We start from the raw sequence: 60948 nt of genomic DNA on the forward strand, positions 1-60948 counted from the left end.
GCAGAGAGGGAGAAATGTTCAACTTAAAAAATATTATTACTTCTTTTCTAATGCAAAGCATATGTATACATATATGACACTCAGAAAGAACGCATGATAAATATACCAATTTATGCAAAGATTTCAGACTAGTTTTTGTTCAAAGAGAGCTACAGATGTGACTCCATAACACATGTGCTCATGACAGTCCACCATGTATAAGAGCATATATATAGCGGTATGCCTCTTAGATACAAGTCTGAAGTTACTGAAGCTGAATGAGAAACAAGAATTTGGAATAATCAGTTTGTCATCAAACATGCCTTTCTTATTACAAGCCGTGGTGCTGTAGCTATGCGGCATAACTCTCATGGGTTAAATGAAGCAGGCTGATTTATTTGCCTCCACTGGGCTGGACTGTATTGATTCCAGGTCACTTGACTGGCTGGCTTCAGATCATGTTCAGGTGACTTCTAAACAGATGGAACAAAATGGCAAGGCACTGAGAAAGCAAGGCCCCCCCTTACTATAATGAGTTCCATACAAGCCCAGCATTGACCTGAGCCAGAAGTAAAGTGAAAGACGTTGAAGAAATGATATTAATACTCCTTGAATTTAGCCGACAGGGATTTCTCTTCCACGCAATGTTATAATGGATACAGTGTCTGCTATGGCTGTAATGAAACATTTGAAATGCAAAGCAGACAGTCTAAAATGTGGCATAAATCCTCTCATGTTTCTCTGCATGTCTGTAATCCATTCAAAGCAAAGTGTACAACACCACTGTTCCGTAACAGCGCAGTTTTAAAACTGTTTATTGCGTTTGGTCTACAGCAGTAAGCATAAAGCATAGCACTAGGTACATGCAACAAACCTACAATGTATTCTCTAATAAAATGCCAGGTGCACTAACTTGCACAAGTTTACAAGTGTAATCCATGTAAAATGATATGACCACATGCAATGTGTTGTGTAAAGCAATATTGCAACATTAACATCAAACTACAGGCTAATAGAAATACAAAATAATGTTAAGAATCATGTAATTCTGTCTCGTTTTAAAAAAAATAATATTTTTTATTTAATTTGAATAACATCAAATTTGTACAAAGGTAAGCACACAAATTTGAATTAAAAAAAACTTAAGTAAATTCAAAATTTTAATGATAAATTATGACATACTTCAAACTACATTTCATATGTTTTCATCAGCATTTAAAATAAAATCACAATTCATATGATATAGCACAAAATTGATGTCTTCCTCAGGGCAAGACTTTAGAATGAAGAACTAAGTAGTTTCAGGAAAAAATTTCATCATTAATAAATGATGACATTTATTAATAAGCACTCGCAACACAAACCTGATATGTACCGTGTATTTGCTTGCGACTTATTTTAGGTCTTGTATCGACACTGCCACCTACAGCTTAAAAGATGAACATTCCCAGAGCGCATCATATTAAGAGAGGAAATATACAAATAAGAGATTCGGGGCAATATTTTTATTTGTTTATTTAATCAACATTTTGCTAAAATTGGTGATTTTGCTGAAGACTTGCTTTCAAAACAAAATGTAAAAATTCAAACACAAAGTTAATAGTTTTTTTAAGAAAAGTTAGATTCTTCATAAAATGAAATGAAAAAACAAAACAAACAAAAAAACAAGACAATAAAAGACACTTATGTTACTTATTGTATTAGTAACAAAGTAAAAGCTCTTGGTCTTCAGCTTCAGCTTCAACCAGTACTGGCCCCAAACTAATCAAGTACTATTCAAATTTAATCAAGAAAGTTTAACACTGACTGTACCTTTAATTGACAAAAACTGGACTCCAGCTACAATTTGAAATGAACTGACTGCAGGACATCAGTGTATCAGTTTCATGGAAAGTCTTAAAGGGCTTCTAGAAAAGTCTAGTGCTCAATCATTTTTAGAAGTAGATGACAGTAACAGAAATAAAAGAAAGTGGCCTACTCCTTATAAATGATGTCATTGCTGATTCATGTCTCTTGATGTGAAAAAAAGCAGACAGGAGAATCAGCTGGATTTACTAAGTTAAACTGGTAATATAATTTATCTTTAATAATCCAGGTTTGAAATATATCAAATATATTCTTATATTTTTGTTAACATGATTAAGCCATCTGGCACAAATGTTACCTACAAAAACCATACAAGTTAAAGAAAAAAAAAAGTGGACTTTCACCCGACTGCACTCCACTTAACCTCCACCAACTTCCCAGCATAATGGTTTACCGCTGCCAGAAATTGAATTCAATCCCACTAAGTTGCCTGAGCTTTAATTAAATAGACCAAGAATCTTGGCAGGCATTCATTTATTGTCTTGTTAAGGTAACTTTACAGACACGGTAGACGCTTTACTGGTAACTGCCAGGACCTGCAAGGAGTTGCTCCCACTGAAGTAAATTCGCCTCCCTTTTCAAATCCAGATATATTTTTCTCCAACAAAATAAGATGATAAAGAGGAAGACTGCCGTCAATGTTGTCTTTGGTTTACATGGGGCCACTGGCACAGTTAAATGGAAATACTTTCAAAGGACAGACAACATTTTTTATCATCCCAATAAATCCAGGCAAGCTTGCTGTAAAAATGAAGTCTTGTAAAAAATAATTCATCTGACAGTCATGACAAAATAAATGGTTTGATTAAATGGCTGATATTAATCATGGCTTTGGTTTCAGATCCAGACATGTCTTTAAGCTCTCTCCTAAATTATATAAACAGTTATGAACATACAAGCATAAATCTGGCGCTGTGTGATGATGCAGCATGCTGTTGACATTGTGGCTTTTGTCTTCAAACCAAAGCTAATTTTTTCAAACTGTGCCGAAGCCAACATGTGTTGCAGTCTTCATACTCTAATGTGCAAGCTATCACAGGCTTCCTAATGCTAATGAGAACAACTTAAGTTTATAAAAGCCTTAACTTTTAAGGTGATGCTACTTCCGTTTCAGCTGACTGTAAGGCTTTTTAAGGATCTGCGGAGTCAGACGGGAGTCATCTAGCACAAGTATTATTTATTAAAAGGAACCCTGAAATTGGTGTTAGAAGAAGTCCTTGAATTTTCCTTGTCCTCATGGAATGTCTTCTATTTCTCATTTTATTCTATTTTCTAAATCTTATACATAGACCAGAAAAAGATCTAAGTTTCTGTTGAAAGAAGTACAACCTGAAAAAATAAAAAGATTATACAACAATGTTTTATACTAAACTGTTCAAGTAAAATGTTTAGTGAATTGCTATGGTGTAACAATATCAATTAAGTTTTAAATTATTAAAATAGTATTAAAATAAGCATACACAGTTGAAACAAAGGTTTTATGCACACTGTATAAACAAATACATCACAGACCCAGACATGAACATGCTTTGGTGTGAAGATCTTGTGAAGGTGCTGTATAAAGAGTCATTAGCACAATGAAACCACTCCTGTACCAATATGGGCTGCAACACCACTAAGAGGATAAGAAGCCATGATTTCAAAAGCAACAGAAAAACAAAATACTGTTAGTAAATTTAAAAAAATGTTGGTTTAATTAAATCAAAACAAAAGTGTTCAACTAAATTATTACATTTAGGGGAAAAAAAGAAGTTATTACACCTGAAAATGCAATCCTAAAGGCGAAGTACATGACTTTCTGCATCATGTCGACTGGGTGTTTAGCTGTGGAGATAATGATCCAATTAAAAATATAGCTGTCAGCTTGTGAAAAGAACCTTGTAGAAACATTGAGGCAACAGCTCAAGACATTAGCCAGGCAGTCAAGGATTATAGATCAATTGATCGTTGTAAATGGACAGTTACCTAAAGTATCCCACCTCTTTCCTTACAAAGTGGCTCAAGGACAACAAAGTCAATGTTTTGGAGTGGACATCACTAAGCCCACATCTCGGTGTGTGAAATAGTTTTTCTAATCCTACTTGATTGAGAACAGGAAAAGCTCAGTCTGACTAAAAGTGAGACAGGAAGAAAAAAAGTTAGTTTTATAAATGTCTAATATTAACTGCATATATGTGAAATATAAAATTAGACAAGAAAGTAAGACATAGGGATTATAATTAAGTGGACAAAAGTTAGAATGGGTATTCTAATTAATCATTTAAACATACGAAGATGCTGTGGTCTTATGATTGTTCCAAACAAAGCTGAACTCAAGCATGATTAAAGTCTGACAGAACAGCGCCAGACTAATAAACACAACCTGCCTCCTTATCTTTCTTTCTCGTCTCTCCATTCAGAATGTCGGCCATAACAGAACAACAGATGGAGGAGCACAACAGGATATTCCCACTAAGAGGATTCCTGTTTCTTTGCCTGTCGCTGTGGACTTTTTTTGCAGGCATAAAGTCTTTCATCGTAACCCAACTCGACTGGCTCACTGGACCTGATGGAGAGTTGCTGGATAAGCCCTGCAAAACCCGCTAGTGTGCGTGTTGACCTGCTTGGCAAATGGAGAACCCTGACGGAGTACGGCGTGAATAACATTGAATTAATGACTCAGGTGGGATTTGAAAGTCCCGGTTGTATCTTGAATCTCTTAACTGCAATCTCTTGCTCACAACTCAAAGGTACGTGCCAAGAGTGTGTGTTTGAGTGGCCAGGTGTCAGATTTCGTTCTATTAGAATTAAATTATTACTGTTACAGAGGCGTTTTAGTTCTATTAGCACAGACATTAACTAATTTTAAATTGAGAACAGTTTTAAAGATAGGTAAAAATTTCAATTTTAATATAACCATATCAAATAAATACAATTCTGATGTCTTTTTTAATTTAAAGATTTGTGGCATAAAAAGTATTTTTAAGGGACTTATTTGCAAGCTTCCGTTTCTCTCATAGTGATATCAGTCAATTAAATATTCATTTTTTATTATTCGCAAAAACTGCTTTACAAATTCCCTGAAAAATGGAAATCAGATTTTAGTTACAAAGTTTATCTAAAAAGCAATGGACTGTGTTATTTTAAAAACATGATGTCTTTGTTCAAAATCTGACCTCTGTTGGAGAAACCGGAGTCTGCGATGAAAGCAAATACAGTTCAGTTTGGAAACTTTGATTCAGTCTATAAAAATTTCACATCATTCATGAAATATTTACAGAAATTTTCTTCCCATCGCTGATAATGTTTGTCAGAAAAGTGCAGCAGTTTTTTTTTTCTGTCTTTCACAAACTGGTACACTTGAATCCCAAACTGCAAAAAAAGAGAAGAGTGTGTTTTGGTCCTTTATGTTTTCTGTGCAAAGAGGCAGTTTGACATGTTTTCACTTTGTGTATTGCTTCTTACAATTCAACTCAAGAACTTTTTTCAAGACTTTTTTGCTATAAATAATTTGTATAATCTAATAGTCAGAAGCTTGTCATTTGGAAGATAAAGTATTTGCCTTTCATTCAAATAGATTTTCAGAATCACTGTTCGGTTTCACGTTTCCATGCTTTCCTATTCATTGCTTGGTCTTGTGTATCAATTCAAATAGAAGTTTATTATTATGGTGTGATTTACATTTATTGAATTTATTTGATTAGCATTTAACTCATTGTTTATTAAAAAAATATTGAAGTGTTTTTATGATTTTGCACACAAAAAAGCACTTAAACATAAATGATAGAGCCTGTCAGGCTTGCAGATTCCCGTAAAGAGCTAATAAAACCTCTACATATATTTAATGGCTTCACGGTGTGTGGAAAGAAAAAAAATGTTTAATTTAATTTGGTTTCTGCAGAATTTCACTTTATTGTGGTTTCTTTGTGCTTAACCTCAACCTTTGGAGGAAGCGGGGTGAGAAACTGTGAATCTCCACGGGGAGCCTTTATATTTGGTCTTGTATTGTATGCAATGAAATTACATTGCAGCTGTTTCAGACCTCTGTGTGTTTTTTATTTCTTTCTGCAGGCTCAGGAAAGAGAGTGTATTTTTCATAAATACTCTCTCACTGGTCTCTGTATTCCTTATCACTTGATTATCTGACATATAATGAATAATATACCATAGCAGAAAATACTTTCCTGTATATGTTGTAGCATGTGAGTGCTGAGAGTAAACCAGATGGTTTTACAAGATTTTACACACTTTATGCCATAATCACATGATCTGTTTGCTTTGAGGTGTTCTTGGTGTAATCTTAAATCATTAAGTAAACATGTTTTCTGTAGATAATGTTTGTGGAATTCATCTGTAAAACATTGTGCAGTGAATCATAAAGTTTTCACATGAACAGACACGGCAAGTTTCCGAACCCAATAGTGTGTGGAAAGAATTTCAACTTGTAACTACGCTCATATTTATTTTCACAGACCATAATTTTATTGAAGGCTTCTGGATCTTTTGTTATTTAACTTGCCAGAAAAATGAACCATGAAGTTTCATGTATATGTAAAAAGGTTGATCCAAGATGCATGAAGAATATTTGTAAGACTAAAATTTGATTTAACAATAACAAGAAACCAGAAAGGCCCAGTTTCATCAGAGTAACCAAGTACAAAAAGTGACGAATGTTTGCGTGTGGGTGGTGAGGTTGCATTGTTTGGTATCTGCGTATGTGCGACGTTTGCACACATCCAAATGCCACTGCCTATAACTGTCTGTGTGAGGAAAGAAAAGCTGGGGGAGCTGAAACTGTAGAGCAGAGTGGGGAAATAGAGCAGAAGAATACAAGCCCAACATAAAGAAATCTTGAATAATTCTGCCCTAAGACGTGTGAAGGCTGCGAAGAGCAGAAGGGAGCATCCAGAGGTCGTTTCCATGGCAACCTTTGCCCTGGGAGATCACTGACCCTCCTGCCATGTTGTACAAGCGGGGCACAGATTGTAGGTCACATATGGCACCAGCGATCCAATCAAACCTAATCTGGCTTGACTTGTGGGTTATAAATTATATTGGAAAGCTGGTTTACACTCAGGCTTAGCTCATCTGTACGCTCATGTGTATGATAATGTCTCTGTTAATGGCAAACTGGTGCAGTGACCCACTAAATACTTATGTCAACACGTAATTTTTTTGCCTGTTGATAAGGGGGTGAAAATCAGCTCAAGGATTCAGCTGCTAAGCATAGACTGAAAAACAAAAAGATGAATTAGTCCAGATGAATTCCTTTTATAAGTAGGTCTGCGCAGAGATGTCATAAAATGTTAGTTGTTCATTCCACATGTGTTGCGGGGAATTTTTACATCCCATTGTGATTGTCAATCACGTTCATCTCTCTGCTGACCAGACAGTCACGTGAGCCTCTATAAAGACTCCAGACTCTGTATCTGAGCTGCCATGCACTCTTCCCTGCTGTTATATGTGTATTCCTGCCCATTTTATTCTGAGCCTCAAATTCAACTCTCGAGTGATGACCAGTGTCGTTCAACTCCATGGTCTCCAGGTTTATTATTAAAGTTGTTCTAGACTACAAAGCGCATGAGATTTAACATTTAATATGTTAAACTATTTATATTGATGTTATACTGAAGAAGTATGTAAAACATGCATGTATCGCAGACCCAATTGTTCTAAATATGTATTGACTATCAGGAAACATCTTGCATTTTCAGAGAATTTGTCCAGGCAGCATGCAAACCTTTTTTTTTTTCTAAAAATATCGAAGACTGTGGCGGAAGCAAAACATGCCTTTAATCTGTGAAGATGTGTTTTAACCAGTTTTGTCTGAGAAGTTGATTTTTGCCATTTTCATTTCATCACTGAATATGCCAAGTGGAAATATGTTTCCAATATTTCAATTAATGGTTTTGAATGTTTATTTGTCCGTTATTGTGATAAATATGTAGTTTATTTTGACATTTTTAATTTTTTTTTTAGTTTTTACACAGGCTTTTGTCAGTCTGTTTGTTTGGGAACCTCCATGATTTAAAAATGTTGTCCTCCTTTTGGAAATCTTAGTTAAGATGAGGTTTTGCATTCTCCAGGGAATGTTACACATAGACAGATGTGTACAGTCATTTATACTAACTGTGCTAATCAATATATGATGCTAAAGATGGTTTTAAATGTCAACTTTGTAATAATTTTGTCTTGTTTTTAAGGATCAGTTACACTAATGTACATTTCCATAAAAATTTACAGGATAATTACTGTCTTCAATTGTATCTAATTATGCCATTTAATACACATTATATGTTTTAATGTTATTTTTCCTGCCTAAATAAACTGCCTGTGCAATGTGTTTTAAAACTTCTCATATTTTCTGACTTACTAAGAGAACAAATTGCAAACTCAAATTACTTTAAAGTTGTTTTTAATATGGTTACACTATTTGATATCAACCGAAGGTGGCATAATTACTTGATTACACTAAAAATGGCACTTTTTGCCAGGAAGAATACATGATATCCTCATTTAAATACTGCAGCAAATTAATTAGGATATGTTAATTGGATAATTTTCTTTTTTCTATTATTACATGGTTATAAAGAGCACAGTTTCAAAGCTCTAAAAGACTGAAGGTAGGTTTTTACCTAATGCCAAAAACATGTATAACTTAAGGTTTTTAAAAAAGATTTTTGTTGAAATCTCTTAGTCCTCAATTTTCCCATTCCAAAAAAAGCAAGTTTCACTTCAAACTAAAGCAAACTTATTGATGTGAGAAATTCTCTGAAAGTGAAGTTGTGACATAGAAGCCTGCCTGCACTGCAGAAACACAGATGAATGATTCATACAGCTTGAGCTTTGAGATTATGTTGGTAGCAATCCTTGAATAACGTTAAAGAAAAATCACAATACTGCATTTCAAGAAAAACGGATGCAGGAGTGGAGGAAGGGGGACATGACTCCGACCACATTCTGCAAATTCTGATCAAATCCAGTTAAGGTCAACTTTTTAATTTCTTCACACATTTATAAGCCTTTTTTTAATGCATAAAATGCTCCAGGGTTTAACTGCGAAAAAGTAAATAATATTTGCTACTTATCTTAAGTGCTCCAACAATCATTTAGCTTTAAAATGTAGTGTGGCCAGTTTAAAAACAAATCAGGTCCTGATGTATGCATGTGTGCGTGGGTGTGTGTGCGTGTCATAAAAAGAAAACTGCAGGACACGGAGATCTCTGGAAAAAGCTTTTTTATTGGAATATAAATATTTCAGCTGTTTGAATTTTTAAATGAAGCAAATTACTTTTGGGAAATCAGGAAGGTCATAAGGGTTCCTTTTATGCATTTCCAGAAACACACTTTCACATTTTTGATGAATATATATGCATTTATCAGACATTTACCATAGCTGGAAGTAGCTTTTCGAAAATGAAGGGCTGTCTCAGTCTGATGGAAAGTAGATCCTGATCTCTAACTGTCTCCTCGCTCTATCGCTGCCCCGTGGTTCCCGATTTCATGAGTGAGCTGGTAATAATCATGGGTGACTGAATTTTCACCTTTTTGCTGAGATCTATAAGTGAGGGCACATATGGGAATGCTTGGGGTTTAAAGTCAGATGAGTCTTTGCATCTGCTCCTCATTTCTTTATCTGCTTTTTATATGCTTCCAAGATTTAAAAAAATAAAAAATTAAATCAAAGTCAAAATTAAAGTTCATGTAGTGAAAACATAAAAGTTAGTTAGTTGTTAATGTTTGGAATCACAACTGAGTATTATAATTTCCTTTATTAAAACACTATCTGATGTCTCAGAGGGAAAGATATTTTTGTAAACTCCAAAATGCTTCAGAAATGAGTAAACTTTGTTAAAACCTGCAATCTTATAAAATGACATTCATATTTTTATTTTTTTTTAAATTTTCATTTGTCTGAGTTGAACCTAATAAAAAAAAATCCAAAACATTGTTTTCTTTTAGGATCTTAAAATATAAATATTTTGACTAACTATAATTTAAAATTTCCATTTGTTATTTTTTTGCGTTTTTTATTTGTAAGGTAACATGTAATTTTTCAATTTAACTTGGGAGCAAGGTTTCAAGAGACATTTCTTTTATTTCTTAATTTTTTGGGAAAATCATATGAATAAAATTAATTATTATGCAAATTCTCAACAATCAAACAAATGAAAAGAAATTAGATTATAACCAACAGAAAAAAAGATATAGCAAAAAAGCAACTATACACTGAAAATAATTTGTGATTAATTGAAAAGTGCTTTTGTTTGTACAGTAGAAAATTGTTTATGAAACAAACAGTAAGATGTTTTTATTTCTGCTTAATTGTTTGTTTTTTCATCATGACTTTGTCAACTTAATCATGTCTGTGTCATTATCGAGATGATCAGACTTTCAATAAACAGAAAATAATTCTTTGCAGCTGCAGCAGAATAGATTAATGTACAGACTGCGCTAACTTTGTGACCAGGAGCTGTCAAGTTTAGTTACACTTCAATATCCCAGACATCTTCCAGTTCTCATGCTGTCCTTCTGAACTCTGCAGCTGTATCTTTAAAATGTCCTCAAGGTTCACTGAGCTTGATGGAATGTTCTGGTGTAGTCAAGCGCACCCAGTCTGAGTGATCAGACCCTTTATTACTGAATCATGCAATATTCTGTATTTCAGATGGCTTGTTTTGGGAAAACTGTCTAGTCGTCTGAATGAAAGGAGAAGTACAACTGCTGAGAGGAAAAGGTGCAAGAAGCACCACCTTGACACTAATGCAATTTGAAATTGTCTGTAATGCCCAGCTTCTAAATTGGAAAAATTGACCTTGCTGGTAGAGGTGACACAAGTCTGTACTTGGAGATGGTTCACGGTCTAAGAGGATGTTGGGGAGAAAGCTGAGGCTGAGCCTGAAGGCAGAGCAAATATTTCATGAGTAATTTATTATCTAGAACATGAAAGCGTGCGCTACTCAGGATCCTGGCGCGGATATACAGTGATCTGGTCACGTAGAGAAGGAAAAAAGGAGTCAAAAGGGCAGACCAAGGAACAGTGAACATTGTACATCAACTTTCCTCCAAAGCTGTCAAAAAGATCAAGAACTTCCTCTAACCCAAAACATGTGTCTGCAGGACACATTTAATAAAGTGGCTTTAATGATGTGGGCCATGCTTTGTTACTTAATGATGTTTCGATTTTTTAGTTTTCATTATTATGAAATAATTAGGTACAGATTATTAGCAACAGTTCATTTAATGTCAATTATATTGATTATATTAAATTAAGAGTATTGACAATACACATAAAAGCTGTCAAAAAAACAAAAGTAAATTCTATTTCACTGTTGAAAACAGACTATTAAAAACATCTTAACTTAAAGCAACACAATAAAATAGATTTTTCATGTTTAATGTTTTAAGTTCAATTGAAATATTTCAATCATCTAAATAATACATGAAGAAATGAGATGCTTCTCTTCAGTCCAACACACAATATAACACAAAGGCTAAGTTGAGGATAGTGTGTATATACAGTACAGACTTAGTTTAGGGAAGGCACTTGACAGTGCATTCAGGAATCTGGTGGCTTATGTGGAGAAAAACCGTTTCCCTATTAGTATTTAACGCCTTCATGTTGCAATATTTTTTTTCAGAGGACTGCAGGAAGAGGAAGCAATGAAATGTGTGAATGGGCAACCGTCACACTTCTACATCACTGCAAGTGCAGCAGGTCATGCAAAGGTTGATTAGCTCGACAGGCAGAGAAACACCAATAGTCTTTTTACCTGTCCTCATTCTGCACTGTAGGCTCTTGTAGTACAATTCCCAAACCAGACTGTGTTACAGCTGCAAATAATTACCTCTCTAGTCCTTATGTAGAACATGGTGAGTATGAGACACAATGTGAACTCTCCTCATTTTCTTCTTAGACTGCTTCTAACTGAGGCTGCAAACTGGGTGTTGAAGGTTCTCTGTAATGGGTACCACAGAACCTCCTACACCCAAGCCAAGGTGTTATGATTACCAAAGTTGGATGTGGGTGGAGCTGACGTCAGCAGTGTGAGAAATGGATTGATCACAAAGTTGGTATCGTTTTCTTATTTGATGCTCAGTATTGAGAGTTTTGAATGCCAAACAACACCTAGGAGCAGTATTGCGGTGCAGGTGTCCTTTTCTTCCCAGGTGGATGAAGTGGAGTTTGGTGGAGGTGGCAGCTGTTGAGAGATTGAAACGATCCATTATTTGAACCCAAACACAACAGCAAATGTAACAGAGAATGACTGAAAATGAAAGACTCAACATATCTCAATGGCCCAAAGTTCAGACTTCAACCTGATTGAATTGGATGAATATGGAAAGAAGCAAAAGGGAAAATAAGGAGAATGTTGAAATCAATTCAGTCATTATCGAGAGTGCTGGAATAACGGAAGTGAAGGAAATGAGCTTGAAAGAGTGAAAAATGTGAAGGAGCAAAATTTCTGCACTGCCATAGTATAGTGAGTTGGAGAAATAAAAATGTATCCCAGGTGAACATGTGACTTTCTAGCTTTTTGATTTAGTGCGATGACAGAGGCTGCACAAAAAGGTGCAAGAGCAGAGCAGGAGGACTGGCAGTGATTTGGTAACAAAGAGTTATGTGATTCTGTCCGTCTCTAAGAAGAATTTTTTTCTCTGTCTAAATATTAACAGGTGTGAACTGTAATCCTTAAAAAGGTTTGCCGTGTTATTTTAGTCGCTACAGGTGCACTTCTGTAAATTAATATAATATTTAAAGGTTATTCCTACCACTGTTATATGAAGCCACTGAAAAACAGACATCAGAAACTTCTTAATGAGAAAAAGGACTGAAGAGTTGCTCTCTGGTCCAAAGACTCTTTTGCAGATTAGAGCAAATTTTGAATTTTGATTGGAAATCAAGATCCAAGAGTCTTTTTTTGGATCATCAGTGATCCAAGAAAGACCGCTGGCAAGAAAACTGAGCCTTTTTTATGCTAAATAAAAAAGGCACAATTTTACGATAAAGTTATAGTAAAATCATGCCAAGAATTCTTAGAGTAGATTAAAAAATAGTTTGCATGAAAATAATAAATGGCACACTCTTGTAAAATGTCATGCAAGATGTTTATTCAAAAGATTACAGGAACATGCTACTAAAAGACAAGAGACAACCCAAAAATTAAATTTTTTTTTTAAAAGTTTCTTTAAATAACCTGTTATGATGTTGCCCCTTCTAGACCCTCAATTTCTCTCTTTATCTGCTATAGTCTTACCTCACAAATCAGTTGTAGATCTTTACACACCTTCATACACGGAAAAAGATTTGTGTCCAAGTCATCAGGTGAGAAGATGGCTAACAAGTTAAAAGCTCCTGCAGATTTCAGCACATACCTTAGCCTTAGCCAAGAGAATATAACAATTCAGTGAAAGACATCCTGCTCTGGTCCAGCACTTGAAAAATCATACTCATACGTCTTTAAGGAGTATATTACGGTTGCCCTAACATATCACAGCTCCATATTGCTTTTGACTTCATCATTGGCCCCTCCAGTCAAACGAGAAAGGACCTCTCAGCACTGGCTGCAGTTTGCTTATTTCCCCTGGGCTTGGGGTTAAAGAAGTCATTCCCTATCTGCTTTATTGAAAACCTTCTTGTACAGAGAAATCAGGTCACTCTGGAATTACCATCTCTTGGTTTTTTTACCTTTTTCCTGTGCTCTAAGGAAGTGGGGAAAAGAAAAGAACCCTGCTGTGTTGTGTACAATGCATCAGAAAACTGTGGCGAATGTCTTCACAATTCACTGGATTATTTAGTACTTTCAGTGTTTTTTTTTTTCAGGAGTTGTGTGCCAAATGAGAGCACTGCAGGGATCTGTACTCAGTTTTTTTTTTTATCTACATCAACAGGAATAAGTACAACACAAGTCTTCTAAAATAAATCAATCTCAGCCATGTGTAATGCAATATCTATAAACACATTTTGACCTGCTAAAACTATTGAGCTCTCTTCTATCTGAATTTTTTATTTTATTTTTCCAAATACAACATTTCATACTTTATTTGCTTTAACAAATTCTCTCCAAGACTATTATTACAAAGTAGTAATGTAATGTGGCATTTTACTTCAGTGCTTTTGTTTTGAAAATTGAACGTACTTTATAAAACAACAAAAAAAAAAACAACATGTTTCTCAAATCCCTTTTATAGTACCAAGAATAATTTGTGACTCTTTCTCTTGTGGCATGTTCTCCAGTTCCTGAAGCAGCAAAACATTCCCTGCTCATTACACTCCCCCCACAAATGTTTGTCCGTCAGTATGATGTTTTTATTGCATCGTGTTGTGCATGTTGTGGCTATGACATCGATTTTGAATTATTTTCGGTCAGCAGTGGTATTTGCCTTAAAACTCTCCAATTGATGCCATGTTTGCGCTGTTTCTTTCTTATTGTGGAGGGAAACTGAGGGAAGTAAATATAAGTAAAATCTGATAACTAAATAAGCTTAAACATTATATCTACAATGAGTTAAAGAGAGTTAAAAGTAGGAATAACATCATAGGAGAAGGACTTTAAAAGACTGAATTGTGTCTGTATTTCAGACAAAGTTTTGAGAGCTTAGCCATGGTTATTGTATTTCTATCTCAGTTGATTTAAAAGTATGCTGCCAAATCATTCCATTGTGCAAATGTGGCCTAGCAAAATCTGCACTAAATTAACATGGTCTTGTCTGAAAAAGGCAGTCTCTAATGTTAGCATCTGCTCAAAATACATTATACATTGTTCAGCATTAAAGATGCCTTCACAGATGTGCAAGTTATCCATTCCATGTGCACTAATTCAACTCTATTCCATCACAGATGCTGGCTTTTGAACTGTGCTGTGATAACAAGACAGATGGTCATTCTTCTCCTTCCCCTGGGGGAGGGAGCATACATGATTGCCAAAAAGAATTTCAAACTTTGATTAGTGAGACCACAAGACACTTTTTCTATTTATCTCAGCCTATCATAAATTTGCTCACAACCAGAGAAGACAGCAAAGTTTCTGGAACTTGTTTATATGCCTGAATGTTTATGATAGTTCTAATTTGCAATTTCTTGGTGCAGGTATGGATAGTCTAAGAATTGTTTACTGAATGTTTACAGAGCTTAAACAATAGATTTCTCAGCTTCTTTAATTTTGTCATTTTGTGATATCCTTCCCAGATTTGTGATGCAGTAGTTCCCTTCTTTTACATTTTACAATAACTAAATATAGCAACTTTATTTAAAATGATTGAAAATTTTGTAAAAGTATAATAAAACAATCTCATGTAAATATGTATCTGCAGACTTTACCATGACACTGAAAATTGAGCTCAGCTGCATCTAATTTCTACTGATTAAGCTTGAAACATTTCTACAACCCAACTGTGGCCTGGCTGTGCTAAATTCAGTTGAGCAAATATGATTTGGAACTGAAAACACTTGTCCATACAAGGTCTCATAGTTGACAGAGGTGTCTGTGTGGAAGCCAAGCAACACAATCGAGGTAGTTGTCTGTAGACCTCTGAGACCATACGGTGTCAAAGCACAAATCTGGGAAGGATATGAAACAAACAAACAAAAAAAAAATGTGGCACTAAATGTATTATGCCTGCAATCTTTGTGGAGATAGCAAAACCACCTGGAATTTCAACCATTGCTAATGCACTCCACCAACCAGGTCTGACTCATCAGTATTGAGGGCAAGAGGACAGCAGCTAAATAATAAGTGTGCTTATAATCTGACCAAGTCAAAGATAAATTTTCAAATTAATCAATCAAGTTTATTGGTAAAATACATTTTGGCAACACAGCAATTCAAAGTGCTTTACATTGTGAAAACATAAAAAACAATATCATATAGTGAACAGTTGTGAAAACCATTAACATTTTGTCAAGTGTTGTCACTAAAGTCACCAATGCATATCAAATATGTCCCATATTTGACTACTTATAGTTGTTCAAAGGCAACTATAAAAAGGAAGTTTTAGTCTTGATTTAAAGGAACTTAATGTTTCAGCTTTTTTGCAATTTTCTGGAAGCTTATCCCAGAACTGGGGTGCACAGAAGCTAATGTTGCTTCTGTATGACTGTTTCTGTGGATGCAGAGCTGATGTTTTATGTACAGGGTTTTCCCAGCAACATGAATTTCTAATAGAATGTGAGCCTATTTCTGACACTTCTTTGTGACTTTAATTTCTAAAACTTTTTCTAAATGCAAACTTTCATTTATTTATTTTCAAAGTAAACCCCCCCCCAAAAAAACAAAACTTTTAAACTTGTGCTTTAAACAACATTGCATATAGTAGTATTTGAGGCTGTGGCATGTCGTCTTCGTAACTGTGTTTGTTCATATTATCTACAGTCGAACAATTGAAAGCTTTGTTTTTTCTAAGATGAAACATAATGTATTTATGTTCAACTACACTGATACTTCAAAAGTTACACATCTCTTGCTCTAAACGTTAATGTAATGTCTCTAACAGGAGGCATAAATTAAACCATTTCTCCATCCATTACATGTGAGGATGCATGTTCTAAGCCCGATCTGAAACTGTAAGACACCTCCTGGAAGGTGACATTATTGTCATCCATATGGACTGTGTATCACCTGCTAAAACAAATTAAGAAGTCTGCCAAAAAAAAACCCCTAAGGAAACAACAATCTCTCTGTCACTGTATGTGACTTCCAAGATAAGAGCTTTTTCTCTCTTCTCCCAAGTGGCTGATGGTGGTGGTGTGAAACTGCTGACATCAGAATCAATCTCTGTCAACACACTGTCATTTTGGTACCGCGGGGGGCACTGATGACTGCTGCCGATGCAGAGAGCTGCAGACAAAGTAACAGATCTGTCATTAAGATGGTCTAGGTGAGAAGGCGGGATGAGAATTCGCAGGTTTCCCTTTGCGTAAACCTAACAGTCATTCGTTAGGCTCAACTGTGTGTTGATAAAACTCCACTGACCCAGGTGGTTTGTAGAACAGTGGAGTTAAAATTAATTTTAAAGAGCAACTGTTTCTCATGTATGTGCCATAAAAGCTGTTTATGGCACATACATGGGTTTATGGCACATACATTTTTAATTTGTGGATGAAGAATTTTATGCGGCATTTAATGTTTTACAAATTGAAACATTAAATTGTTTTAATTAAAACATTAAATCGCTTTAATTTGTATTCAATTAAATGTAATTGCAGCTGATATTTTCAAAAATAATTTTCTTAAATTTATAATCTAAAAATGTGTGCGGGTATTTAATTATAGATAACTTAAATTTAGTGTGTTAAATTTGTAGGAACAAAATCACTTAAAATTGAGAGAACGTGTTTATTCCCACTGCAAAAAGTTCTTAACTAAGATTACAATATGCATCACACATATGTATCTTTTAGGTATAAGATGTGTTGACCGCCACCACTGGCGCTGGAAGCCAGTATTTCTATGGCTTCCAGCGCCGCCATGGCTGGATGGACCCAGAGTGTCATCCAGGGGTCATAAATAGTTTGGCCCTTTGAACTCTCTGATGTCAACTGAAGCATGAAGGCATCGATCCTCGCACCCCTCGAGGCACTGCTGCCCGCAAAATCGGTGTCAAACTACAGTGGCTCTCCTCTGCAGAGCAAAATTGTGAGTGACATCAGTTGTTTCCCTCTGTTGGGTGAAGCTGATAACAGGCCACCCACGGTCATTAAGCTGGGTAAATGACAATCGACAGACTCCAAAATTGTGAGTGTAAAACCACAGGGCTAAACTGGGACAGGCAAAAATAGGTCTCAGAGGACAACAGGCAAAAATAGGTCTCAGAGGACAACCTCTTTTTAATGTTCGATCAAACCTTTAAACTTTAGTTGGCCTTGGATTCAATTAGCATTGCATTGACATAAGATAATATGCTGCCAGGGAAAATAGGTATGCATTTTTTTTTGTCTTCTTGTCACCAACAATTTTTATTTTCACCTTCTTTTATTTATACCTTAATTTTGCTGGAATTTTTTGGGAGGTGTGTTAGTGTAACTTAATTAAATTTTATTTCACTTTATTTTATTTAGGTTTACTTTATTTAACTTTTAGCAAACAATAAGGGACAGCATATGTTTCTTATCCTTAAAATAGGTATATAAAACAATTGCTTTAAAAAAGGATGCGAAAAACATAAAAATGTTTCATTTATTTTGTTCTCTCTGAAACTTCTGTGAATATTTACAAAGTTCCAGTGCACAGTCAATTTAATTTCTACATATACACATGCAATGATTACCAGGGAGTAAAATCGCTGTGACCTAGATTTTCTGCATCGATTGATGACACTTTGATGGCTTTCTACTATTTGCTCCTCATGCCGGCAACAATGAAGTGAAATCTTTCTACCTATTAGCCAAACAGCTGGCACTGATCTAGGCCATGAACTCCCTTTGTTTTTGTTTTTTTTTGGTGAACATCTAGAAAACTATAACAAAGATTAATGGTCGCTTTGACATGTTTGTGAACCATTTCTGGAGTAGGTTCCTGTGCTACAAAGTATCACGTAAGATTGTGACAACTGTGAAGGAAATAGATCGGGTTTTGAATTTACTGAAGCATAAACCTTCAGTAAGTTCCCATTGCAACAATGTGAAAATTAAAATGATTTTTGAAAGACTGTTTCAATAAAGAGGTTAATTTTCTGTGACTTCCATAAAGACTGTTGTGTTAAATCTTGTTTGTTTCCTTCCCTAGAGATGAAAAACATAAGCAAATTAAATATATATTTTCTTAATGTTATAAAGACGTACTTAATGTATATAGTATTACCCATTATCCAATCCAGTATTATAAATAGAAAGGGTTTGAGGGGGATCCGATAATTTGTATTAACATATTGTAATGAACGTTTGGTTGTATGGCAGAGACAAATTTAAACCATATGCAAGTTTTAAAAAAACATGAAAAATGAAGAGACATTGGCAACAGATGGAATTTTCCTTCTCTGAAGGGACATCCCTAACGCTCATCAACCCTACAATTAAGTGTGTGTCTCTGCCATACAACCAAACACAAGCAGGCACACGCAGATACGCAAGCGTGCACACATTGACTATCATGCAGAATCTGTTTATCCTTTGCAAGTGATACCAACGGCCATATCCTGACCTATATATGAGCCAGCCTTAGAGGATCCCTGAATGAGAAAGCTGCATCCAGACGCTTTTCTTTTTGCTCTACAGTGACAAACCAAGTAGGTCGAAGGTCAAGAGAAAGCCAACGAATGACAAGGATTGACGCAATCTACAATGACACAGATGAACAATAGCCTGTCTGCTTGTATATGCAATGTGTGCAACAAAATGGCTTGTGGCAACATTTTCGTCACCAAGTGTGAACATCCCAATCTACCTGAAAAACAAAATCAAGGCTCATGAAAGTGAGCTTGATCTAACCAAGCGTTTTAAGACCAGGTTTGCTCAGATATGGTAATATGAAAATAATTTAAGGGTGTAGCAAACAGTGGTCATTACATATTAGTAAAGTCATTGTGATACATTTTGCTGTTTAAACTATGTAAGAATACTAATAAGGCCAAAGTGTCAAAGATTTAGATTTTTGTTGCAATTATCTGCCAGCTTTTTTTTTTTTTTTGCTCAGTGTGTTACTTTTTCCATTGAATTGTCTCATTTCTTTTATTTTCATATTTAGCAATCAAGTAGCTATGTGGGAATGCAATTTTCATGCTGTATAAGTAGCTAGACAATTACTGGCCAAATTAATTAATTAAGTTTCTTTCAATATCAAGTATGAGTGAAGTGTCTGTAAAGTCAAGTGAAGCGTGAGACTGCGTGGTGGTATTATTGGATTATTGCTTCAATTCAATAGCAGGACAGATTTTTCTAAATGTCTCAAAAAATGTCATAGTTTATCTTCTGGTCAAACTGTGAATGCTAAAATAATAATTATAGAAGCAATGTTCCCATGGCACCATGTTTGCTTTCACAACAAAAATGAAAATATGGCATTATTGTCATCTGAAGGGTATATGTTCATATTTATTAAATTAGAATATTATTAAAACATATATTTTAGTGACGGAGTTCCAAAGTGAAAGGAACTTGTCATTTGTTTAAAATGTTTATAAATAAATTACACACAGGTTGATATTTTCTTTGTGTTAATTATGATGATCCTGTGGTTAAAGCTAATGAAATATGCTAATTTAAGGTAATAAAATTATAAACTAGAAAAAATTATAGAAATGACACAGATGAAAAAGTATAGAAATGAAGGCTTATTGAAATCCACTTAAAGATAGTTTTCATACAGTACTTTTAATCTGACCAATGAGCGTCATTAAAAGGCAAATTCTAATGTATTAAATAATTAAAAGCCCCCCCCAAAAAACATTCAGCAGCAACCAAAAAACTGATTCATCACCAGGTAGCCACATTCTTTCTTTTATGATAAATGGGAATCTGAAATATAAATTCAAATTTTATGAAAGAGTCAGTCACTTGTTTGTATTTAAACAAGTTAATATGTAAAAAAATAATATATTTTTTAACATAAGGGCTTGTTTTTGCACAAAAGATAATTTTGGCAGTAAAGCAGGAAGAGAAACTATAAAATTCATATCCTTCACAGGTTCTAAACACTATATTTGTGAAAATTAAACTGCAAGCTTAATATAAAATTGGCTGAATATGAAAACAGCAAAAAATACAAATAATTTGAAAAAATATCAATTCCACAGGTGTTTGTCATTATGTGTGTCTTTCTTTTTTGTAATTGTGATTTTCTGGTACATTTATCATGAGTAAAAACAACCTCTCAGAATATGAGAAGTACACAAAATTATCTCAGTGTTTGTAGAATAAAATTCATAAAATACAAAGTGAAATTCTTTAAATATTTATTGTTTTCAAAAAAAGCTTAAGAGTCTTGCTGCTATATTGTTGCAATTTTAGATGACAGATGCAGTCATCCAGGAGTCTATCCTTACCAGCTGTTAAAAGTTTAACAATTTGATTTTAATATGTTTTTTTAATCAGTTCGATGAAATAATAATGTTAAAAGCTCTATGTGCTATTCACATGTTTTTGTCAATGCATAACAAACATTAATGAACGTGAATATTCTTTTCATGAAAGTGGATTGACTGGCAAAGCCACCGAAGTATCTTTTATTTTCATCTGCTTCCTTGAGGTGGATTACTCTCTGGCTGATTTTAAATTATTTGGGAAAGAAAAAATGTCTACAATTTGTAACTGAGGTTTTTTGTAACGTGTTTCCTAATTACTGACGGTCTAACGATCTCCGATTTTAATGACTGCCTTGCATGTATCTGGTATTTCTTTACTCTTTTATCCTATCTTCCTATTGAGGGGATTCTGTGCATGGTTTGTGGTGTCCCAAAAAAGAAAGAGAGAAACACATAAGATTTGTGTGATAATGTAATTGGCATTCACGTGTAAGTGAATTTGCTGGAACGTGTTCCTCATGCAAAGCTGCTGAGTACTTGGTAAATGCTCCCATGTGTTTTAACGTTTGAGCATTCAGACTATTGGCAGCAGTTATTTTCCACTTTTGCCACTCTAATGATTCTTAGCATGACATTCTGTCAGCCAGTACATTTTTTTTCTGTATCTTCTTTTCTCTGTTTTCACACACACTCAGAAACCAAATCAATGATTCCTGACTTTTCCCCCAGGGAACAAACTTGATTGCACTTCTGTATCAAAGATGGAAAATCTTGTGGTCTTTTTGTTTTCAGTAACTAACAGCAGAAACTTGGCACATGGATACTACAAATAAACAGAAAATAGAAACTGATTATGCAGATGCTAAACAAGCCACAGGTATTTTCTGTGTTGAAAATCTAACTACAAACAGCTGTACTGAGATGGATGTTTTTATTATACTTATCGATATTCAGTTTCTTTCCTTTTAACTTCATTGCACTCATTGTAATACTCTTTATTAACAACACAACAATGTCATGCAGTTTAGGGCGTAGGCGTTCAAAAAATTATAGATATGAAAACTGAGTTAAAAACTGGTGGCTTCAAGGTGGAGAACTTCTGCCATCTAGGGGGAATGACTTGTCATCACAAATTGGGATTTTTAATTTAGGTCATGCCCTAAATAGCTGTTTTGTAACATAAATCTTTGCTAAGCAGGAATGCTTATGAAAATATTTATTTATTTTTTTAAAAAAAGGCAGGTTTCTGTTTTGTTTTTTTCTAAATCACTGCAATGATCTAAATGAAATAAACTAAATAACTGATGAAGAAGTTTGGCAATTTTCTTAAACTTTTGATTGAAAAACTAGGGGCAGTTTGATGGTAACACATCACTCTTTCAGATCTGCTTTTAACAGTTCTCTGAAATTTTGGTAGCAGAAATGATAGTTCACTTTACATACAGTGATTTAAGACACTATTCACACCCCTTTAATTATGAACTTGAACTCTTATCTCCACAAAAAATACATAAATCACAAAGCAAGAAGTTCTCAAAATTATGAAACAAGACAAAAAAAAACCTCAGTCCCATTCAAAACGTGCAAATATAAATTTGCACAGGCATATTCTCCACAGCATGCAGGGGGTGCTAACACTCCATACATAAAAGCAACAGGAATATTGTTCTAAGTGCTGATAGCTTGAGTCCTTTTTCTACAGTAAGTGGATATTGTCCATGTAAAATAAAAAGCCGCTGTCCTTAGATGTGTTAAGCTCCAAAAGATTTGCTAGTTGCAATTGCAGTAAAATATGGTTGTAAGTATTGACTCAGTAGGACCTAAATACAAATGTACACTACACAAAACATTGTTTTATTTCAGCATTAACATTGTCATATTTGTTCAAAATCATTTATCAATCAGGAATAAAGTAAAATAAGTAATTTTGCATTCATTAGAAACATTTATTATTGTTACTTCAAAATTACTTTTTGACCTCAGAGACAGCGGTAATTACCAACAAGTCTATTTAACACCACTTCCTCTTTTTCCCATTAGCAATTAAAATCAGAGACTAAAAAGTATGTAATCCCTTTTGTATTTTGAAAAGGGACTAAATTGCATACCTGAAGGATGTTGCAAAGAAGTGTAAAATTGTTATTTTATTACATTTGATCCCCTTTTTTGTACTCTATATAAATACTGATCTTTTAGTTCCCGAAGACTTAATGATGATTTGAAATGTCAGTCATGAAGAAGTCTAAAGATGCACTTGCAAAACACTCGTGATGCTAAGCCAAACAATATCCTTTTGTTCAAAGTGCAAACACAGGACAAATGGAATTTGTTTAATCAAAAATAAACATCAATACCTCATTCAAATAGTTTCATATCCTCAAGTTTACTTTCTTCACATTGAATGATTGGCTAAATGTCTTTTAGGAAATAAAAGGTTCAACATCAACATACAGCAACAGCCAAGATCCAGAGCTGTGCAAAGCTTAAGAATTTTCAATAAGAAAATTTTTCACTTCGCTTGACATTTGCTTTGAATTTAATCAAGGTTACCACAAGCAACTGGATTCATCAAGCACTCTCACCCCATATATTTTTCTAAACCCTTTAGGACAAGGAATTAAAGCAAAACTCTTAGACTGCTATTTGACAAAGTGCATTGGAAATATTACAAAAGTGGGTGCAACGAATGGAGTTAAAACTCTGGAGGTGATTCAAAATCTCAGCTTTAAGGAAGGCTTTACTGCTCTCTCTTTCCACAAGACAACATCATAACCTACATGTAAGTTGCACTGGATTAAAGAATATAGCCTGCTTTTGAATGTATGTATATCATTGTTTATATGGTTGTCTGAAATTGCATATTTGTATGCATTAGAAGAACAAACCAATTTACTTTGTGGAGTGACACAACAACTCTGTCATGTAAGAGATGCTAAGAAAAACTATATGCTTAAAAAAAACCTGTTGACCTTAGCAATGTGGTTTAATTTTCAAACCAAAGCTTTTGTCTTTTGCAATATGCTTAGCCTTTTTTGAGGTACCGAACCCACCAGTTTCATATGCGCATTCACTGAACTCTTCTTTAGTGATCAATAATATGCTTTTTTTTTACTGGTGCACAAAATGAGCCGTGCATGAACATCACCTTGCTCAAAGAACAAAACCAATACAGTGTATGAACTCACAACAAATTACGGTATTACTTTAATCTGGCTCCCCAAAAATATTTCGGCCCCATATAAGAATTTCAGCCCCCCAAATTTCTTTGACTTTTTTTTGTTGCTATTTTATTAATTAAAAATAAATTTGGATTTTTTTAATTTAACATTTTTTAATAATTACATTTTTTTAAAATTGAAATTTAATTTGTTTTTTGTCGTTTTGAATACACAAAATACTTTTTTACTTTTCCCCATCTCCACGCAGCTTCAAGAAGTGGTCCCTTAGTTTTGCCGGTGCGAGACTAGAGTTGTTCAACTTGGCATTGCATATCATGCAGATAGGACCTTACTCCCATCCCGTTACGTGATACACGTAAATCCATGTTGTACATATTCGTCCGACCACTTTCTTTTTTTCCTCGACAAGTTTAGTATGGATTAAAATGTTGAGAAAGAAACCACACGACATCCAACTACGATAGCGGTTGATTACTGCACGCACTAAATTCCCTGCAGCGCTGATTGGCCAACCAATGTCACATGATCCTCTTCAGCGGTGATGGGTTAGGGTTAGTGATGGGTAAGCGGGGCGTGTCATCACGACTTTACACAAGTGTGTCTTTACCTTTGCGGGAGAGGCTCTGCTGAACACCTGGGGTTCGATCGAATCCAGGTTAAGAACCACTTCTATAAGTGTTTTATTGTGAAAAACTAGCTATAACAACTAATTTATATAGCTACTATAAAACTGAGACAGTTTTCCATTCTGCATAACTGTCTCAGTAACGTATACTTGATACTGTTTGAAGTACAGTGTTCCAAATTATTATGTAAATTGGATTTGAATGTCATAAAGATTACATTTTTTGTTGTGCTGTTAAATTTATAGATGGTGTTGTGTTGTCAGGGCTTTTTGGAATCACAATAACTAATTTCAGAACTGAAATTAGTTTGATTAGTTTGTCTGGTGAGCTTAATTAATGGAAATCTACTTGAGAAGGATGTCCCACATTATTGAGCAGGCCACAGGTTTCAAGCAATATGGAAAAGAGAAAGGATCTCTGTGCTGACCAAAATCATCAGATAGTGTAGTGCCATATGACAAGATATGAAAACATTAGAAATTTAACAAAAACTGAAGCGTTATCTTCATACTGTGAAGAGATTTGTGGCTGATTCAGAACAAAGATGGGTTTGTACAGATAAAGGCATAATGAGGAAGGTTTCTGTTAGACAAATTCATCGGATTAAGAGAGCAGCTGTTGAAATGCCATTGCAAAGCAGCAAACAGTTATTTGAAGCTGCTGCTGCCTCTGGAACCTCAAGTTGGAAGATCCTCCAGAAGAATGACTGATTGTAGTTCTTTATAATCCATAAAATGTTTGGAAAATCTGCAGAGCATAATAAGTTGGAACAGTGCATTTTGAATTTTTATTTTTTTATAAAAATATTGTTCTCATGGGGAGCTTTGTTCAGTAAAATTTGATTTATACTGTAATAGTTCATGACTTGAAAATTATACTGGCCATCATTTGCATCAACCATTTAAAAAAAATTGAGAAAATATAACTTAATAATTTGGAACATGGTGTAGATGTTTACACAAATGGAGGAAAAAATCATACAGTCCAACAGGGAGAAAGAACTGGAAATGCTTCACAAAACATCTTTTTGACAGCTGACGAAGCAACTGTGAAATAATTGAGCCTTCATAATGCTTTGTTCAGAAATAAACAAACTAGAGCCTCTTGATCATTTTTGCAGCTGGGCCATGTTTATGACAATGTTTATGTAACATAATGACTCAGACTTCATCAAATCTCTTGATTGCCGTCCTCCTCATATATTATACATAATTATTTTGGTAAAAGTGAAGTGTATTCAATACAGTTTGTGTGTTGATTATATACTTTTGGTTCATTTGCTTGTGATATTCTTAAGTACGTCATGAGAGAACACATACACAAACATTTTCCTATAAGTCAAAAATCATTTTCCAGTGGTGGTAAAATATTTCTATAATGATATGTCTGTTCAAATAATCCTTCTAATAAATTCAGTGTAAACAGGAAGTAAAAGGTAGGAATAATAATCAATATGTCTTCATCTGAATATGGTCATTTATTTATTTATTTAGCCTTTTAAAATCTACCAGCAAGTACAAAATAATAAACAAACAAAGAAATAGAAATTTCTATTATAAAATAAAATAAAAAATAGTTCTGGGTTTAAAAAAACGTCACTGCATAGATATGATGAAAATGCATCCTTGGTGCACAAAAGTGTTGTGTATATTTATACTCTTGTATTTATTTATTGTTTTGGTAAAGGTTTTCTACAAACTGAGAACTTTAAAATTATATTCCCAAGCAGTAGTTTGTATTTTCTTTCATTAAAAGATATTAACATGTATTTGTTTACTTTTGCTATGATACTTAAGATTTTGTGCAAGGCTGAGAGAAAATATCCACTTAAATCTCCCGTCTGCACACACTTACAGAGCACCTATTTTTGTAGCATGAACAGATGTGCCCATTGGCTGAGATCGTTAATCCAGAATACTAGGGTTGATACAAGCAGGATTTAGCCATAGCCATGATACTAACATCTGTCAGAATCTCCTTTCAAGCTCCCAAACACAGATAGGACAGAGGCAGAATATTTTTGCTTGTAGTCGTTTGACGAAGAGGCCGGAGCAGTGAACAGATTCTGAACGTGAGGTAAGTGTTCAATGAATTGACAAGTTTAGGAGGATTCATGGCCTAGAAAAAAAATTGTTTTGCTCAGCTTATATAACATGTTGCACAGATTAAATTCTAGCCGCTTTGTGCTAATGGCGCATCATCTTATATACAACTGTGCTTTAATTTTTTATGCGCTTATGTTAATTTGGAAATTATGAATTTTACCTCATTGTTTGTATGCTGAATACATAACAGCAATTAAAAGTATTAACCTCAAATTAAAGTAATTAGGCTTAAACTGAGATGTCAGTTGTAGCTGAGCTGAAAAACAAACTAATATTAAAAAGATGATTCTGGAAGAATATCGTTGCCTGGCTATTTTAATTGCCACTAAGATAGTTGTGTTGGAGGAAACTAGGAGCCAAATCGGCTCCTCATTTTACAAGAAACCAGGAGCTTTTTCTTGTGAAAATTATCTGTTAAAATTTTTCAAATCAACAATGTATCAGTGGCAATAAAAGTCCCTGTTTTGTTTGTATCTAATCAACCAATACTTTATTAATTCTTGTCTCAACATGGTAGCCTATGATCCTTTTGTCACTCTATTATTAATATTTACTGTAAGAAATAACACCCATGAATTTACTGAACTTTTCTGACTTTTTTCAGCAGTACTCAATTAAGAATTCTCACTCCTGTCCCTTAAATGTAAAGGTCATCATTGTTCCACATTGTGTGAACCTGATCAAGGCATTTTAAAGCTAGGAAAATGTGTCTTCAAACTGGCAGCTATTTGCAGTTGTGCAGTACTCTGCACTGGCTCATGCTCTGGAACAGTGCACAGAATTTAGCGATGCTCTACACGCAATGCCCCAGCAGGCTACAACGTGAAAAGCATAAAATGAGGAAAACTGAGAATACCACAGGACATTATGTTTATTATGGAGTGATGACATAAAATTTTAATGAACCTCAAAAGAAACTGGGTTACTGCAGCAGTGCAAGGGAAGATCAAGAACATCAGTTCTGAAGTAAAGAAGTCATTTAGATTATTCGATACAGAAAATGTCTTAGAAATAAAATATTGGATGTTTTTATAAAAGAAACAAAAAAGTGAAAAATATTCAACAATTAATTAAAGAGTGGCAAATAATTTTATTAGCAGCTCCCATCTAATACCATATGATTACCTATTGAACAAACAGGTAGCAATATGAAAGTAATATTCATAGATTGGAGCAAATTTAAAACTATATAAAATGGGGCCTTTCATTTGCATTACATACTGAATAAGTGAAGTTATTAAACAGTAACAGGTTCTAAAATGGAGAGCAGTTAGTGCTTGAGATTGTCATCAGACGTCTTTATGCCACCCAAGGGATAATTGTGTTACTATGAAGACATCTTCCTGCTTATTCTTTATTTTATCTAAAAGGTCAATCGATCTCTTAAAAAAAGGATTACATTTTTAGCACCTAATTTGGACCTACAATCAAAACAGATGACTAAAGAAAAAGCAACATAATAAGTTGTCTGAAAACAACTAACTCAATACATGGATTTTTGTATCTTTTTTTGTGTTGCTATTTGAGGGCTGAATCTCACCTGGTCACTGCTAACAGTTGAGGGGGAAAAAAAGGACTGAATTAACCCCCTTAGCTTATCATTTTAGCATTTTGATAAAAAAAAACATATTTTCTCCACTTAATAACTGAAGTAGCTGTCCAAAAGTGTTCTTGTCTCTGTGGCAACACTAGGATGATAAAACATCCTAGTCAGCACGTTTACCTGCTTTATAAGCAGCATGAGCAGCATGAGCAAGATTTTTCTATACTCCTGGCATACTGAAGTGTTTGAGCAGGTATTGGCTTTGTGATGAATAGGTTTAGAGCTCAGGAAATGTGAGGCAAAAAGCAATCCTATTTTGTGTTTCAGAGAATTAAATGAGAAAATGTAAAATCCCAGATAATAAAAGACAGTTACATCCAAAACCATATCTGTGAGGCTTGAAAAACACACATTATCTTATGTTTCTTCAAGCCTTCAAACAAGTGGCATAACACAGACATTAATGTCGTTTGTAATGTCAACAGAGGACATGACTTTGTTTTACAATCTCCTTGACACAAATTAAGAGTTTTTACATAGAACTTTCCACACCAAGTGATTTAAAATATTTATAATCCAAACTATAAATAATTAATCATAAAATGAAAGAACACCGTCAACAAGCAATAGATTTCACAAAAAAGATTTTACAAACTGGAATTTTGAACAGTGGAGCTACTTCATGTCTTGTAGACTTGACGTGTCTGAAAAGGTTTTCTGGACAAGGATAACTCAAAAATCACCACCTGTTAATCTTCTGGGAGTTTTCATTTGATGACTTGCTATTTAGGTCAACTTTTTAAAAAAAACAACAAGAACAATCCTTTTAAAATGGAACGACAGAAATAAAAACATAGAACCTTCAAAGTTTCTTTTTGATCAAAATGATACATTTTGATTTTAAGAATAACATTCATGCAGTTAGTCAGATAAATATATTCATTTCCTTAAAAAAACAACGAAAAAAACAATGCAAAGTTACATCATTATAATGCAGTTGAATGTGAATTTCGGGAAATACTTGGGGTCTGACTGAAGGATTTCTGTCTGGCATTTATTTTGGTAAAAAATAAATAAATAAAAAGCAGCTACACAGTAAAATTATGAATTAAAATTATAGTTGGAAGCTACACCCTGTTCTCATTTCCTCTCGTTTTTGTCTTCTATATACAAGTTGTTTTAAATTTCAAATAAAACACAATTGTTTTATATATATTTATATATATATATATATATATATTGAGCAGGTATTGGCTTTGTGATGAAAAGGTTTAGAGCTCAGGAAATGTGATATATATATATATAAAATTCCCTTCTCAACCCACGGGTGGTTCTTATCCTCTGAGCTCGGGTCCTCTACCAGAGGCCTGGGAGCTTGAGGGTTCTGCGCAGTATCTTGGCTGTGCCAAGGACTGCACATTTCTGGACTGAGATGTCTGATGTTGTTCCTGGGATCTGTTGTAGCCAATGCTCCAGTTTGGGGGTTACTGCCCCGAGGGCCCCGATGACCACAGGCACCACTGTGGTCTTCACCTTCCAGGCCCTCTCCAGTTCTTCCCTGAGGCCCTGGTATTTCTCCAGTTTCTCGTGCTCCTTTTTCCTGATGTTGCAATCACTTGGTATTGCTACATCAACCACAACGGCTTTCCTCTGATATTTATCCACTACGACAATGTCTGGTTGGTTCGCCATTACCATTCTGTCTGTCTGGATCTGGAAGTCCCACAGGATCTTAGCTCTGGTGTTCTCCAACACCTTTGGGGGTGTTTCCCACTTTGATCTCGGGGTTTCCAGTCCATATTCTGCACAGATGTTTCTGTACACTATGCCTGCCACTTGGTTATGTCGCCATGTATGCTTTCCCTGCCAGTATCTTGCACCCTGCTGTGATGTGCTGGACTGTCTCAGGGGCCTCCTTGCACAACCTACACCTTGGGTCTTGTCTGGTGTGGTAGATCTGGGCCTCTATTGCTCTGGTGTTTAGGGCTGTTCCTGGGCGGCCAGGATGAGGGCCTCTGTGCTGTCCTTGAGTCCAGCTTTTTCCAGCCATTGGTAGGATTTACTGATATCAGCCACTTGGGTTATTTGCTGGTGGTACATCCCATGTAGGGGCTTGTCCTCCCATGATGGTATCTCTGGCACCTCAACCTCCGTTCCCTTTGTCTGAGACATTCACTGAGCACATTGTCTGTTGAGGCTTTGTCCCTGATGTATTTATGGATCTTAGTTGTTTCGTCCTGGACAGTGGTTCTCACACTCACTCCTCTGCCTCCTTATATTATATTATATATATATTATATATATATATATATATATATATATATATAGATATATATATATATATATATATATATATATATATATATACATACCCACACACACACACACACAGCGTTTTGCAGATTTCATTGGCATTCATTGACTTTTTTTTCAACCAGGGACTAAGATGAATTGCAGTTCAATACTTTGAAAAACAACGGCAATTTAGAGCTAACCAAGCTCTAAATTGTATGGACTGCTTCATGATTGATTTTAAAATTTAGTGTCTTTTCAGCACAGCAAGTCTCAAATGAAGTCTAAATGCTTTCAGAATTGCATGTTAGTAATTATTCCTCTTTCGGAATAATGAAGCTTCATCCACATCACCTTTCTTTAAAACAGAAATGTCTGGTCTTACTGATTAATAATCAGTTCAAATTCATTATAAATGCCTTTGAAAGTAATATGATAATATATTTATAATGCCAGTTCAAAGGCATTACAAATGCCTTTGAACTCATTAATGCCACACACATAAAAAACAGCTTTCTTGATGTATTTCTGACATTTATACTTCAAAACAGAAATGGTAATCTCAGCCAAAATGTTTTCTCAACATGCAGTTGGTGTTGTTTATTTCTTCACATGGGCTTCAAAACATTCTTCTGCACTTCTTTCTTAAGCTTATCTGATGGTATCTTGTACCATAAATGGTTTGTCAACTACTGTGGCATTTGAGCGAAAACTGTCTTTATACTAAGAGAAATTCTGCAACTCAATTGAAATCTAGCATTCATGCCTTTTTGGCATTAGACTATAAGTGCATGCCATGTCTTTAGTTATCCACTCTGTCTTGCAAAAGTTGTCCAAACAGATTACATTTCTAAATAAAATTTTGTTTGCTGCCCTTTTGAAGGGCAGCAAACTACTTTTCTATCACATTTGTGTCTGAATCTTAGCCATTTCAAAACTAATTGTCTTGATATGAAGAAATATTTACTTTTAAAAATATGTAAATCTGTGGTTCTAAAATGGTAAAGAAAAAAAATTGATAACCAAAGAGAAGACATAGATAATCTGAGCAGGGCATCAGATAAGTTTAAGAAAGAAGTGCAGAAGAATGTTTTGAAGCTCACTGTTGAAACTTACAGGATAACATTTGGTACACATGATCTTCTAAGTGTTTTTTGTGAATTCAGCTGCTGAGCAAAAAAAGAGCCAGGGTGTGTTATGTTGTAGTGTGTTCACCAACAAAACCATCCTATCTGCAACTGCAAAATTTAAAAACAACAAGCACCCTAATTGAGAGATAAAAAGGTTGTTTTGATTTTGTTTTGGGGGGTTTTATTATTGTATTAGAAAATGCAGCAATCTCAAAGGCATTGTGTACAATTCAATGCTAAGTGTGGTGAACTGTTGGCTTGCTATTTTGGCAAATAGATGAGCTGAAGCTATCAAATAAATACTATTGTAACAAAGAGTAAAAAACAACATACAAAATGATGCAAAAGCATTGTGGCTAGTTTGCTCATTTATAGGAAGAAGAGCTTGCAAGCTTATGTTGCTGGTGCTGATAAATGAAAAACTGTTTGTGTCTTTCAACTAACAGGTTCTTCCTTTTCAAGATGGGGAAGGCAGGGAGTAAAGTTCTACAGCAAACCTCGCTGGATGGGGTTCAAACACAGGTAAAAACCAACATTAAATGAACTCCATGTCCACACAAATCCATACAATCCTCCACACAAACAGATGTAGAACTTAAGTGGTAAATGCACTAACTCTGCATTAAGGTAAAAACACATTAAACCTCTGCAATGATTAGTGCTCTGGTAGCTGGAAGTGAGATCATGTTGTGGTAAAATGGGCCAGATGCTGCTCTCCCTGTGCAGATTACACAACCAGGATCAGAGTGCTTATTTTCACACTTCCTGCATCACACCAAGTCACTTAATAACCAACAACCAAGAGAGTGGGCACTGGACCAGCTATTCCAGGCATTAAAGATTCTGTGATTTAGTAAACCAAGAAAATGGCCACTTGTGGAACATAGGTGTATTAGGTTCTGGTAGCAAATGGCTACAAATTGCAATTAATTATTTCAAAGAAAAGCAGCTGGTCCAACCCTCCAAACGGCATAACTTGGTTTTGGGGCCCTCTATTTCTACGAATGATGTGGATTACTGCACTCAACAGTCAGACGATTGCATCATTTGCGCACCTGCTATAGACTCATTACATCTCTGACAGTGGTGTTTACATTATGTAATATATGTATCCTAAATTTATTGTATTTAAAATGCATTTACAGTAAAACGATTATCTGGTTTATCATCATGGGCTCCAAAAAACTGTAACAGCAATGTGGAAAAATAATGTTCAGTGCAAGTACAGCAGACAAATGAATTAGACCAGAGGTTATACTCATCTACCAACACTGAATAGGAGTATCTAGTTTATATACTTTTGATCAACATTAGATCATTTTTCTTCTTTTGTTTTTTCTTTTGGTTTGTAATTTTGTTTGCATTTCCTTTTAATTCCTGTAAAGCACTTTGTATTGCCTTGTTGCTGAAAATGTGATAAATAAATAAAATTACCTTTACCTTTGCAAAATAACTTGGAAACATAAAAGCAGAATTATACAAAATAAGACTACATTATCAAGGAAATACTGAAATAAAGTAAATGAACAATTACGCTTTAAGCACTGCTCCTATGTTTGCCTAACCATCCTGTCCCCTGGTTGCCAGTTTTGAGGACTTGTGGAAAAAAAATGTACTGTTTAAAAAAAAAGAAAAAGGATCCATAATTCTTGAATAAGTCAGCGAGCTCCCTTGACTTTTTTTTTCCATTGACCAACTGTGTGTAGGCATCGTGATGGTGAAAACTTCAATCATTATGCCTTTTAGAGGAGGAAACGTTCTCCTTAAAAGCAAGTGGTCCTCTGATTTTCTGTTAACTTACCAGGCAGATCAGCAGTGGTTCCAGATAGGGGCACAGAGGATGGGGGTACCAGACTTAGTTCTGGAGAGTATGGAAATGGACCTAAAGAAACACATACACACATATTCATGATATGCATTATTTAAATTATTTTGTATTAGTTGTAACACCCCTCCACACACTCACAAACCAAATGACCCCCCCATGGACATGGTCAATACATGCACTTTAGTTTAGTTTTTTTCACAACACTGAACCTGTGTATTCTATGGCACTTGTATTGTATTTATTTATTTATTGGGTAGTATAAGGTTTTAGCTCTGCTACACTGGTAGCCAAGTAACGACATTTCGTTGTCAAGATTCACCTTGTGTTTTTTTTTGTACAATGACAATAAAGGAAGTCTAAGTCTAAGTCTAAGTCTAAAAATTAAATGTATACTAGGTCTATATTTCTCTGACCTGCTGCATTGCCCTCGGTTGAGCCTGATAATGCAGATTTAACACTATATTCTGTGACCACCGTATATTGTGACAGTCAGTAGGAGGCGCTATTGCAGTTTTATACCACACTTTGTGACAGATATTATAAAGACGAGAACTTTATAGTAAAATAAGTTACTGAACTATTATAGCATTTCTGGAACAGCTGTTACACCAGTAATAAAATCTGACTTGTTATTATCAGGACAAAGGAAAGAGTGAGCGTCTGGTTGAAATATTTTGTATTTTACAAGTTACAGGGTCAGTGGTCACGATATGTGATAAGCGCCATCATGTACCGTGATCATCTATATTTCCATAATACTCATAATTATAGTGGTACCATGTTACTTTTTATTATTTGCTCTGTCTTTTTTTAATTTTTCATTTTGAGTCTGGCCGAGGTATGGCAAGGCATGTGGTCACAGAATACGCTGTAACACCTGTCAGGCACTGGGCTAATTCTGAGCCGCCAAAATATTATATATCACATATAACTTATAAGTTGATGTAAAATAATGTTTGTTTTAGCCATATAAATGATCATATTCAGTAGCAAACAACGTATCTCCAAATACAGCAAAGTTGACTCATCTATTTATTATGTGGCCTCATGTAAAAACATTTTGCTAGCAAATGTCAAACATTGTAAAATTTTAATTATTGTTATGAAACATCAAAACGCTGTGTTGAAACCTAAAAATCCCCAGAAATATATGGGGTCAGCCATGAGTATCAATTCATTTAAAGTTTAAATTCAGTTTCACATAAAAACAAACACGCTAGCATACATGTGTCGCCGTCAAGCTAACTTTCTATTAGCAGCTCACAAGCATTTTTGGTAAACATTAAATTAGATACAAACATATCTTTGTCTAGGCTTTTTTATCTTCTTCCTCTTCCTCCATCTTTTCTTTGTCCCTGAAGGATATAGTCCTTTTTTGTGAAATCATTTAGCCTACTTATCTTCCACCGGTGCTTTGCACAGTAGCTCGTTTCACTGGTGAAGCGTGACCGACTGCGACCACAAGAGGGCCCCCAAGACCAATTTCTTCTTCTTCTTTTCTATTATGGCGGATTGCAAGGAACTCAAGGTGCATTTCGCCACCTACTGTGCAAACATGAATGTCTAACAACACTACCTTAAATTCTAGCAAATAAAATTATTTATAGGCTACTAGATTTTTTTTTCCCTGAAAGTTTCCTCCCACAGATGATATGAAACAAAAGAAAAAAAAAATAAGTAATGAATCATATATAGCTAAAACCCATCACAGATACATCATAATAATTACAATGACGAATCAAACCATAACATGCTATTAGAATGTTGTAACAGTGATAGAGTCTGCATGGTAGTTACAGCTGTTAGTGACAGCCTTTAAGAATTGAAGCACATGTTTTCTTTAGTCATTATCTGAATTCCCTCTGGGTTTCCAAATTGCATAATCCAGCTGACCTCAATTTGTTGAACCCAAGTGATTGTACTTTTCAGAATATGCTTCAGCAAACAGACTCATCCTGACACCCCATCAAAACTCACCCTGGCCCGAGTGGTTGCCATCTCAGCTGAAGTTACTGCTGGGTTCCACGAGGCAAAGCTTGACTAGAGTGAATTGATTCATGGGGATTAGAGATTAAGACTTCCCCGGCCGCTTTGGTGGAGTAAATCTGGGGATTATGATGTCAACAGCCTATGGACGCTAGAGAGGAAATTGAATTGTGAGGAACGGCAGCAGTTATGGTGCAGGATTACAGCGTAGTTAGTAAAAATCAGAGATGAGAGTCCATGTCTGTGCTTTTCTCCTGCTCAGCAAAACCTCCATGGGAAACCATTTACTGCCTTCGGACAGTAGAAATTGCAAACATGACAGGGATAACTGAGTGAATATTTCTGATGTTATTTGAGGGTTAAGAAGATTTCTCTCTGTGGTAATCCTCCTCTGGTCTGGCCTTTGAAGCATCAGGTGGTGAGTACTACAAAGTCCAACAGGAACTACTTTCATTTAACAGTCTGACAAGAATATCTGACGATTTTTACACCTCAATCCTTAGGGACCAAAGCATCTTGTTGAAGGCTAACACTACAGATAGATATAGTTCTGGTAATGGCTGAAGACAAAACATTTCACAGTTAGAGCTAACGTGTTATTCTGTATCTGCTTTTTCTTTTTGTTCTGCAAGACAACTCCAGTTGTGGCTACTCCTCCCGCTCCCTCAGCAGCTCCCAGTGTTACATTTGAAGGACTCTCAAAAACCAAGAAGATGAAGGTGAAGTTGGCCCATTTGGGTTTGGTCTTCTTCCTCCTTCTGTCTCTGGTGATGACAGGCTGTTTTCTTTGGCAATATCAGATGCCAAAACTTAAGCCAGGTGAGAGCCACAGTCATGGTGTTAGGTAATGGGTTTTTAATGTGAACCTTTGTTCACTCAAATATTTGTCATTAATGTTTTAAAGTGGATCAGCTTCATATTGAAAGTATTCTGAATAGATTGTTAGGATTTTTATCACTTTTAATGATACCTTAAAAGGTTTTTCACGAGGTACATAGGACTTCACAAGTTTAAGATTTACATTACTAGGTTACATACATATAGCAGTATTTGTTATTAAAATGGTGTTGGAGGATATTAGTTTCTGCAATGTCGTTCATTTTTTGTTTCAGTTACTTGCTAAATTATTAACTAATGTTAATTTATGATGTTTCGTAAAGCAGCAAGTAACCTTACAGCTTGACTAATTATTGTTTAACTTGTCAACAACAATTAATAACTTTTTATTAAAACTGTAAACTGAAATAAAGCAAAAATGTACCTCACATAGTACTATGAGTTTTGAGGTCACCTGGTTTCTCAGCAAAAGTTTTTTGCTACTCAAACCCACACAAACATTCTTAAAATTGGTTGTATTTAGAACTTGAAGGTCAGGTTTCAATTTTTATTTTCTTTTTACTTTTGTTTTTAAGGAAAAGTAAAAAATTTGAAGAACGTTCTGTAATTATGTGTTTGAAACTTTGCTAAGCAACATTTTGATAACGTGACATTCCTCAGAGGTCATGAAGCCAATTTTCATTCTTGACCTTGAAGGGGCACCCCTTTTATATTCTTTTGAAAATATGTCATTTGCAGACCTGTGCTATACCACAAGGTCTGAAACATACAATATTTTTGTTTTTTATCATGTATGTTTTGTGAGTGCTTAACAAACAACAGGCTGTGAAACTGCCGTTAAATGTCAGGATCTCTACAAGTAGAAAAGTGAATGGCAGCATTTTAAACAAAGGCAGAAACTGAAATATGTAAACAACTTGCAGACAACCAGATTAAACAAAAAGTTAAAGGTTTATCTATAAATACATGAAGTCAGAAAACATTGTAAATTTAATGTATTATTTGGTTCTAAATGCACAAAGATTTAATGGGATAAGTCTATGATTCTAATACATTTCATTGAATTTTGAGAAGTGGGACAAAATGGATTAAAATTTTCCCTATTTTTTTATTATTCCTCAAGTATATGTATTCAAATATGACAAATAATGTTTTGGAAAAGATGCTGAGGTGCGGGCTCCCAGTTGTAACATTTTTTTTGAAAATTACATTTTTAATGGACCTGACCCAGAACTTTGTCATCACCGTCTGACAAAAATAAATATAAAATACTTTTTTAATAAACCTATTAGTGATATTTGTACTCAGTATGCTTTTCCAGAAACAAAATAAATAAGTCCATCTGATGGAGTTGACACAGAACTGAAGGCAATGACAAACTGGAGAGTAAAAAGAAATACTTGATACAGGTGAAGTAAAGTCATTTATATAAAATGTATTAACATTAATTAACTGCACACTTAGGTTGTTGTGCTCACATGGTCCAGGTTAGTTTAATCAGATATTTCAAAAATATATTTTTTGTGTATATTTTTTTCAAATTTTGTGCTTTATCCATAGGACCTTTTTGTCCCTCTTCTCAAGAATCACTGATTTGCTTTTCTTTAATTGGAATGACAAAAGATGAGACTTCTTATTTCTCTTAGCAGTTGACAGGCAAGTATTTTACTTATTAGTTATTTTTGTAAAATTCTTGTCAAAAATCTGTGTGAAACTGGGTTAGTTTATTGACAGAGCTGCAAAGCAGAACTAACAAAGATCATCCATTTAACTCAATAAATTAAACAAACATTCTCAAGTTGTTTCTTTCAATTGCAATTCCATCTGTAGATTTGTTGTTCAAATGTAAACATTGATGCATCAGTTGATAAATAATGGAAACAAATCTATCAAAAAAATCTGTAAAAAAATCCCCCAAAAATCTGGAAAATTGTGTCAAAAGCCTAGATTTCCAAGTCAAGGATGCACAAGATTTAGCATTTCTGATTTTTATTTTTCATTTTTTTGTTGAAAATTTAAGTAAACATGAAAACTTTAGTTTATATAGCACTGTTTTTTATGTCTTTATTTCTAATAGGTGTAAGAGTAGTTGATAAGAATCAGTTTTTAAATGTATAAAAAAATAACTATAACAAATTAACTTCAACAAAAGTATAAAAACACAAAAATACCCTATTTTTTTAACATATTGTCACATGTATGTATAAGATTAGAAATCTCACCAAAAGAAAGCACTGGCTTACACTGGAAGATGACTGTTTTTATTCAAAAACTTTATTTTATTCTTTTTTGTGATGTGAGTTTACAATATCAGGTCAATAGGTGGCCTGAGGCTACGGTGACATATGCTGAATCATCAGTGTTAAGAGCAAAAGCAGGTCACATCTTCTTTCATCTGGGAGTTGCATAGAGAAAATCATGTCCAAATATACCTTGTACGATCAAAAGGATTCATCAGAAAGCAGAGATAATTAAATGAAACGCTCAGTCAGCCAATTAAACCTCATCATTCCCGCCATTGCAACCTGGATACTGTATTCTATCAAATGTCAAGTGGGATTTACGTATAAAAAAGCTGTCTCCCAGCAGGCTTTATCTGACATTTATTATTCCTTCTCTTTCCTCCTTTCTCATCCATCAACCAGATGAAGAGATGGGTCGTAATGCCAATTCAGAGATGATGTGTCCCCGCTTTCCTGAGCCTCTCCCTTTGGAACATCCAATCCCCAGTCTCAAAGAAGCCCTGGAAAAGGTCAGAAAAGTTAACAAAGCAAGGACAGTTTGCAGTTGTTTCACCATCATGCTCACTCAAAAATGAGTAAACTGAGAGGCTGCGTGGATAATCCTTCACACCAAATGTTGTTTTACTCCACAGAAGGAGATTAAAGAAACAGCAAATGGGGAAAAAATCAGTTCATTGGAGCAAAAGGTTGTGTTGTGGGCTGCAGAAAGAAGCACTTTAACATCTGATGACAGAATAAAGTACATACCCATTAGTAGTAAGCGCTTAACTCCATTAAGTAAAGGAGCAGACAAACATTATCATCACATTTATCATTCTGCATTAAATCTCAGCAGCCATTTAATATTTGAATTTGAATTCTAAGTTTTCAATCTGTAAGAAGTCTTAATTTTAATTTGTTTATTTTCCACAGACATAGTTAGAGCCTTACATAAAACATGTTATGATTTATAACATGTTTATAACATGTTAGGTTGTTTCACTACCTAACATGCATCCTAAAGCAAAAAATAACTAATATTAATAAACATGTTTTTGCTTTACAAAATAAAGCAAAACAATTTTTGGATCAACCTTTCTCTCTATTCAGAGCATTGAACATAATCAAGTTTCAATCAATCAATCAAGTTTGTATAGCAAATTTCAGGAACAAGGCCCTTCAAAATGCTTTACATCATAAAAACACAAAAATACAATCATAGAAGACACCACACAGTTAACAATTGTAAAGGTTATATGCACTTACATTTTGCAACTGCATGTACAAATACTTTTGGAATGATGGGAAGCCTGGCATGAGGTCAGACAAATAAATTAGCTCTTGTTGGAATTGGGGATTGTTGAATTAGGAGTTTTCAATGAACAAAAAGTTGAACATTATTTAATTTACTTGGAGCATTCATTTTATTAAGTGATGTTGTGTAGCACAACCAGCAGACTCCATCCTCTTCTTCCAGGTTTCAATGCTTTAACGTCATATGGGCACAATTGATTGGATAAAAAAAAAAAAAATGACGATGATTAAATCTATATCAGGCACCAATGGTTTTAGAGTCAAAATAATTCACAGAGTGGAGAACGGCTTCTGAGAGCAAGGATCTTGTGTAGTGATAGTGATATTTTTGTGCACATGGCTGCAAGCAAGTTGTGAAATTTATTTGCAAGGATTTTCATTCTGACCACAAAATACAACAATACCACACATTTAAGAATCTTTTTCCATCTCCACAAGCTCCATAACTCACTTGGACATGTTTCGATTGGAGGAAATTTGGGAAACCTTCACTGTCAGGGCAATATTGATACTGCTAAACTAAATAAATCATGACTACTTTCTGTTCACTAGATAATTTACTACTTTTTTCAAAAAGGATCAGGTAGAAGATTTCATGATTTCTAGTACCAACCTCTGTACATGAGAGGCACGGATTAGAGACATATGATTTCTGTTTTAACAAATGTCCTTGACCTCGTCACAAGATAAAGGAGATTTTTGTACAAATTTCCTATGAAACATCACTGTGAAAGCTGAATTTAGTTCCCAATTCAATTAAGTAACAATCAAGTTCTTGTCTAACCTTTTAAACTCAACCTTTAAAGAACATTAACAAAATGCAGGAGATTCCACGATATAACAAGTTACTCACTTTTTTGACAAGGCAAGACATTTTGGCCTAACCAGAGTTTCTGCTGCCCCATGGACTTTATAGCCATTAAAGGACCCAGTACGGTATGTCAAACTGTCGATGTGCGGTCACATGGTTTTTGGAGAACAAAATTATGTGATTTTTATTATGCAACTGCAAAAATGATAATTGATTTTGGCAGTTTGGGTCGACAATGCAGATTCCTTTAACTTGAATTTTTTCTTGTTTGACTTGTTCACTGGTCAAACCTCATGGGTTTGACCAGTGAAGTTTAATGCATGCTCAGAACTTTTACAATGTAACAGACACAACAGGAGGGAATCTCACCAAGACTCTACAAATACCATTAATATGTGTGATTTCATGCAGTTGCAGGGCCTTAATCTGGTGTGCTACTATGCTTACCATAAAGTGAGTGAAATTTAATTGACATGAACACTATTACCAAAGGAAACAGGCAAATTGATTTTCAGTCCAGATGTATATTCAATTGCATTGTAAAATATTTTTAAAAACTGTTTTCTTTGTTACAGGTGGATGTTTTGTTTCGCCAAAGCATCAACCCCATCAGCCTTCCTGCTCTGTCTTCCATTGTGATCTTAAATGATACAGTTTTGTGGACTGGCAACTTTGGAAAGAGGAATGCCAGTGATCCTCTGTCAGGCCCACCCAGTGAATACACAATCTACAGGTTGGTTCTGCCTGGAAACACAAATTCCCATATTTGTACTTTTAAGAACCTTATTTGTTTGTTAAATGTATGTCATGTATACTTGTATTGTGATGATTGCTCTAAATACTGACATTTCACTTGTGTATGCCCAGACACATGAAAAATCAGAGGGAACATTGCTTGTCAGTAATCCCTATTTTAAGGACCAATGGGGCTAATTAAATTAAGTTCAAAACATAATTTAAATTAAATTAACACATTTTAAGAAGCAATTAAAATAAAATGTGCTTATAAAAGCAGAACAAACGATTGAATCAATGTGCAGTTCAATTAAAAGGTGCCTGAGGGTGCTGCCTGGTCAACAAAATAACAAAACAAGATAAAAAAAAAAGTTTAAATCTCACATAATAGAAAAGGAAAAGTATTTTTTTTAATTTATTTGTTTTTTTTTATGATCTGCATCACAATGATCTCTTTAAAATACTTAATCGGAAAATCATACTCTTGTTTGCCCCAGATGAGTTGTTCCCTCTCCAGAGCAATCAATGCCCATTATTCAAGCAGCAAAGAAGTGATCTACCCACAGCTGCCCCAAATGGCAATTCAGCATGTGCATTCGGGTCTCTTTGTAGTGCAACTGTATTGGTTTCTATTGTGTTAACAAAACTCTGACGGGCACAATGCTTGATAAGAACTGTAATTTTGGAGACTTTGGAGGCTGAGTCAGTGGCTAAGGCCACTCCTGAGCGGGTTTTATACAACTCTGTGCTGACAAAGGCTTGGTCTGCAGTGATAATTGTTTACGTGTTATGTTTCTCTTCCAGCAGGATCCTAATTAACATGTCTTCCTTGTAAAGACATAGATGTCTTCACTGATATTGTATTGAGTAACTAGAGCATGTAGTATAGAGCAGTGCTCTATCTAATTGTTCTGTGTTGCTGCAAACTATCAGTAAAATTGTGTGTCATAGTAACTTTATAATACGTTGATACTACTTCAAAATTTCTATGATTAGAATGTTTAAGAGTTGAAACTTAAATCAGAACCAATTTCAACACAACGCTGATTGTTGGTAAACTGACAGAACAGATTCTATTGTTTATATTTTGTGTTTCCCTGAGATAAATAAGCTCTATCTGTAAGGTTGAGTATGACCTTAACATAGAAGAAGTTAATTACCAGTATCTAAAATAATGAATTCTTGTTCTTCTGGTAATGATCCACATCTCAAGATGGATGACAAAATGGATTAGAAATAAAGAGTTTTTCTTTTCTTTTGCTCTACTGTTTTGTCACCATGACAGCTCAGAGTAATGCCCAGATTGCAGCAGAAGAGGACTCAATTTGTCTTTTCATCTCCCTCTCCTTACTGCCAGAGCCCATGAACAAAAAACCAAAGTACATCATGTTGAGGCACAGACATGTGAAGAGACATTTCATTCAAAACGAAATGAATGAATACTGTTATTAAGAACTGATTAGTAAATGCTCCATCAGATAAATAAAACTATGCATGAAATAAAGCAAAGTAAATGATGGGGAGCTTATTTTGTAAATGAAAGTTTATTTATTTATGTTTGCTAATTGTGGTACCAAGATAGTTATCCTTAAAGGAATTTGTTTCCCCAGCGTCAGAATGACAGGAGTCGTGTGAGCACAATAGGCTTTACTTTCCCTTGTAAGAAGAGTTAAGCTATGTTCATGTGTTCTTGTTTTGAAAGATTTAGGACTACCAGGGTATTCGTTGCCTCGACTGGGTTGTGTTGATTTGGTTGTGGAGAAGATCCTTTGATAAAACAGAGACTTTACACCCTCTTCATATGTAGAAGCTTTCTGTCTCTAAGATCAGATTACAATAGAAGATAGAGGCCCTAATGTTTCTTCTCATCTCCCAGTCCATACTGCCACAGCTTGTGTACAAGAAACCAAAATATCTGAACAGTCTGGACTCTAAATACAGAGTGCATCTAAATATAAGAACATAAAAAAAGAAAGAACCTGAAATAAAAACAAAGCTAAAAATAGTTTATGAAATATGTATAACAGCTTTACAAAAATGAAAGCTTGGTATAAAGCTTGCTTTAGGCCTGACTGCAAAATCCTCCAATGGATGCTGAAGGTTATGTTTTGAAGATGCTAAGAGAATAAGAGTGTCTACAAAGCAAATATGAAAGCCTGATAGCCACGTAGCAGACACTCCTCCTCTCCTTGACTTGACATCCAGTACTTCAATACCACAAACAGAGACAAGTAAAGGACCTGAAGGAGTCAAACTCATACTATCAATAAGCTTTGTACCTTGAATGTGGACAAAGTGCTTGCTTGAATATGCGAGGATGAAAACAGTTATCATAATTATACATTTTTATATAGCGTGAAACACATTTTTGCTTTCAATGAATTGACAGGCATGGGCATAATTGTTGGTACCTCTCTGTTGATGACCGAAAAACTCACAAAGTTCACTTCAATAACTTAAAACCGCACAAACGTAATAGCAAAACAAAATGACTGAAAATTAACACAATGAAAATCAGACATTTCCTTTGAAATGAGTTTCAACATTTCATTAAAAAAAAAAAACTGCCATACATGTTTACATATCCTCATATCATCAAAAGCTAATAGTGTTTTTTTGTGTGCTCCTGACTTTGGCACCAGTTTGGACACAAGAATTTGAGTACATCTTTTTAAGCATGAGAGTGGTGCTTTGAGCTAAAATCTAAGATTATGCTTTTTACATGCCTAGAATAAGCTCTTCCCCAAGCTGTCAGAAAGATACAAATGTTTCCCCGAAGACCTGATTGGTTCTGTTTACTTCATTTATTGTGTAGCATTGGCTATGTGATGAAAAGGGTTTCATGTGAAATTTCTTTTCCAACTGCAAAAGAGCACAAACATAACTGAAGATGTGTGAAAAAAGTTTTGAAACCTCTTAGGGAGCAAATGAGGTTCAACATCAAACAACTTCAGAAAGAAAACTTTCAAAATCAATACAGATGAAGTTTAGTTATCCTGACAGAAAATCCCCATGCTAAGACCATTCTTCACCATGACGTGATAGTTTCATCCCTCACTCCTTGCCAGATCAGTCCAATATCTCAAACTCTTCAGTTATATTTCCAATGAAATACAGCTGTCACCTTCACTCATGAAAAAAAACAACAAACAAACAAAAAAATGCAGTTCCAATCTAAATAACCAACAAACATGATGGTAGTTTATCTCAAAGAATTTACGTAAAGCAAGAACATTCTACAAGATGTTTCCATTGTACTGTACAAAATGTTGCTGTTTCTGTTTAGAGATAGAGGTAGAAGAATGCTAAAGAGATTATTGACCCCCTTGCACTACGTACACACACTAAATTGGAGGGCAATTTAAAGAGAACACTGACCAAGCACACCGGTCCTTGGAACAGGTCGAGTCAAACCAAAGCACATCCCCATGTGTGAAATGAGACCCAATTAACCCTTTAGAAAGCACGTAACATTTAAAAGTTGAAAAAGATTTTTCAGTACAACTTTTGACTAAATGTATAGAAGTTCTCGCTCATTCACACTTTCCAGAAAGGACTATTTAAAGAGTTTTCCACTAAACACCAGCTGGCATTTTTGTTCTATACATAGTTGCCTAGGCAATGTTTTTCTAAATGTGAAATTGCAGCTATAAAAGTAAAGAAAAGGAGAAAAGACAGTGAGGAAAGAGCAGTTAAACATTTTCAAGTTTTTTTTATTTGCGTTTTGAATAAACATTTGCGTTAATTGCAGTATTTAGTCTCTGTGTGATTGTGAAAGCCCAAATATCATCAACAGTTTAGTTTCTGTTCTTTATTTATTACATTAATCTTCAGACAAGTTCATACAATATTACCGTAACTTTCTTTTGATTCAGTACCAATGAAGCACGTCCACTGAGACAGACTGAGGAAACAAGTATGAGAAACACTTTGCAATACAAGTGTAAAACATCCAGAATTAGGGGAAGCTGAATGAATTCAGGTCTTCACTCACTCTTCCTGCAGCCAATGCAAAGAAGAAAACATTTAGCTGGATATGTGCTCTTTTCACTTGTATTTACACTTCTGCTATAAAATATTATTTAAGTTATTTCACCTTTTTACTTGTAGAAATATGTAAAAACGTATGGTTGTAAGCTAATATGTGGAGGTAACAATCGCAACAGAAAAGATTTTAGACATAAAAATAAAATAAATGTGATTTACTGAAATATACGAGGTAAAGTAGACCAATAGAAGCACTCACTGCAAAACGTGTTAGCCATTTTCTAAATATGATAATAACACCAAATTAATTATTGAACATGTTTTTAAAAAACTAATTTCCCTAATAAAAAGTGTTCTGAGTTTTAATATATTACTCTTAGGAGACACTGGATCGGTTCAATGTTTAGATTTTGCACATAATGTTTAGATGTTTCTCACATCTATACAGTCAGGTTTTTCAAGTACATGTGGCCTCAATTCAAGAACAGCACAAAAAAATGAGAGTAAATACAATCTATGGATTAATGATAAAAAAAAGGCTCTTCTACATTAGATTTAAAACCAATCACTGTGTCATCTTGTCTGTCTTTCAGAATTGCCAGCTTATCGAAGATTTTTCCAACGCTGATGCTCTACAAACTGTGGGAGGATGGAAAGATCGCCTCCTTAGATGATCCACTGGAAAAATATGTAGAAAATTTCACAATAAAAAACCCCCTGGGGAAAACACGAGACTCTGAGTTAAAATATGTGACAGATGGGCTAATATTTCTAGACAGTGGAGAGGTACAAATTCGCTCCTCCTCTGTCACCCTGCGCAGGATGGCAAGCCAGCTCTCAGGTTTGTGGATTCAGCAGATTATAAAAAACAAAAACATGACAAGAAAACTGCTTTCGTGTGAAACAAAACTGCCACTTGTGTATTTTCCAAATACCACTTTGCCATTTTTCAGTAACCATGCAGCTTCTTGCTCTCAAAGGCAAATCATAAGATGTTTTGTAGCAAACTAGAATTGCCCTGGTTATGCATGAAGAGTCACATTTTGGTCTTTTTAGCTATTTTCAGCTTGTGATACTTCAGGTAATTGAGTGAATCTGAAAAAAATAAATTAGGAAAAAAATAGGCAACTCGGAAGTAGCAAATGTCTCTGAATAATTATAATATTCAGAGACATCGTATTCTTGATGGCTTTAATTTGCCATCAAGGAATCAGGGGTGAACATAATAATCATGTTCAGAGAACTATATGGTTGTCTCATGACACCGAAGTGCTGTTTCAAGACAAGTGAAACAAACACTGTGATGTAATAAGAGTGATTTCTGAAAATCACTGCAAGAAGATGGAAAACGTGCCTGGTACCTGGAAATACATGTTTTTCTTTGCTACTATCAACCAGTAGTTTGGTTGTTTACTTCAATCCCATGCTGCTCTGTTTGTTCTGTTTCAGGTCTGCCAAGGAGGCTGAGGGCTACAAATTTACTCTGGAAAGGCAAAACGCAATCAGCAATCAATCTGTTACAAGATGATGTTCTTGTTGCAGATCCAGGAACCAAGTAAGGCTTGTTTCATTGTTCAGAGTGAAACATTGCTGACTCTTATGTCACTGACGCAAATTAATTCTTAAAATTTGAATTCTTTAATTTACTGCACAGGAGATAAGTGCAGGGATACGTGTGTAAAGAATTTCTCCAGTTATTGTCAACAGAAAAAATTAATCTCAGTTGGTCATGATTAAATCTCCAGCTGGGAAACATATTTGAAACCACAACAAATCTGCTTTGACATACCATGTCTAATAATGCATCGCACAACCCATTCTGTGGATTTTATTTTTTCTTTTACAGAAAGTGTTTAACTGCTTCTGTTCTTTTCAAAGCACTTCTAATTTTACTTGGTTTGCTTCCTTTGCTAGGTGTCACTACAGTAACCTCGCATTCTCTCTTCTTGCTCATGTGATGTCTGAAAGAGTGGTCGGAGTTGATTACCAACGATGGGTCACAGAAAACATCTTGGATCGATTAGGAATGGAAGACACCAGTTTTGAGCTGACCCCTGGGTTACAGAGTCAGTTTGCTGTGGGAGTTTACTCAAACGGAAAACCTGCTCCTCTCTATGATCTCGGCTGGTACCGACCTTCAGGGCAGATGTTTTCTACCCCTGCAGACATGGCCAAACTCGCCATGGTGCTGCTGGGGGCCTATCACCGCAAGCTGCTGGAGCCAGATTCTCTGAAGATCATGTTGAACCCACTCTTCAGGTGTGAAAAGGATTACTTTGCAAACCGTACTGGGACCCCTTGGGAGGTGAATGACCTCATGGGCTACGAGATGCTGCGGAAAGATGGTGATCTGGACGGCTACTCTGCCACGTTCTCCCTGGTTCCTAGGCTGAAGCTAGGCCTGGTAATCCTAATGGCGGGCAGCAGGCCTCAGAAGCAGGATGTGGTCACAAAGGCCTACAGCTACATTGTTCCAGCGATAGAGAAAGCCTTTAGAGAAGCCAAAAAGATTCTAGTTGCTTCCCCAAATCCAGAGCCTTACATTGGGTTTTTCACATACAGCAACATCACTTTCTATGAGATCAAAGTGGGACCTGATGGAGTTCTGATCATGCAGCAGTTTGGTCCTCAGATTGAAGAGCTGATTCCAGAGAAGTACAGGACAATAAAGCTTAACTACTTAGTGGAGCGGGTTTTCAGAGTTGTGTTTGATAAAGAGTACCCTTGTGTTTTGAGAGTCGGCAAGGCTTCAGTTTCGTTGGAAGCCCAAGATGGCCAACTTTTTAACTTCTACGTCTTTAATAAGCAAGGCTTGTCCCCTGGCTTTGATGCACCAGGGCTAAACACATACAATGTGGTGCGAATAGCCCGGAGGCCAACCTTCACCAGCTGAGGAGCAGCAAGTGTTTTTGTGCTTTATCGATGACGTGAAGAAAGGCATGCAACAGTGAAAGACTCACCTGAAATCACAGGGGACGCCAGTAGTATCATTTTGAAAAGAACTCTTGAATGAGAACAGATAAGAAAGACAAGTACTTGGCACATATTTTTTTTCTTCTGGGTGATGTTCATGAATGTCATCCTCACACAGGCCCTTTATCACACCTCTAAGCTAAATATTCACTCTGTGGAAATTCAGTGCGTTTGTTCATCCTGCCTTCTTCTGTTAATGTCTCGCTAGAGAAAACAGCAGAACAACACATTTTGTGGTCAGTCATATAACAATTTTGCATATGATTATTAGTAATCCTGGTTGAAGGATTGCTAATAATCCTTCAACCAGGATTATTAGTAGTAATAATCCTGGTTGAAGAAATGTATCCATTTTCAAACTGTCTTATTGGAACTGGTAAACATTTCCAAACTTTTAAAACAGCTTATTTACAGCTAGATACAATGCAGTTTGATTTAACATACAGTATGTACAGAAAGTGCATAGGCATGCAAAGGCTGCGGCTTCCTGTTACTATGCTGCAACACATAGCAACTTAACTCAATAACTTTACACAAACAATAGAAAATAACACTGTTTTTTATATGAACAGAAGACGATAAAAATAGCTAAAATTGGATCTCAATCCATAGTTCCTATAAAGGATGGGGTTAACACTGCAGCATAGCAAAGTGGCTGTTTAAAACCCCATCCAGTAATTGATCAAAATGTCATATTTTTGTGATGAATTCCATAAGTTTTGTCATACAACAAATGATTTGACCAGTCATTGCTGTTATGAGTATTTTCCACTTTGTTGTTGCTGAGAATGCACCTTTGTTTTCCTGTGACGCTGGTTTAAATTTGGGTAAAAATATAATATTAGTTTTATCAAACCTATATCTTACGTATTTTTTACATTCTCTTCTTGAAGATAAATATTGCCATAAAGCCAGTTGATGCACAAGCAGCAGAAAAACTTTGTGTATAATGTGAAGTCAATAACTGTAAAATAGAAATGAAATAAAATACTGTATATAAAAAATAAAACCAGGTGTCAATATATTGTTCCTGCACAAGCCAGCATTAGTCCTGCAGCACAATTAGCTTCTACAGAATATTTGAAAAGTGCTAAAAATAATATGTAAGTTGTTGCTTTGAAGTTGTGGTATTATTTTTTTGATGCATTCTATCTAAGAAATATGCATACTCTCATTAGAAAAATATTTTTTAAAACATTGAATTTATGACTGCCTTTGTAAATTTGCCTGCAAAATTTCAGCTGCAGATATTCAACAGCAAAAATTCACCTTCAAAATTTGCCTGAAAATGTGATGACAAGGCAATCAGCATTAGATCAAGTCAAGCAGATTTTAGCCAATCAACCATTGCTATGTTGATGATGCATCAAAATTGTAAGCAGCCAACTGTTTAAAGGGGATATTTAAGAATATTTTAAAAGACAGAAATATATTATTTAAAGTAAAATGCTATGGTCACTGTATTAAATTTCTAAATACACAGAAATTGTTTTAGTTTAAAATGTAAAAGAACTCTATTTGTAGAGCACATTATAATATCATGTGCTTTGGTCCACTAAATGGACCAAAGCACACAGCTTTCACTGACTGCAGAAATTGGATAGGAATGGTGGAGATAATTATTTGCAAGTGATTTCAAAGTCAAAAAATAAATGTAACTGCACATGATAAAAGTCTAGTGTTATAAATTAAATGTCTAAAACATGTCTGTTTCAACTTAGACAACAGATACTTCTTCCTTACAGTCAGTCTTTTTTGTCATTTGCCAACCAAGTGGCCAGTCATTTTCTAGTAATCTACATGGTTGTTATGGATAATTTTGCTTTAATGTTGATGATTAGCAGCTTAATGGTTCACAGTACAACAGGGCAATTACAAATGAAAGCTATTAATGTCAGACTTAGGAATCCTAGTCATGGAAAATGTTTTGATTGTCATTCTTTTGCAGATCATTTTCCATCTGAATTTGCTCACAACCCTAGAAAAGTCTTTTTCTTTGAAATCTGGATCAAAACTGATGTTGTGATTTTCGGAAACAAATTCATTATGTCTTGGCTCATGAACAGTGATGTGCTGTTTTGACACAAAGCTGAACTAACAATGCTAATTACAGAACTGATTCCCTGCTATTATTTTGAACAAATCGGAGGTTCAAAAGAGGTTCACTCTGCCTTTAGAAAATAGTCACATAGCACATTCAGAAAGGTGAATCATACCTCTTATTATTGTCATATAATCATCTATCAATAATTAAAGAAAAAGTTATCTATTTAAAACGTCTAAGGCACAGGGTGGAGAATGTACAATAGCTAAATCAAAGCACAGACATTTATTTGTGTAACTTTCAGAAAGAGGCATTGCACAATAGCCACCATCAGTGGCAAACAGCTTACCAGTCATTCAAATCACGTAGATGATTTCCTGCCAAGCAACAAGAGACATAACAAGATTAAGGGAAGCACACAGTACAGCATTACATTCTCAGTTTATATTTTCTGCTAAAACACAAAGGATTTGTTTTTTTTTCTGCTCTGTAACACGTTAATTTTAAAATGAGAACAAAAATAATCAAGTTCAGCATGTTGTCAGTCTGATTACAGCGGATTTCCCCACTTTCCCTCTGGGTCTTCTTCCTGAAGGCATACAGGGTTTAACAAAATGAAGAGAACAGGTAGAGAAATCAGGCACAGTTACGCAATACAGCTGATGACAATCCAATAAAATACTTTAAAAGTATACATTTAAATATTGTTTTTTACATTTCAGACTATTTTGCAAAATGAAATACAACTCATTTCTAAATAAGGATATTGAGGCTAGTATTTTTTAACTGACACGCAAGCTAGGTAGCTTAGGTTTAAAGCTTAACAGAAGGGGACAGCTGCACCTTGGAAAAATAAAAGATTTAAAGCTTAGTTTTTGACTAATTGTGTATTTAAGTAATAATAATGTGTTAGAAGTAAGATCCAATTTTGACAAAAGCTCCAAGGTGAAATGATTATGCTCACTATTTTTTATGCCGTAAGAAAGTCCAATTCACAGAAAACAAAATGCCTGTTCCTATAACCATGTAATGTATCCATTTATCATTCTTTCTACTTTCTTAGCATCATCATGTTTCCACATTAACTCGACGAGCAAAATAATACAGCTCTAAAGCACGTTTGCCTAGTAGTATTTCAGTTATTGCCCTTTTTTTAACACATACAGATACAGGTTCATAATATCTTAATGCTTTGGGTTTTAGGTGGAATCTTGATTTAAACTTTATAAGCAATCAAACAATGAGAAAACCACTTCCAGAGACATTTTTCTGTGTGTTAAGCTTCCCCAGCACATGTAGGCAATCGGTTTTTCCAAATGCCCAAAGGGCCATAAAAAGACAATGGAGAAAAAAACTTAAAACTAATGAAAATAAAAAGGTAAAAAGCATAACGTGAGTTACATAAGACTACAGATATTTGAATCTTAAAGGGATAAATATAATCACAATTAGAGCCAGAAAAACAAAAAGTACCAAGGTGCTCTTTATAGCACCTAGATACTTTTCAAACAAACATGAAACAAAATTAGTGTTTGTGTAATACTAACTAAAGCAGGAAAGCACAACCAGATATGGATGACAATATCTTGTCTTCAACAGTATCATCTGAAAATGTCCCACAATAATCACTAAATGGACCATTTTCATGACAAAGAATATCTTTAAGACAAAATGTGTTGAATGATGTGTGGCCGCTTATTGGTAACAGAAAAAGGATGGAGAAAGGACTTTATCATCTATATAATGTATTCTCAGGAAATATAAAGGTTGGGAAGAAGTTTCTCCATTGGAAGTACTTTTGCCCAAGGATTTTGAAATAGAAGTAATGTTTGAATTAAAGTAATATAAAACCCAAACTTAAGAAGAGAATGCAGTTTATGTTGCAGCTACCACAAATAGTTTGATCAGTGGGATCTCTGAGGCAATTGTTGTTTGTGAGCACAAAGTTTTGAAGTAAATGTTCTTGATTTTTACTTTTTATGTGTTTTTAAATTCCGAATGTACTTCTCCATAGCTGCATTTATTTCTATGACAATAATTGGCAAATATTTTAAAGTTCCAACACTATAGTGTGGTTAAAGACTCAAGTAAATTAAGAATTTATGAAGAAAAACTATTTCAATGCAGAAATGTGATTTTATATGGCTATGCAGATCATTGTGGGAAAGACCAGAATTACAGCTTTTGTTCCAATTCACCACATTTATCACTGTGGTGAATTACAGAGCCTCCAAGTCTTGCAACTGCCCTTTTAAGTCCCTCCATAGGGTGCCAGTTTGTAGAAATAATACAATATAATATAATATAATATAATGTAATATAATATATAATATAATATAATATACCGACAGAAAAGCGAAAGTTCAGTTTACGTCATGATGTCATGTCAGTGTAAAATGTAATAAGATGAGAATGAGTTACATAGCATTTATTATTACACCTAACCCTTAACTGCAACCTGCAAATCAAAAAAGGGAGGCATTTGTCCAAACCTTTTCTTACTAATATGGCTGCTTTGTATTTAATTTGTTCCCTTTCATATAAAGCATTATTAGTTGTGCTGATGTATGATTCCAGATTATCATATGAGAGGAAGTGACAAGGCCAGATGAATTAATTCACATTTCAATGTGACCCCTTCTCTGAATTCATCAGCACATCCACAGCTCCTATTTTCTATCTCTATCTAGTTCAGCCTCTGTCTGGTAAAGACAATAAGAGGAACAGATGAAGCAGAATTAACCTGTCAGCTCTGCTTAATCCCAGAATATCTCATTTATTTGAAGAATTTGTTTTCAACAATTTGTTTCAGAGCCGGCTCTGTTAATGGCATCACTAACTGCCATCTGTTTCTTTAGAGTAGAAAGGTGAGTATTATACCACTTGTACACAATATCCTGCGTTGACTTTGTTCAGTGTGTTGCCCAAGGTCATAATAAGTGTTGACCAAAAGAAGCTACCACAGATTGTTGTTGCTTCCATGCACAATCATCTCTTGCACATGAGATGAATACTTGTGTGAATAGTTTGAGGGACTCAAGGATGAAGATTGTAGTGAAGGACAAGTGTATGTTTGTTTTTATATAGCTTCACAATAAGTGCTCAACAAGTGCACGAAAGAATGAATGAACAAGATTTGAGTCAAAATCAAAACCCGTTTGGATAAAGATTGACCAATTAGACAGACTGATTTTGCTCAACCCATGATTCTTACCTCATAAAGGCTGCTCAATACACAGCAGCTTATAAATACAATGTCAGCATTAATTTTCTTACCTTGGACTGCTACATTGTCGCTATCCAGATATGGGAAGAAATTTTTCATGTTTTGTGTTGAGACAGGATTTCATTGACATCAGCTTCACTCAATTAATGTAACTTCATTTTAACTTAAATCCAGTGTCTGTCAATCAGTTTCACAATCATTACTTCAAGCATATTTTAAAATAATGGTTAAAGACTGTGTTTACTGTATCTTGAGGACAGTTTGATAATTAGCAAACTGGCATCTCAGTCTGTTTGTAAGAAAGAAAACAAATCCATTTCCCCAAATGTTCACCCATAAGTTTACAACGTCCATGCTAATTTCCAGATTTCAAACAAATCTCAGAAAACAGAGGTCTTGCAGTTAGTTTCGTTAACCACACATGGGAGGACAGTAGTTTTCATAGTCAAAGTCACACTAGGAGATAGCAAAGGGATGGTAGAATTTGAGTCCTTAATGTCATACTGAGTTCTTGAACATGACATGGAGGTGTCCAGGAAAATCTTCGGAAACGTTGGGGAGTCTCTTACAGAACTGTTGTCCTCTGAACGAGAGCACACCAGTTCCCGGAAGCACTCTCTAAATCGCGTGGACAGCAAACTATAGATGATTGGGTTTACTGCAGAGCTTAGGTAGAAGAAGATGCCAGACAGGATGTGGACGTACTGATAAACATTGTGCATCACGTCGGTCCACTGGCTGACTGAGCTCCACAGAAGCCGCTCAATGTGGAAGGGAGCCCAGCAGACTCCAAATACAGCCACAACAATTGCTGCAAGATCAAGCCAGACAGAGAGAAAGGTTGTGGTTATCCTAAGAAAATGCACTGTGCTTCAAGGTATTAGTATTTGTTGAAAGGGTTTTGCTTGTGAGAAAAATGTTTGAGTCTTTTTCAACATATTTAAATAGGAGTCACTGGCAGCCTAGAAACAAATGCATTTACATTAGAAATCTTGATAAAACAATAATTCATGTCAGAAAGAAATAATTATCATAGCAACTCCCACATGAACCAATCTTTTAGGTTGTCTAATGTGTAACCTGAAAGCTTTTATGATGATAATAATAATAAACACAGCTGTGTCTAAAGTGATAAACTTGCTTCCCGTTGTATGAAAAGCAAATGTGAAAATAAATCAACAAAAAAAATTCACAAAGCCATTATATCTAAATTATAGCTCTTGCTGAGTGAATATTTGAGACACCACCTACCAAACATAAAAAAAAAACAAATTTGTCTATTCAAGAACCATTTTACTGAAAAGTAAAAGGCTGTTACTTATCAAATGTGGAAGGTTTTATTGCATGTGTTTCAAAACGATGAAAAAGGGGATAGTTTCCCCTTTACCTTTATAGCAATTTAGCTTGAGGCAGAAAACAAAAATATTCACATGCAAAATGTTCTTAACACCTACATGATTTGACAATCTATTTATTGCCAGTTCTGAATATCTGTCTTTCACGGTGCTTCGGTCTTGTCGTTCTTGATTCTCCTTTTCATTCCTCACCTTGTTCCCTATTTGTTAATCTCTTATAGGTCTCTCTCTCCAAAAGAGGCTTAGCAGATACAGAATAAATGTAGCTATTTATTGGATATGAAATCAGAATAACTTGTTATAGGTGGCATCTAAACATAAAAGTCCATATCTTAAACCATTTTTCTCAATACCTGACATTAAATTAGATTAATATCAAAATAATTTCTATTTAGTAAATGCCAGAGCAATGTGAAAGATATATTTAAAAATCTTCTATTCCTTTATTCATATTCAGATGTTTTAGCATATAAATAAGGTAGAAATGCCTTTCAACAATTTTGGAATGCCCAAACGTTGATTAAACAATCTAAACTTATGATATAGTAATTCGTAAAATCTTATGTAAAAACGGTAAATCTGAGATTTACTTTTTAAAGTCAAAACACCTCAAACACAGATTATTTAATCAGATGGAAATAAAAGAAATCACGAAATATGTCATGAATCACATTGTGGGTCACAATAAGTCTGGCCCAACAGTTTCCAAATTCCCAAACGTGCCACTTTGTGCCCCAGGTACAAACATCTTTTGGTGTAAAAACAAAAGCAAAAGACCTTGTGAAGATGCTAGCTGAGGCTACAAAGAGAGTATTATTATCCATAGTGAAACTGCAACATTCTGGAATGAAATGCAGCAGAGACAGAAAGAAGCCATTACTCCTAAATCAACATGAAAAAAGACTACATTTTGCAAATGCACACAAGACATTAATTTGGCAGGATTGTTACATTTGGAGAAAAATGAGAGAACAAAGCACAGGGTGGAAGTATTATGTTGTGTGGTGTTCACAAAATAGTTGGGATAATGAGGATTGTCTTAAAACATTTTTAACAAAGTTATGAACAAATAGGTCCTGTACATGGACAATGACTAAGAATACTGTCAAATTTGAACAAAAAGACTTAAGGTCACCAAAGCCTGTTTTGGTGTTGTCATCAGGGCCTAATAGTTGTTCCATAATTTTTGGGCATAGCTGAAAAGGTGTGTGCAAGGAAGCCAGTCTACAAACTTGACTCATACACAAGTTGTATTCAAAGAAATGGGCCATAGTTCCAGAAAAATATGTGACGACACAAAAAAAATCAAGAGCAAATCGCCTAAGCAGGTGATTAATAATCTAGGTTGTATAATGGCTAGTCAGATGCTTTTGTTCTTGGTTTTTTAAACATTTGCTCAATGAAGAAATATATAGCTACTTAGCATCGCCACTACATCATTCTAACACGTGGAGGTAATGGTCCATTGGAAAAACAGCTTGTTGTCCAAACTTATCCATATTTATAGTCAGAGTAACAAGCAAAACACTGAAAACAAGTGGGACTGTGACAAAGAGGGCAGGCAGGGGATCCAAGTTTAACCTGCAGCTAAACACAGAGAGTAGGACATAGGATGGGGATGATTCATTTGTCTGTACGCTTCACACTTATTAGGCTTCATAGCAACGTGTTGTTGTTCTGGCAACAGAATTTTGTTTAGATTGTTAACAGCATTTGTGTCGGTGAGTGTGAGATTTGGTCAGATGAGGGTTAGTGGGGGAAAGTTTCTTTCATTTATGTTCCCAAATAAATGCTTTATTGTTCTAAAGTTGTTAGTGTTGAATTTTGTAACTGAAATAAAATAGATATCTATTAGAAACACCAAAAAATTTTAAAGCAGAAATGTATTTGATATTATTTTGCTTGCGGTCAAATGCATTAGCGACTTTAAGGTCTTTCTTGTGGACAATGTAGAAGATAATTTAACTCAACTTAAATTTATATTCAATCTTTACCTGAATAGAGATAATAAAGTCCCTTTCAACTGGCTTTGATTGTCAGGACACTATTTAGAAGTGCATAAAATTTAAAAAACAAAACTTTTAATGATCCTGTGTTTATCCCTGTTTTTAATGTAAACCCATAAAGATCTACCTGTTTCAACAATTATGAAATAATATTTATGATTCATGCATAAACATCTGCATATTACAGATACTGTCATAACTTTTATTGTTTTCTTTATGTAAGTTGCTGTTTGTATCTTGCCCAAGATACTACTTGGATAGTGAAAAGAAAATAGGATCTATTGATTTGAAATATAAACTTCTCCATAACAACCACAACAGGTGGTGACATTTCTCCTCCATTGGAATAAATTCATGTACGACTTGCCACCATGAGGAAGTGATTATTCTTACCGGTTGGAGTTTTTATCATCTTGGCAACTGAACAGAGGAGAATTTAGTTGCTTTCGGCAATGTTTCTACCATGTCCTGCACGGTTATGTGTTTGTGATCATTTCTGATCATTATTTGGACTTAAACTTAAATTTAAATGATTGGAAATAAGTGAAATAAGTTAAAGAGAGGAGATGAACTGATCATTTCAGACCTGGAGGTTGTTTGATCATTTTGCAAAAGAAAGTCCCATTAGATGTGTGTAATGGGACGTACAATTTGAATGTTGCGATTTATCTGTGCAAGAGTTTCTTCCAGTGAAGTGATGATTATACCCACTGTAGGTTGCACTGCCAACAGGGCAAGATGATGATCTTCCAACTGATATCCAATTTTAGCTCACAATGGAAAGGAGCTTAAAGGAAGATTCGATCTTTTAATAGATTTACTATTTGTGTGTGTGGAGGATGTGTCTCTTCCTGCAGATTTTATTTCTAATAAGCTAAGACAAAACAACAGTAACTGTAGCTTAAAGATAGAATTACAATATTTGCTGTTTCAGTGTAGTAAATTAAGATTAAGCTTAGAGGATTGCTTAGAGATTGCTTTCAGACTTTCAAGAAATTGAAATTATATTTCTTAAATCACTTTTTTCTGCATTCTAACTTTTTTTTCTTTGGTTGTAGAATGAATTAAATATTGTTTGTGTATTAATTTTTAAACAATTTAAATTCCCAGTTTTGTTTTTATTTGGTAACACTTGTTTTGTAAGATAGTTTTCTTAAAAGTTGTTATACTGCATCCATAGCTCTTTGTATGTCTGAATTCCCGAGATTGTGCTAAAACTTACAAAAATATATTTTAAACCAAGAATTACAGCAATTTTTTTTCTTAATATAATCAAAAAATAAGCTTTAAAAAGCTTATAGTGATATTGAAATACTTTTTATTTGTTTTTCATTACCTACAAAACAACTAATCTGAAGAAACATTCAAATAAAAGATCTGACAAGTGTTTTGTAGCTTTTTTTCTATAACATTAAACATTTATGGCCAACATTCACATGTAAGATAGAAAAAATGATGTCAGTTTTATAAATATTTGTCTTTTTAGAGTTGTTTTTTTCTATCAGACATAATTCACAGTTTCATTTCTCTGGGAGGGTAATCAATAAAGCAACACATTTCTAGAAATACTTGACAAGTGTTTTTTTTTTTCTACAGACCCTCGCTTGCTTATAAGAAAAACTCCGACAGGAGCACGAATTCAGAGATGTGTTGTAAAACGCTCAATGATGTTCTACACTTGTGCTTGAGGTTATATTGGAATCTGCAGCTTGAGATAAAAGAACTTCTTGACATAACAGACATTCAGATTAAGTACTTCTGGAATTCATTGCAGCTATTATTTACATTATGTTGAAAGACACGATGACAAATAAAAATCAATTTAAAATGTTTCCAAAAAATTTGGACAAGACATTAAAGGGACAGCATGATGTGAAATCAAATTTTATGTTATCCCCTTTGCAAAATAACATGCCTGTTGCCTCCAACATTTCAGGCATATTTGAGAAATCAAATGGTTCTTTCTTGCATGTTTGAGAAACAACATGCATGAAAGAATCCATGTTTGAGAAATCTTCTTATAACCACACACACTCAGATCCTTCAGACTAGCCAGCACCAATAAGTGACAACATGGTGGAACTGCGTATTACTTCTCAGTCCAACACTGGTAAAAACTATGGCAAAAAGAATGAATAAAACAGCAATGCTGTGACGAATTCCTGAAGACTTAAGTTTCAGAAAGAGCACAAGTGATTAAAGAGTCAGCTGTCCAATTTCAAGGAGTTAAATTACAAAGTCAATTTTCTTTTAAGTCATATTTGATTTCATTTTTATACCAACTGAGTGTTACAGTTGCTCGATTGTAGTGTGTGCCTGGAAAATACATAATACTGCCCTTTATAGAATAATCTTCAACACCAGTTTAAGGACTGTTGAGGACCCAGATCAACTTGTTCATATAAATTATACTCACAGAGCATCTTGACGACCTGTCCTCTACGCCCATTCTCCCCACTGATCCTTCTCCTGGTGTTGCTGCAGCCGTTCTTCCCCAGGTTCTTCCTGGCATACCGCCTTTCTCTACTCAGATGTATGCCCATCACAAGATAGAGCATGCTAATAATCATCATAGGAATGAAGTAGAAACACACAGTTGTGATTTGCATCACCAAGTTATAGATCCAAATGGGCTTTACCACAGCACATATAGCTGACTCCTCCAGTCTCTCAGGCAAGTAAAAGAGGCCATGAAGAGAAGTGTTGGGAACGGCACAGACCATTGACACTCCCCACACAACGGTGATGACGCGCTTGGCATGCTGATTGGTTGAGAGGTATCGCGTTTTCAGTGGATGCACAACAGCGATGTACCTCTCCACGCTGAGTGCTGTGACATTGAGGATTGATGCGAAGCAAACTGTCTCGAAGAGGAAGGTCTTGAAGTAGCACCCGCCCTCACCAAAGGGGAATGGGTAGTTCTCCCACAGGTCGTAAATCTCCAACGGCATCGCAAACATCAGCACGAGGAGGTCCGACACGGCCAGGCTCACCAGGTAAAAGTTTGTGGGGTTTCGCATCTTCTTGTGCTTTGCAATCACTGCACATGTCAGAAGATTTCCAGACAACCCGGTGAGGAAGATTAAAAGGTAAACTGTTGTCACAGGGAAAAAAAAGGGGGATCGCTTGGGACCGAGGACTTCAAAAAGGTTGATTTCTGTAAACTGCTCAACAGTATTGTTCCCTGAGCCATTGACTGGAATGCTAGTGTTGAAGAGTGGTGCAGATGCAGTGGAACCCGGCAATGAAAGCTCCATTTTAACAAGGAGACCCGGATAAATAATGGGAGGTGACAAAAATCCTTTCTGGTTTAGTTCAACTACTCGGACCTGAGTTGAAAAGAAAAATAAAAAAAGATCAAACATTTTTCTGATGATGAACAACCCTGAGACAATGTTTACTGTCAAATAGCCTATATACATATATTTCTACTTTCATGGTAATGTTTTCATGCCCCAGTTTTTTGTCAGGGAAAACAATCAATATAAATCATCCTGAAAAGGTAGAAATCCAACCAAACAATTTTTGCAGGGTTTAAATAATGTACTGATTAAAACAAGTTTCTATCAAAAGATGACAAAAAAAATACTTGCTACAAGTGTTTAGGTATACAAACTACTGATATTATTCCACATTTATAAAAATATAGTTATTAACTTTTTCTATTAGTCTATACATCCTTTTTTTAAAGCTTATTTTATAATTAATATTACTGTGGTTGGCAACATAGGATATGCTATGTCTAAAACAAACATTTGAGTCTGACTATTTGCATAAACGTAATAATAAAGATTGTTGACACCATTAGAATAATTCACACTTAAATTATACCTGCATTTCAAGTTTTGTTTGTGATTTTGCAATAATTGCATTATTACAATTGCTGCAATAATACATGTTGTAAAAGAAAATGCAGACAGTGAACTAGCAGATTTCTTCATGTGTTGGAAAATGTAGCTTTAATGGGG

At 34.9% G+C, this 60948-nt stretch overlaps 2 protein-coding genes and 1 long non-coding RNA gene across 6 annotated transcripts; 1 reads left to right on the forward strand and 2 right to left on the reverse strand.

Moving 5' to 3' along the window:
- Window positions 1-11261: 11261 nt before the first annotated feature.
- On the reverse strand, window positions 11262-35519 carry LOC129372859 (uncharacterized). 2 transcript variants are annotated; one of them, XR_008607296.1, is made up of 3 exons: window positions 35462-35519; window positions 33458-33538; window positions 11262-12026 (listed from the first exon to the last, which is right to left on the reverse strand). It is a non-coding gene; the product is annotated as an uncharacterized LOC129372859 (long non-coding RNA). The 2 variants fall into 2 exon arrangements; XR_008607297.1 differs by lacking the exon at window positions 35462-35519 and adding an exon at window positions 34784-34931.
- On the forward strand, window positions 26550-49358 carry lactbl1b (lactamase, beta-like 1b). 3 transcript variants are annotated; one of them, XM_055050393.1, is made up of 8 exons: window positions 26550-26662; window positions 32103-32178; window positions 36103-36289; window positions 38953-39059; window positions 41230-41387; window positions 45970-46217; window positions 46826-46931; window positions 47291-49358. In XM_055050393.1, the coding sequence occupies exons 2-8, from the start codon at window positions 32119-32121 to the stop codon at window positions 48267-48269; spliced, it is 1845 nt and encodes a 614-aa protein (XP_054906368.1). In that variant the 5' UTR covers window positions 26550-26662; window positions 32103-32118; the 3' UTR covers window positions 48270-49358. The 3 variants fall into 3 exon arrangements, with proteins under 3 accessions (XP_054906368.1, XP_054906370.1, XP_054906369.1); XM_055050395.1 differs by lacking the exons at window positions 26550-26662; window positions 32103-32178 and adding exons at window positions 35277-35640; window positions 35733-35888; XM_055050394.1 differs by lacking the exons at window positions 26550-26662; window positions 32103-32178 and adding an exon at window positions 35277-35888.
- A 3356-nt stretch (window positions 49359-52714) lies between these two features.
- On the reverse strand, window positions 52715-60270 carry nmur3 (neuromedin U receptor 3). The gene is made up of 2 exons (XM_055050018.1): window positions 59397-60270; window positions 52715-54430 (listed from the first exon to the last, which is right to left on the reverse strand). Exons 1-2 carry the CDS (start codon window positions 60235-60237, stop codon window positions 54000-54002), a joined length of 1272 nt encoding a protein of 423 aa, XP_054905993.1. The 5' UTR covers window positions 60238-60270; the 3' UTR covers window positions 52715-53999.
- Between the last annotated feature and the right edge of the window lie 678 nt (window positions 60271-60948).

Source organism: Poeciliopsis prolifica, unplaced genomic scaffold, assembly GCF_027474105.1.
Source record: "Poeciliopsis prolifica strain line A6 unplaced genomic scaffold, Auburn_PproV2 SCAFFOLD030, whole genome shotgun sequence".
Taxonomy (NCBI): Eukaryota; Metazoa; Chordata; class Actinopteri; order Cyprinodontiformes; family Poeciliidae; genus Poeciliopsis; species Poeciliopsis prolifica.

Excerpts from the sequence above, each read along its gene's own strand:
- lactbl1b (XM_055050393.1), top strand. The coding sequence starts at position 32,119 with ATGGGGAAGGCAGGGAGTAAAGTTCTACAGCAAACCTCGCTGGATGGG. Across the intron at positions 32,179-36,102 it reads TGGATGGGGTTCAAACACAG|ACAACTCCAGTTGTGGCTAC; the intron begins GTAAAAACCAAC and ends TTGTTCTGCAAG. Across the intron at positions 46,218-46,825 it reads GATGGCAAGCCAGCTCTCAG|GTCTGCCAAGGAGGCTGAGG; the intron begins GTTTGTGGATTC and ends GTTCTGTTTCAG.
- nmur3 (XM_055050018.1), bottom strand. The coding sequence starts at position 60,237 with ATGGAGCTTTCATTGCCGGGTTCCACTGCATCTGCACCACTCTTCAAC. Across the intron at positions 54,431-59,396 it reads ACAGGTCGTCAAGATGCTCT|CAATTGTTGTGGCTGTATTT; the intron begins GTGAGTATAATT and ends TTGATCTTGCAG.